General features: G+C 51.0%; 4 protein-coding genes across 4 annotated transcripts; all 4 read left to right on the top strand.

Moving 5' to 3' along the window:
* Positions 1–16,515: 16,515 nt before the first annotated feature.
* LOC139999815 (olfactory receptor 14C36-like) lies at positions 16,516–17,475 on the top strand. The gene has a single exon (XM_072029441.1). The coding sequence runs from the start codon at positions 16,516–16,518 to the stop codon at positions 17,473–17,475; it is 960 nt and encodes a 319-aa protein (XP_071885542.1).
* Positions 17,476–33,324: 15,849 nt separating this feature from the next.
* Positions 33,325–34,284, top strand: LOC139999814 (olfactory receptor 14C36-like). The gene has a single exon (XM_072029440.1). It carries the CDS (start codon positions 33,325–33,327, stop codon positions 34,282–34,284), a length of 960 nt encoding a protein of 319 aa, XP_071885541.1.
* A 9,221-nt stretch (positions 34,285–43,505) lies between these two features.
* On the top strand, positions 43,506–47,485 carry LOC113842048 (olfactory receptor 14C36-like). The gene is made up of 3 exons (XM_072029575.1): positions 43,506–44,017; positions 45,807–45,998; positions 46,087–47,485. The coding sequence occupies exon 3, from the start codon at positions 46,114–46,116 to the stop codon at positions 47,068–47,070; it is 957 nt and encodes a 318-aa protein (XP_071885676.1). The 5' UTR covers positions 43,506–44,017; positions 45,807–45,998; positions 46,087–46,113; the 3' UTR covers positions 47,071–47,485.
* Positions 47,486–60,952: 13,467 nt separating this feature from the next.
* Positions 60,953–61,885, top strand: LOC139999938 (olfactory receptor 14C36-like). The gene has a single exon (XM_072029609.1). The coding sequence runs from the start codon at positions 60,953–60,955 to the stop codon at positions 61,883–61,885; it is 933 nt and encodes a 310-aa protein (XP_071885710.1).
* Positions 61,886–70,248: the final 8,363 nt, after the last annotated feature.

Genomic DNA, 70,248 nt, shown 5'->3' with positions numbered 1-70,248 from the left:
CTTGCATCACTTTTCCTTACTCCAGATTTCTGCATCGTAGTCTGCACCTGGATGTTACTGCTCCTTTGCACCAGCTCCCTCCCATTTTCCTTAGAGATCTGGATGCACTCAGGCACAGAAGTGTTTTTCCTTTCTCCAAACAAACAACAGGAAAACATGCTGAAATTTTCTAAAAAGCAAAGCAAGCTCCTCATCTTGTATGCCTCCATTGAGGTATACCTTCCCAAAAGGATGACTGCATAATAAGTGTTTTATACTGAGAGATAGGAAATTATAAGTAATAAGATAAGTATTTTTCCATATCATATGAATTTGATGATAAATGATGAGGAGTTTCCTAAGGACACGATTAGACAGACTGCTGATAGATGAGCAAGCTTGAATTCCCTCAAGCTCAAAGCAGCACCTGGGTCAGGTGAGAGCAATCTGAATGATCAAAGAGTAAGGGGAGGGCAAAGCAGGAGAACCATGGGAAGTGCATAGGTCCAGACAGGCAGCTGGAAAGGGGACATGCAATATGGACAGTTTAATCAAGACAGATGCAAGTACCTGGAAGATGAGGGAGCACATCATGATAGACAAAGCGACGACAATGCAAGTACAGGGGAACATCAGTTCTTCTTTTCCTGTGACAAATACAGATCTTTAAAATTCACATTCCTTTGTGATGGAAACTACACTGTGTGACATTTTAGGGAAGGAGTTGAATCATTTAAGCCTATAAATAGTTGCTTTCTTAGTTAAGTACTGAACAAATTACTAGGTATTCAGGCAGAGCTTTGCTGTCTGACCATAAGCAACCAGTGCCAAGATCTTTAGAGTAGTTTATTCACATTTGAAATATTTCCTTGAAGTCGCATTTCACGGTTATGCTTTCAAGAAAATCATTAGGCCTCCAGAGGCTCTGGTGCATTTACAGTAATTCCCTGGAATGGAAGCTGTATGAAAGAACCTGCAGGAGACCAGAGCCCATTGGTGGATCAGGTGGAGTCAGACGGAGTTCCTGGGGCACATCCACTGCCAGCAGTGGGCTTTGACCCTGCAACTGCAGCGCAACCCAGCACATCAAACCCCTTTGAAAGACAAACCCCTTCTTCGGTGGGTTCTTGGGGTTGATCTGAAGTTGAAATGCCAGTTGGGATCCCAAGATACTCTCCCTTGTTCCTAGTAGACACCTAAACATCCATTTACCATCCTGGGTCAACTGTGGAAAACTCAGGCTGAAAGACTCAAGAGCAGGACATTTCAAATGGCCGAGGATGAGCCCATCAGGTTGCCCCACTATTTTTCAAACTGGGAATACGAAAGTGAAAAATGCGAAATGATCTGTCAGGTCAATGCACAGAGTAAGGGAAAGTCATACATAGTATGCTGGAAAAGGCGAAAGGCATTGTATTGTGCCTAAAACTAATCTTGGAGACCTAATCCAGTTCATCTAAGAAAAAGCAGAGTGAAGGACATTATGTCCTAACATGAAGAAGGATGTAAATCACTGGTGAAGGAACTGTCTTTCTGTGCCAATATGGATTACCAATATGGATTACACTAGCACTAAAAATACCTAATGGTAACACGTCCCACCCTAGCTCTGTCATGCTGTGGGACAGGGGAGACAGAGCTGCCAGCCAAGGGATGCATTTGGGTGTGGAAGGTGGGGCCCAGCAGAGACAAGGCCAGGAAGTTTCCTGGCAATGTCCCTGACCTGGACCCCAGTAGGCAGCAGACTTCCCTACAGGTAGGGTCCAGCGTACATACGGGGCCCTCTGTTCCCCTTAGAAGGCTTTGCCCTCTCCCTGCACACCACAGTGCAGAGTCTGCCCATGGACACTCCATGACCGCCTTGCAGGTCCTGGCAGGCTGCAGTGAGGGGATGAATTCCCTGGGCCCCCTTCCTGCTCTGCCCAGGCCAGCAAGGGCCCAGAGTGGCCTCCTCTGCCCTGCCCCTGCAGCTCTGGGCTCCCTTCCCGCAGCCCTGGCTCTGCAGCACCAAGCCCTGCTGGGAGCCCTCCCCTGCATGCTGCCACCGCTCCCTGATGCTGCTGTTGCCCTCTGCCAGGCACTGCCCAGCCCAGCCCAGCTCCTGCACACCTCTCCCCAGCTCCCTGCCCTCTCCCCAGCCCAGCTCAGCACAGCAGCCCAGGCTGGGCTGGCCCCAGGGCAGTGCCCACCGCAGGCTGCTGCAGGGCTCTGGGCACAGCCACCACATCCCCAGCCCCTCGCAAGGCACCGCAGCTGCTGAGACAAAGGTGGCTCTGGGCCTCTCCAGCAGCCCCTGGGCTGGAGCCAGCCATGGCTCAGGAAATGGAGATCCATGAAGCTGCAGGAGCCCTGCTCTCTTGCCTGGGAGATCCCCAGCACAGAGTGCCTTTTCCCCACAGGGTCAGCTCTGCTCTCCCAAGCCAGCACAAGAGGTCTGGCTCAGCCAGAGATCAAGCTGCCCCGAACAGGTATCACAGAATCACAGAATTTTCTAGTCTGGAAGAGACCTCAAGATCATCGAGTCCAACCTCTGACCTAACGCTAACAGTCCCCACTAAACCATATCCCTAAGCTCTACATCTAAATATCTTCTAAAGACTTCCAGGGATGGTGACTCCACCACCTCCCTGGGCAGCCTGTTCCAATGTCTAACAACCCTTTTGGTAAAGAAGTTCTTCCTAACATCCATCCTAAAACTCCCCTCGCTACAGCCTCCTTTAAGGTATCTGTAGAGAGCAATAAGGTCGCCCCTGAGCCTCCTTTTTCTCCAGGCTGAACAGGCCCAGCTCCCTCAGCCGCTCCTCGTAGGACTTGTTCTCCAGGCCCCTCACCAGCTTTGTCGCCCTTCTCTGGACCCGCTCAAGCACCTCCATGTCCTTCTTGTAGCAAGGGGCCCAAAACTGAACACAGTACTTGAGGTGAGGCCTCACCAGAGCTGAGTACAGGGGGACGATCACCTCCCTAGCCCTGCTGGTCACAGTGTTTCTGATACAAGCCAGGATGCTGTTGGCCTTCTTGGCCACCTGAAAGATACCTTGGTACCTTTCTGCAGGTACCTGCATAAAGATCTATTTCTCCTTTACACTTCACTGCAGGCCCAGAAATGCTGCCCTGCTCTTCTCCAGGGCCATCTCTGCTCCCAGAGAGCCTTGCCCAGGGCAGTGTGCCCATGATGGCCTGGCCTGCCATTGTTGCTTCCTTCCCCATCCTCCCTGCAAGGCCCCAAGCTGGTGGTGCTGCTCTGCAGATCCAGGGGGCTGTGGTGCCCTGGGACCCCCTGGTTACTCCCCCCTGCCCACACTGCTCAGGGTTGGCAGCAGACCCAACTCCATGGAGATCTCTGCTGCTGAACCCCTTTCCATCTTCCCTGGTGTCTCAGCAGCACAGGGCAGTGCTTGGCAGGGCAGTGGGGTGTTTCTAAGTGCACAAAGGGCAGTGGAGTAGTGTACTAGATCCAGCTTGTGAGGTTTCAAAGAGGCTCTCCTGAACAACACTTGACTCTTGGATGCCTTTACCTGCTGGCTTCTCACAAACTATCTAGGCATTGCGGAGCCCTCCATAGCCTGGGCACTCCTCAAGTTCACCGTTTCCTTTGGGATGCTCTACCTTGGACTGTTACTCACTAGATGAGGAACCACTCATTGCCCACTCCGACTTGCACATTGTCCCTGAAGATCCCTTGACATCTCCTGACAGTTCCAGGTTCCTCTCCAGGATGCCGTTTTCCATCAACCCCAACACCAGTGCCAGGCAGATAATTCAAATGCCAGTAACTGCTTGCTGGGCCATGTGCAACCAAGAAGGCAGCTCCCACTCCAGCCTTCTGTCCTTCAGTGATCGCTCTGGAACTCTGATCCATACTGAGGCCCAGAAAAGCAAGAGACCTGTACAGACAGCAGCTCCTTGGTAGTATTCCTGAAATCAAATTTGGAAGAGGAGTGCAGAGACGCACCAGAGATGCCATGGTAGAGACTACAGCACTGCCACCTTGGTACAGCAGATCTGAGAGCTAAAACAAATGCAAGGGCACAAGGGAATAATGTGGAAGCCAAAAGAGAGTAGCAGTGAAAAGGCCACATCCTGCTGCTGGCCACGGCCATGGCTCCAGGGAAGCAGCAGCCACAACCCAAAGGCAGCAGAGAAGCAGAGCCCAGCAGGCAGTGAAGGGTAGCCCTAAGGGCCACTGGGGCTTCTCCTCCATGTAGCAGCTGGGCTCTTGGCACTGAGCCCCTCCTGCCTGCTGGGGCTTTTTGCCCAGCTTTAGAGAACATGGGAAGAGATGGAAGCTGAGACCAGTGAATTTCTCATGCCTTCTTTATTGTAATTATCTAAACTGGAAGACTAATTCTATAGGTACATTGAAGGATTGGTTCAAAATAAATAAAATAATGAATAGGTAGGATGCTAAGAAGAGCTTTATTCAAATCAAAATAACAAGTTTCAGGACATAATAATATAGATAATTTGTCCTTGGAGATTGCCCTCTGTCCTGGTTTTAGTTAGAACAGAATTAATTTTCTTCCTAGTAGCTGGTGGAATGCTGTGTTTTGGCTTAGGATGAGAAGAGTGCTGATAACACCCTGATGCTTTAATTGTTGCAGAGCAGTGCTTATACCAAGCCAAGGTCATCTCAGCCTTTTGCTCTGTCCTGCCAACGGGCAGGCTGGGGGTGCAGTAAGAGCTGGGAGGGGACAGACCCGGGACAGGTGACCCAAACTAGCCAAAGGGGTATTCCATACCATCTGACATCATGCTAAACAATATATAGGGGTGGATAGCCGGGGGGAGGAGGCCGGACTGCTCAGGATTAGGCTGAACATCGGTCAGTGAGTGGTGAGCAATTGCATTGTGCATCACTTGTTTGTACATATTATTAGTGGTAGTACTATTGTCATCATTGTATGATGATGATGATGATGATGATGATGATGATGATGATGATTATTATTATTATTATTATTATTATTATTTTCCTGTCTTATTAAACTGTCTTTATCTCAACTCACGGGCTTCACTTTCCATTTCTCTCCCCCGTCCCAGAGAGGGAGGGGGGAGGGTGAGCGAGCGGCTGCGTGGTGTTTGGCTGCCGGCCAGGTTAAACCACGACACCCTCACATTCCCTGAATACACCTATGAATCCAGTTAGGATTATAAGCACATTACTAATGCTGAAGATGTACGTATGCAAATAGATTACTTACTATGTCTTTGAGCTCCTGGTTCCTCATGCTGTAGATGAGGGGATTCACTGACGGAGGCACCACTGAGTACAGAAATGTCATTACCATATCCAGCAACACAGAAGAGATGGAGGGGGGCTTCAAGTGGGCAAATAAGACAGTGCTGATAAACAGCGATACCACAGCCAGGTGAGGGAGGCACGTGGAAAAGGCTTTGTGCCGGCCCTGCTCAGAGGGCATCCTCAGCACCGCCCTGAAGATCTGCACATAGGACACCACAATGAAAACAAAACAACCAAATGCAAAGCAAGCACTAACCACTAGAAACACAAATTCCCTTGGACAGGAGCTAGAGCAGGAGAGCTTGAGGATCTGGGGGATTTCACAGAAGAACTGGTCCAAAGCATTGCCATGGCAGAGGGGCAGGGAAAATGTACTGGCTGTGTGCAGGACAGCATTGAGAAAGCCACTGCCCCAGGCAGCTGCTGCCATCTGGGCACAAGCTCTGCTGCCCAGGAGGCTCCCATAGTGCAGGGGCTTGCAGATGGCAACGTAGCGGTCATAGGACATGACAGTGAGAACAGAATACTCTGCACCAAAAAAGAATAAGAAAAAGAGGACCTGTGCAGCACATCCTTCATAGGAGATGGCCCTGGTGTCCCAGAGGGAATTGGCCATGGCTTTGGGGACAGTGGTGGAGATGCAGCCCAGGTCGAGGAGGGCAAGGTTGAGGAGGAAGAAGTACATGGGGGTGTGGAGACGGTGGTTGCAGGCTATGGCAGTGAGGATGAGGCCGTTGCCCAGGAGGGCAGCCAGGTAGATGCCCAGGAAGAGCGCGAAGTGCAGGAGCTGCAGCTCGCGCGTGTCTGCGAATGCCAGCAGGAGGAACTCACTGACAGAGCTGCTGTTAGCCATTTGCTGTTTTTGATCATTTGGTCCTGCCCTAGGAAGAGAAAGCACTTATCTGAGAAGTTATTGCAGACAGTGAGAAGAAGTCATTCTATTTCTCAACTTAAACCCCCAATATGCTTGTTCCCTTCCAGGCAGACATTTGGCCGGTTACTTTCAGGAGTTCTAATTCACGCTGCCTGAGGGTATCTCTGGGAGAAGGGGACTCTGCTGTAGAGACCAGAGGAATCAGTCCTGCCCTATAGCAAGAGGTAAAAAGGAACATGGCGTAATCTCAGATAAAATTTAGTGATGATATCAAAGAGCCTTACCTCTTTGATGTTCACAGTTTAACCAATTGCCGAGCAGGACTACTTTGGGGATTTTTTTGTTGTTGTTGTTCTTCATAACCCCCTCCCAACCCCCAGCACTTAAGGTCTTTTTCTAAACCATTAATCCTGGACATTTCTGTTGCACTCCAAGTGAAATCCTGTAGATCCTCAGAGGCAAAGGGACTGTCCCTTTAGTGCAGAGTGTCCTTCAGGGAGGCCAGCCAGTCTGTCCATCAGTGCTGGTCTGAGCTGCCCTGTGCTGGCATTTATTTGAGCTGCAGGACAATTGCAATCAGATTTTCACCTGAGAGAGTTTCACATGAGAAGGACCTGAACACTGCTGAGAGCAGAGTAATCCAGGCTCAAAGTGCACATCTCCAGTCCCCTCACCCTGTCCCCATACACCCCTTCCCCCATGCACACTGAAAGCTCACTCCATGTGCATGTGAAACCCTCATCCCCAGACAGCCTGGAAACAAGAACAGCAGCAGCACGGCCAAGTGGAGAAGGCAGGAGGAATGGCACCGTGCTGCTGCCAGGGGAGGCAAGGCCAGGGAGGGACAGATGGACACTCAGCAGATCCTCCTCTGCTGCAGCTCTGTCTGCAGAGGAGACTGCTCATGCTCGTTGCAAATACTGTGTTTTCTGTTCTGGTATGAAGACACAAAGACAGGGCACTGGGCATCAGAGGGTTTGCAGCTCCTAAAGATCAGCTAGGATAAAACCTGAGAGGACCACAAAGATGGTGTTGGTGCCATCTGTGGGCTGACGTGTGGAAAGGGACTTTATGAAGTTCATCGTTGACACATTGATCTCTCAGTGCAATGCTCTAGGAGACTCAGTCTCTTGTACAATCCCAACAACCAATTACCATGAAGCCTGCCTGCCTTCCACTGCAAGAATTTGCAAGCACAGACTGCAGAAAAATTCTTACCCTTCGGGTAGCCCCTGCTTTGGTCTTCCTCTTGAAAAATCAATGCCATTCTCTAAAACATCTACTCTGTGCTGGAGAAACAGAAAGAGCCATCCTGAGAGAAGCTATCAGCCATCAGATGTGCCAGCTGTAGAAGACCCATCTGGAAACCCCATCTGCATTTCCCTGCTGCCAGAGACTCACGGTGTCAAGAGCCTGCAGATCTGTCTTGCCACACGCTGCCCTCTGTTGTTGCACTCCTCGCTGCCTCCAATCACTCTCTCCTCTCCCCGTGCCACCTGTGGTCAGAGCCTGCTCTGTGCAGAGGAGCTGCTCCTGGGCAGAGCTGTCTCTTTGCCACACTGCCCGCTTGCCAGGAGCTCTCCTTGGGCCCAGGAGCCCAGCCCAGCTCAGCAGCACAGCACCCGACCATGGCATCACTTGCTCTGTGCCATTGGGCTCCCTCGAGGTGTCCTCAAGGCCTCAGGGCTGACAGCTCCTGAAGTCATCGGGGTCTCTCCTGGGGTGTGGTGTTTGAAGCAGACTGAAGTCATCAGCGACTGCTCCTTGCTGAACGTGGGAGAGACTGGTGTTAGAAGTGTGATTTGTTCTATTGATGTACAGTTGTCAATATGTTGTGGTTTAACACAGCTGGCAGCTGAGCACCACACAGCTGTTAGCTCACTGCCCCTGCAGCTCCACACCTGTAAAGCTCATGGGTTGAGATGAAGACAGTTTAAAAGGACAGAAAAGGAAGAGATTAATAATAATAATAACAGCAACAATAACAACAATAATAATTAGGTGTACAAAGCAAGTGATGCACAATACAATTGCTCATCACCCAATGATCGATGCCCAGCCTGTCCTCGATCAGTGGTCCCCTCAACCCTGGCCAGCCTGCATGGGAATCAAGTGTTGCGGTCCCTTGACATTTGTTTTAGGGTAAAACCAGCTTTCAGAAGGATTTGGATTATTTCTTTCCCTTTCTCAAATATTTTTTCTGCTCTGTTGCCCCACATGATGATGTCACCAAGGTATTACAGGTATTCAGGAGCTTCCCCCATTGCAGGGCAGTCTGAGTCAGTCCATGGAAAATGGTAGGGCCAATTGCTTTGTCAATCACCCCTTCCCTAGAGGGGGATCCCAGCTGCTTGGCTTCTCTGCCCTCCAATTCCAGGCTATTGGCCCTGTTCTCCCAGCACTGGAGCAGCCAAGTGACAATGTGCTCATCTAGATGATGACTGACATTTTTTCACAAATCTGGGATAGGTTACTGATGCTGTTCTGATCTCTTCCTCTTTGCCCTCCTTCTTCCTTGATGGCCCAACTTTGTCGAAGCATTCCTTGTCTTCTTCCTCCTTTCTTGTCTGCATAGGAGTTTCCTTTCTAAAAAAAAAAAAAAAAAACAAAAAAAAAGTTTTTTTTTCATCCATTTTTTTCTCTTGCATATAGGTGTAACCATTAGTGGCACAGGTTGGTTCTCTGGCCCAGCTATGGGGCCCATCAGAGGATCAGAGGGGCTGGAGTGGCTGCAGGGCCTGTCACAGGGGTTGGAGTGTCTGCAGGGCCCATCGCAGGATTTGCTGTGGCTGCAGGGCCTTTCAGAGGAATTGGAGTGGCAGCAGGAGCCGTCACACAGGCTGGACTTGTGGGAGGGCCTGTCACTGGACTTGGAGTAGCATTGACTGTGTCTTCTAAACATAGGAAAAACCCCAGCTCTTTGCAGCGATTTGTGTCTTTTCACAACCCTTTTTCATGCATTTCACCATTTTTTTTAGGATTCTGCACTTGCTCAGGGGTGAAGTTCCAAAGCATTGGATGTGCCCACTGCTCTAGGTGCCTGCTAGTATCTTCCCATACACCTAGCCTCTACTAAATCTCCTGCCTTGGGGCAGACTTCTGGATGGCACTCTCAAATACTTGTTTAACCTTAAACAAAAGATGAAGCACATTCAGGAGAAATCACAATAGGAACAGGCTAGTTTGACCATCCCCAGGATACTGAAAGCTTTGAAGCTATTGTAACTAGCCTGGAAGAGAAAGGGGAGGAGAAGGAGAAAGAGGAGTGAAGAAGTTTCTATTTTTGTCCTTGCAAAGCCTTCCAAGATTTAAGACAAAGCTCCAAACAAAATGACAGAACGCATGAGAAGGAAGCACAGAAAAGGTGGACTCTGGCAGCCTTCCATGCTCGAGCCCTCTGTGAGTCTGTGCTGCAACTCCATTCAACTAGTTACTCCTGTATTGTCCAAACTCTCCTGCAACTGCCAATGCTGCTATCTTGTGAGAGACAGCACAGTCAGGGTGAGCCATCTGCCTACAGACACTAACAGCTGACACAGTGGAACATCTATCCAGGGGAACCTTGAGAAACAGCAGGATTTTGCCTACAGAAACCTCTTGACATTTAGAAGGAGAAAAGCCTAGTCCTGCAACAGAAGAACCCCACACATCAGGGAAGAATGGGACCCTGCTGAGTGAGCTGTGCCTAGGAGGAAGAGGGGCTGGGCACCATGAGGGATGCCATACGAGCAGTGGTGTCTGCTCACCAGGAACCAGGCCAGCTTCCTACAGAGCTGCCTTACAAGGAACACGGCCACCAAGAAAATCTGAGTTGTCTTTCTCAGCTCAGATCCGGTGTGACATGACACGGACAAGGGTCTACAGCCAGCAGGGAAAGAGGTGTACGTCTGGGAGTCCCTAGGGTATCCTGGTCTGGAGAGGAACAAGGACTTAGCAAGGCTGAAAGTCCCAACAAGACCAAGATATTTCTACCTATGGCTATGGCTGTTGTCTCTGCCACTGAGGCCTATGAGGAGACAGCTCATCACTAGAGCACCACGGTCTCATTGCTGATATTTTGGAATTGCCTGATCCTGTGCTTTTAGGAAGCAGTGCTTGAAGACTGACCAGCACTGATGGACGCCAACGCATTCAAAAGCAGTTTCCCAGGGGACCTTGCTAACTAGTTCCCCAGGCAGCCTGAAGTCTGCTCTCCCCATATTCAAGACTGAAGTTTTGGTGGCAGTTTTCCTCCTGTCACCAAAAATTTCAAATTCAACAACTTCATGGTCATTATGACCAAGATGGCCACCAATTGCCACGTCCCCTACAAGACCCTCTCTGTTCTCCAGCAACAGATCTAGGAGAGAACCTTTCCTAGTTGGCTCCCTTAGCACCTGAACCAAAAAGTTATCTTCAAGGTACTTTAGGAACCTCCTGGACCTGCTTGTGTTGGCCGTGTGGTAATCACGGTTGACGACTGGCAAGTTGAATTCCCCATCAGGACAAGGGCAACTGATCTTGAGGTATTTCTTAGCTCTTCAAAGAATAATTCATTGGTGTCATCATCCTGGCTGGGTGGTCTGAGTTATCACACTCAGCTCAGATGCGGAGTGGCACCACATGCACACGGGTCTGCAGCCAGCAGGGAAAGAGGTGCAGGTCTGGGAGTCCTTAGGACAGCCAGGTGTGGAGAGGAGCAAGGGCTGTGGCAAGCTCCTGTACTATGGGACCCTCCTGGGCAGCAGAGCTTGTGCCCAGATGGCAGCAGCTGCCTGGGGCAGTGGGGCTCTCTATGCTGTCCTGCACACTGCCAATACATTTTCCCTGCCCCTCTGTCATGACAATGCTTTGGACCAGTTCTTCTGTGAAATCCCCCAGATCCTCAAGCTCTCCTGCTCAGATGACTACCTCAGGGAAGTTGGGGCACTTGTTTTTAGTGTCTGTTTAGCCTTTGGTTGTTTTGTTTTCATTGTTATTTCCTATGTGCAGATCTTCAGGGCTGTACTGAGGATGCACTCTGAGCAGGGATGGCACAAAGCCTTTTTTCCACGTGCCTCCCTCACCTGACCGTGGTCTCTCTGTCTATCAGCACTGCCTTATTTGCCTACTTAAAGCACCCCTCTATCTCCTCCCCATCCCTGGACCTGGTGGTAACAGTTCTGTACTCGGTGGTGCCTCCAGCACTGAACCCCCTCATCTACAGCATGAGGAACAAGGACCTCGAGACTGCCTTGTGGAAATTGCTGACTGGATGTGTTTAAGACATGGTATATTTCCAATCTGCTTCTGCATCTGACTCATGATGTGAATTACTACTCCTGTAGGCAATATCCTTTTGTTTGTTTGTGTGCTTGGAAGCATTTTTATTAGAGGTTTTTCATAGTTTTAATTTGGCTTATTTTGCCCATTAAAATAATATAGTTCATGACATTTCCATTTCAGTGTCTACTTGTCAAGTGTAGCTCAAAGACTCTATACATGAGGAGCCGGGCTCTCTGTGAATTGAAACAAAATAAAGGAGCCTGCACTGCCTTCTTTGTCTGGCATCCTTCCTCTGAGACCTGGTCTGGCTCTGCAGGGACAGTGCCTGTGTGCAGAGGAAAAGAGTCCCATCCCAGCAGCACGACCAGGGAGCACCAGTGCTTGGTGCATGCAGATCTGCTCTCTTGCCACTTCCACCCTCTCCTGCTGGGCACTGCCTGGGGGGTCAGGCGTGGCTGCTCCTGTAGCTTGGTGCCAGTGCTGCTGTGGGGCTGTGCTGGGACTGCAGGTAGGGACAGGTGGTGGGCACAGCAGTGGCAGAGCTGGCCTCCACTGCAGCACTTCCTGCCTAAGAGGGGATCTCCTCGGGGCACTGCCTGAAGGCTGAGGCCTTCTTGCAAAGCTGCTGTCAAGAACAAGTCCAAGGAAGAAACTCCAAAGAGGTTCCATGCTTTAATGCTTTCCACATGGGCTTGGTGTAGTGAAAGCGGAGTCCCAGAATGGACTTTTAGGGATCTGGGGCTGGTTCACAAGTTCCCTATTAGTTGCTAGTAGCCAGGCAGCTGATGAGTATTTCCAATTCCTAGGCACTCGGGCTCCACAGAACATGATGGGGCTGATGGCAGACAAGATTTTATTTATTTATTTATTTAACCTGGAGGGAACCAGGAGCTTCCAGGAGAGCCCAGGTGATCTGCAGGGGCAATATGAGCCTGGGAGACAATCACAGAGTGTGAGCCTGTTCCAGGTGGACTGACCAGAGCTCAAGTGGTTAATCTGGTGTGAGCTGGCAGAGGACAGCTCTGCAGCTCCAGGGCATACAGCAGCCCGGCAAATGAGTCTGGCGAGTAATTTCTTGCAGCCCTGGGGCAATGGCAGAGACCCAATGAGCTGGGTCTGCCTCCCAGCCTGCCCAGCTTGGTCCTGCAGAATGCCCCTGTTCCCCAGGCACCACAACCCCCTCGCAACATTGATGTTGCTGAAAAGCAACATCGTCAGCTGGGGATGGATCTGGGGCTGGGGCTGGGGGTGGGGATGGGCACGAGATGGGGCTGGGTGGGTACTTCCCCTGAGTGTCTTCTAGGCCAGCTGCAGGCACATGGCTTCTGGACGCCAGTGTGATCTTCACTTTGTGCAAGGAGTTGAGAGACCACCAACAGGCACAGGGCTTGGACACTGCCTGCAAGGTCCCTCCTGCCCTGGCACCTCCCAGGACTGGCATGGAACTGGCTCCTGTGCGTCAGAGAGGCTGGGAGTCCAGCAGCAGTGCCATGGACTGGAAGGATCACAACCAGCTCACTTCTACCTGGACAGGTCCTGGGACAAAAAGAAGGTGTTATGTAGGTGTGGTATTATGAGGTCAGTGGTGCCTCGGAAACTCTAAGTCCAGCAGGAAGTGAATGGCTGTTAAACTGCTGTGAGCTAACTCCTTTCTGAAGTAGCCAACGGGTCATCCCTTGACTCCTGGCTGGGATCTGTGCCTTTAGGCTCACATCTGCGAATGCACCTGAAAGGCAAGCAGAAGGCACCTGCTTTGCACGTAGTTTGTGAGAGCCTATCTTCCCAAGGGCCTGGTAAACCCCATAGAGGAAGAGGTCTCGAATAGGGGTGTTCACGTCCGAGGTTTCAGCTTTTACCTAAAGTCATCCTTCAGGGTTGTTTTCAGTTTTCTATAAAGAAACTGCCGCTGCCTCCAAGACGCCCGTAACAAACCGAAACATGTATGAGGGCCTGGGAAAAGTTACCCTGGATCCATAGCAGCCATTCTAGATCCAAAAGTTGTAGGCAGGAAGCACCATTTCAGTGTGGTGCAGAGACGCTGGTCACATTGTGCAGGGTGCTCCTACAGACCTTTGTGTCCTTTTCCATCCTGGCTTAGGTGCCGTGTCTGTCTCAGGAATGGAGTAGCCAACAGAGGTGAGACTGAGACTCTGAGATCATGAAAGCCATCAGAAAACTTCCCCTAAGAAGATGACCGATATGGGGAAATCAGGGGAAGCCTGGCCAGGAGAGATGTGAGATATGGGAGAGGGAAGAGGAGCTTGGCCAGCAAAAAGTAATGGTTTCAGAGATGTAAGAAGGTTCAGGTAGTGTTTCTGCTGTAACATTAACTAAAAACAGTCACATAAACCCTTTCCCTATTTCTAGCAGTGACATTACTCCCTAAACCTAAATGCTACTCCACACCATGACAGGAATCCACTGCTCTAATGCCTGACCTCAAAGTATCCCCTGAAGCCCAAGCTCGGCCAATAGACCCTTGTCCTTACCTTTACTCTCTTGATAACCCTGATCCCTGCCCTTAATATTAGCAGTAAAATGCTCTGTTTAACTCTACACAACTTCCTGACAGCCTTAAACAAAACCCTAAACCAAAATACTTGCCCATACCTAAAAAAACACAGACCTGCCACCACAAGCAAAAGACCAAACCCTCCCACTAAACCTTTGCTTAATCTTTAACCCAGAAAGGTGAGCTCTAGTCCCTAATCCCATACACGAACACCTAACACCCAAAGCCCCTATTCCTGTGCCCCTCTCCATTCCTTCAACCCCTCTCCCAACCCTTAACTTGAGGTGCCTGGCCCCTTGGGTCAGGGCAGGAACCGTGAGGTTGCTGTGCAGTCACATGGCATTCAAAGATGAATGCGAGGGGCCATGGATCTGATCAGCTTGTGGGCCACAAAGAGGAGATGGGTGGGAATGCTCTGATCAGCTCAGCTCTGCCTCAGGATCTCCTGCCCCAGCAGGAGCAATGTGACTGTGGCAGTGACTGTGAGGTCACTTCTGTCCCTGCAGTTGATAGGGCAGCAGCAGGAATGTGTCACGGAAAGGGACTGTGAGGTCACTTCTGCCTGAAGTAGCTGACAGGTCACCCTTGACTTTTCCCTGGGATCTGTGCCTTTGGGCTGACATCTGCCAGTGGCCCTGCTAGGCAAGCAGAAGGCACCTGGTGGGCATGCTGCCTGTGGGATCCCCTCTGCCTACATAACTAGGAGGACCCAGACAGAAAGAAGGCCTGATATGTGTTCTCTTGTCCCTTCTGGTGCATCCAGGAAGGTTGGAAGTGGCCACAAGGAGGAAGAAATGTCCCCCACCATGACTTCATGTCCAAACTGATACTGGGGCATAAAGAAGTTATTGTTACAGCTAATTCATCCTCTGCTAGGAGAAACAACACTGCTGGTGAGAAATGTGTGTGCCAGGTGAGGGAGGGAAGCCCAGGGATCCCTTCAGGCTGTTTCCCAGCAGGTTCCCCTGCAGCCCCAGGGCCATGTGCAGGGAGCCTGGTGGGGGACAGAGCAAGGGAGGCCTTGGGCTGGGCCTCTGCTGCTGAGCTGGGCTGGGCTCCTGGGCCCAAGGGGAGCTCCTGGCAAGCGGGCAGCGCTGCAGAGAGACAGCTCTGCCCAGGAGCAGCTCCTCTGCACAGCGCAGCAGGGCTGGGGGCACTGCCTGCAGAGACACAGTGCTTAAAGGCAGGCAGAAGTGGCAGCATGCCCAGAGCTCCCTGCGGGAGAAGACTTCCCAGCCCTGCAGCCGGTAAGTCTCTGGCTGGAGGGCAATGCAGCCGCAGTTCGTGGAGGCAGGAGAAGCCGGGGGTGCAGGCAGGGGTGTCCAGGGCTGTGGTGCAGAGCAGGGTCCCTGCTGTGGCCCAGGGGCTGTGTGCCGGGGCAGGGCCTCTGCCGCCTGCCAGGCTCAGCACTCAGCCTGCCCGGGGAGCTGCCCAGGGCCCTGCGGGGAGAAGCTGCGGGTGGAAGGAGCCCCCCCGGCAGGGCAGGGTCCTGCTGCTGGTGGGAGGCTGCTGCCTGGGGCAGCCTGCTCACAGATCCACAGAACACCAAGATAATTTCACTCTCATCTTTCCTTAGCTTCTCTTTTCAATTTCTCTTTTAGGCTCAGTGGAAATAGATATATATGATGTTATTTTCTAGAAAGCCTAACATTCCTAAGGCATCCTGAGAACATTACAAGGACCCTCAGTAAGTCCCTTTCCTGCCCTTCAGCCCCTAGAAAGCTCCATCACCACCCCTTGCATAGCGTCAGCAGGGTCGTTGTGACCTGGTCTCTAGGACCTGCCCCCACCGAGCTGCCCCTGGGTAGAGACCTGCTGCCAGGAGGTGTCTGCAGGGCACAGCTGAGCACCCAGCGGGTGGGATGGGGGCTGTGAGCTGCAGGCAAGAGGTGTGGAGACAGAGACCCAGCTGCAGGCAGGGACAGCTGCAGGCAGCAGATCCATGGGCAGGGGGTGGGAGGGAGCTGCTCCCAGTATCTCCATGGCAGAAGCGATTTGGGCACCTCCCTGCCATCCCTGCACTGCTGATGCCTTCATAATATAGCCCCCTGGACTCTTCCCCTCCCCAAGTATAGAGGTCTAGACATAATTGCATGGGAACTTGTTCATGAGTCGCCTTTGGAGTCAGCGATGTAATTCAGGTGCAGCTCAGACACGGAGCCTGCACGTTCTGCCATGCAGATATGTTAACGGAGGGAAAGGATCCATGTCCCCTCCTGATGTGTAGGGTTGTGGAAATGCTGTGTGTGGGGCTGTGAATGAGCTGTCTCTGTGTTCAGGTCACGCCATGTTTAGGGCATTCCACTCTTTTCCTGCAAGGGTTCTGCTGGGCTGCAGGCTGTCCTCCACTAGGGCACAGCTCTGCCATAGCAGCTCTGTGCTATCCATGGAGAAGACATGTGAGAGATAAGGGCATGGAAATGCTATTGGACATCTCGAATAGGTCAGCTGCAATGATCTGTCTGTCTGTTGATACATAGGGAGAACTGAGACAACCCCCAATATCTGAGGAGTTTGGAGATATGCACATTGAAATTGGATTATTTTGACCTCAGCACATTCTTCCAAGGTTTGTACAAGAAATCGAGTTTTCCTCAAAGAATCTGGCATAATATTTTGCTATATTTTCCTCCCCAGACAGGTCCCCATGCCCAAAGGACTCAAATGTCCAACAGCAGCTCCATCACCGAGTTCCTCCTCCTGGCATTCGCAGACATGCGGGAGCTGCAGCTCCTGCACTTCGCATTCTTCCTGGGCATCTACCTGGCTGCCCTCCTGGGCAACGGCCTCATCGTCACCACTGTAGCCTGCGACCACCGCCTCCACACCCCCATGTACTTCTTCCTCCTCAACCTCGCCCTCCTTGACCTGGGCTGCATCTCCACCACTGTCCCCAAAGCCATGGCCAATTCCCTCTGGGACACCAGGGCCATTTCCTATGCAGGATGTGTTGCACAGGTCTTTCTCATTGTGTTTTTGTTTTCAGCAGAGTATTCTCTTCTCACCATCATGGCCTATGACCGCTATGTTGCCATCTGCAAGCCCCTGCACTACGGGACCCTCCTGGACAACAGAGCTTGTGCCCAGATGGCAGCAGCTGCCTGGGGCAGTGGGGTTCTCACTGCAGTCCTGCACACGGCCAATACATTTTCCCTGCCCCTCTGCCAAGGCAATGCTATGGACCAGTTCTTCTGTGAAATCCCACAGATTCTGAAGCTTTCCTGTTCACAGTCCTTCCTCAGTGAAATTTGGGTTCTTGTGGGTAATGTTTTCGTCGACTTTGGATGTTTTGTATTCATTGTGCTCTCCTATGTTCAGATCATCAAGGCCGTGCTGAGGATGCCCTCTGAGCAGGGACGGCACAAAGCCTTTTCCACATGCCTACCTCACCTGGCAGTGGTCTCCCTGTTTCTCAGCACTTCCATGTTTGCCTACCTGAAGCCTTTTTCCATCTCTTCCCCATCTCTGGACCTGGTTGTGGCAGTTCTGTACTCAGTGGTGCCCTCAACAGTCAACCCCTTCATCTACAGCATGAGAAACCAGGAGCTGAAAGTTGCACTGAACAAAGTGATTTCATTGACATTTTTCACTGATGGTAAACTTCTCATCTGTCTCCACAACTGACTGACAGTATACTCATGACACTCCTGTGCATTTCTTCTTCTTCTTCTTCTTCTTCTTCTTCTTCTTCTTCTTCTTCTTCTTCTTCTTCTTCTTCTTCTTCTTCTTCTTCTTCTTCTTCTTCTTCTTCTTCTCCTTCTCCTTCTCCTTCTCCTTCTCCTTCTCCTTCTCCTTCTCCTTCTCCTTCTCCTTCTCCTTCTCCTTCTCCTTCTCCTTCTCCTTCTCCTTCTTTTATTTTTTTATCATTATATTGTTGTTGTTTTTTTTTTTTTTTAAGTACCATTGTAATGTTCCTACAGACGTTTGGCTTTGTCTCATTTCATCTGAAACATCGACCTGCTCTCTTTCTCTGTCGCCCCGATAAAATATGTATGCCACTGAAACTGAGCTGACTCTCTCATAGTGTCTTTTTGGTATGTTGGCTTCTACAGGCAAATGAGATGTCTGCAGTCTCCATGGAGGTAATGCAGACCCAGCAGGCACAGGGAAGGTGGGTCTGGAAAAGGATTCAAGTCATCCTCAGGCACAAAGGAATGGCACAAAGCTGCACCAGGGGTGGTTCAATCTGGACATTAGGAAAAATTTCTTTAACATGAGGGTGGTCAGACAATAAAGACTATCTCTACACCCACAGTGTCTTGAGCAGGGTGTCCCAGGGCACAGATTCAGCCCAGCTTGTAGCACGAACAAAAAGGAGAAACTGCCCGAGAAAGCTACCACCAGCCCCCATCCCTCATGGTTCCCAGCACCAGCCTTCCACCTCAGTCTGGGGAGGGCCAATCACTGAAATGTGAGCACTCCCATCCTCCTGCTGGGCTCAGGGCCTGTACCAGGGGAACGGCCAGCCCAGCCTGGTCCCTCTCCAGGCCCAGGGTCCAGCCAGCCCCAGGGCAGGGCTGTCTGTGAACCCCTGTGAGGGCCATGATGGGGCTGAGGCAAGGCTGGGTGAAGGGGGGAGGCTGTTAAAGCAGGAGGGCAGTGAGGGCCAGGGCAGTGAGGGCTGGCAGGGGGCTGTGCTGGGGGAACATTTCCTTATGGACAGGGTGAGAGAATACAATTAAACATCTCATGGCTTGAGGTAAGGGGCAGGAAATCATTCACAATTACTGTCACAGCAAGACAGACTTAGCTTGGGGAGAATTAATGTCATTTAATGCGAATTAATAAGAATCTAGAGCGTTAACAAAAGCCAACAAAAACCATCCTCCACCCCACTTCCTCAACCTCCTCCCCACCGAGCGATGTGTGGGGCTGGGCAATGAGGGGTGTTTTCCATCCATAACACTTCATCTCCATGTTCACCCTCCTGCACCCTCCCTCCCATGGGATGCATGAATTCTCTTCCCAAAATGATCCACCATGAGTTTTCCACAGACTGCAGTTCTTAAGATGTTATCCAACATGGATCTGTACAGAGCTGGGGAAAGGCCTTCGGAAGTGGTCTGCTCCAGTGTCAACTCCTCCCTATGGGCTGCAGATCCCACTAGAAAACTTGGTCCCGTGTGAGCTCCTCTCCAGTGGCTGCAGCCTACTTCAGGCCACATCCACCTGCTCCACATGGGCTCCTCCACAGGCTTCAGGGGAACTTCTGCTCTGGCACCTGGAGCACATCCTGCCCTCCTTCTGCACTGAACTTGGTGTCTACAGGGCTGCTTCTCTCACATTTTCTCACTCCTCTGCCAGGAAATTATGACAAAGAGACACAACCAGCATTGCTCATTGGCTCAGGTTTGGCCAGCAGCCGACAGGTTCCTTTTCCAGCTGGAGGAACTGGCTCTGATCTGAAATGGGGCAGCTCATCCTTAAATACGGGAAATGCCCTTGCAGGATAGGCTGCTTTGAAGTAGCAGGTCTACCATTGCAGCCTGGGAACAGTACATTGCTAGTTATAATTAGAAAAGAGAAAAGGCAGTAAGATGGAAGCTTGTGCCGTTTGAACCACGTGGTCTGCCTGATGTGATTCACAGGATCACCTAGAGAAACAGATGAGAAGGTAAAGAATGCACAGAAGTGTGTGCCTTGTGCACACATCTCTGTGTGTGTGAGATTGTGTGTTTGTGTGCTTGTGCATACACTTGTGTGTATTTGCCTGAGTCCACAAGAGGGCTGAGACTTCTGGGGCAATTTCTCCAGGCTCCTGATGCTTGCAGGAGCTGGGCTGGACCTTAGGACTGAGGCACATTCTTTGAGGACCCCACAGACATGGGGAAAGTGAAAGGGGCGTTAGCATGTCATCAATATGCTCCCTTTTCCAGTGCAGCATGCAGAGGCATCTAGTCATGGACAAGATCAAGGGGAGGACTTATCCTTCCTGCAGTCACAGCTGCACTCCCAGAGTCCACAAAAACATTACCCACAAGCACCCACCTATGGGAGCTCAGTTTGGAAGCCTGTGGTACCTGCTAGTCACAAAAATAAAGTAGCTAATAGAAAAATGCAAGCTAAGGTACAAGATAATGCAAGATAAGGCACAAGGTCGAAGAAGAAGTAACAATTGAGGAGTTGAGAAAACAACCAGCACAAGAGGTCCACGTGACAACAAATCAACGAGCGGAATAAGAGCGTGATAGTTGTGTGAACACTAGTATAGCCACCAATGAGCGAGCTTGCCTGGTAGCATAACTGGCATGTGCAGAGATGCTAAGGGTATAAATGCAAGAATGTATACTCAATAAATGCTTCAGTTGCACACCAGCCTGGAGTCGTGTGATAAATTCCCTTCACCCACCAAGGAAGGACTGTGAGCAGGAGAGTTTAAGGATTGTCCTGGTTTCAGCTAGGATGGAGTTAGTTTTCCTCCTTGTAGCTGGTATGGTGCTGTGTTTTGTATTTAGAATGAGAATAATGTTTTAATTGTTGCAGGGCACTGCTTACACCAGGCCAAGGACTTTTCAGCTTCTTGCTCTGTCCTGCCAACGGGCAAGCTGGGGGTGCAGCAGGAGCTGGGAGGGGACAGAACCAGGACAGCTGACCCAAAGTGGCCACAGGGGTATTCCATTCCATATGATGTCATTTTCAACAATTATACCGGGGGGGGGGGGGGGGGGGGGGGGGGAATGGCCAGGGGAGGGGGCGGGCTGCTCAGGGATAGGTTTAGCATTGGTCAGCAGGTGGTGAGCAATTGTATTGTGCATCACTTTGTTTGTACATATCAGTATTTTCCTTTATTTTCTGTCCTAATAAACTGTCTTTATCTCAACCCATAGGCTTCATTTTTTTTTTTCTGATTCTCTCCCCCATCTCAGAAAGGGAGGGTGGAAGGTGAGTGAATTGCTGTGTGGTGCTTAGCTGCTGGCTGGGTTAAACCACAACAAGGATCTGTGGGATTTCACAGAAAAACTGGTTCACAGCATTGCCTTGGGGTGGACCCAATCTGAGGGCTTGCTGATGACTTCTGGGCTATTGTTCAGCACGTAGGCTGGGGGAGACTCTCACATGGACATGTGACGGACTTAGACTGAGGAACAGAAGCAAACTGATATGGCTGCTGTGTCATGCTTCCATCAGTGTAAGTCCTGGCACAGGCACCAGACTTGGCTTTCGATGCCACCCTTCAGGAAAGATTATGGAGTTATGAAATGAAGAATAGAGGGCACCAGTCCTTCTTCAGCCACTTCCCAACCTAGTGCAGCACCAGGAAACTGCAGACTTCTGGCTCATCTTCTACTCTAACTCATGAGCACTCATTAGGGTACTCACAGTCCAGACCTAGTCTTGGGATTAGGTTAACAGTAACTTCCAGCCAAGGCCAACTCCCATTTGATCTCTCCCCATGTGTCCTCTGATCCGTCCAGCTCTTCCTGGCCACCTCCCATGCTCGCCACATGTCCCTGGGCTGGTGGCACTATTAGCAGACCAAGCAGGCTGTGGTGCCCCAGAGGTGACTGCACATGGGCTGAGCTGCACAGCGTGGGAAGTAAATCCAGCTGGGTTGGGATCAGTGCTGCTAATCCCACTTACTATGGTCTGTCGTTCTGGCAGGTGCTCAGAAAGAGCAGGGAACATTGCCAAGGACACTAGGGGTTTCCCGGTGTCTTTCTAGATCCAGCTGGTGATAACTTTGTAAGGGTGACATTAATCTCTCTGCAACCTCCCTTCCCTGTGTATGCTGGTACTCCACAGAATCCCACAGGAATTATGACATTCTTCTTTGGTGACAAGATCTTGGGCATTTTCTCTCTTTTTTGGCCTCCAGTCACTGCCTGCCCTGGGCACATGCTGCCCATGGAGAACACCTGGGCTCTCCACACAGCTCAACGTTCGTGTCCTGGAGGCTGTCCTCTGCCCTGCCACATTTGGGACGGTCATGGCTCTGTATCTCAGTGACCTTTCACCATCTCCACTGTCATCAGACACCAGCAGGCTGCTCCTAAATCCTACCTGTGGTCTCTCACAGCTCACACAATGACCTATTTCTCTCCCAGATCCATGCAGCAACAGGCCTTCCAGGGAGCAGCTACACAGCCCTGATCTTGGCACCAGCTTTGAATGACTAGCCAAATCTGCAGGCAGTGCACTGGGGACACCCCATTTTATTACACAGATGAGTCAGTGATGATGTGCTTTTAGACAGACTTTTACAGAACCTCAACAGTAAACAGAGCAGTGTTTACTGTACATCCTCAGTAAAAGGATGTACAAAAAGGAAGTACCTCCTCAGTAAAAGGATGATGAATAAATGACTTCTTTTTTTTTTTTTTTTTAGAACATTATAAATGCAAGTGGCACTGAAGATAACAATAGCTATAATGATAACAATACAAGGATCAAGACTGCAAGAGGATATGCAGAAAGTCATTTCTGGAGAAAGAAGGGAAAATAATCATTCTTAAGAAACATCTGTGAAATTGCTCTCCTAACAGCAACCTTGAGCTCCTGGTTCCTCATGCTGTAGATTAGAGGGTTCACTGCTGGAGGAATCACTGAGTACAGAACTGCCACCAACACATTCAAGGATGGGGAGGAGATGGAGGGAGGCTTCAGGTAGGCAAACATGGCAGTATTGAGAAAAAGGGAGACCACAAACAGGTGGGGGAGGCACATGGAAAAGGCTTTGTGCCGGCTATGCTCAGAAGGCATCCTCAGCACGACCCTGAAGATCTGCACATAGGAAAGCATGATGAAAAAAAAACACCCGGATGCTAAAGAGAAACCAACCAGAAGAACCCAAACTTTCCTGAATTAGGAGTGTGAGCAAGAGATTTTGAGGATCTGGGGGATTTCACAGAAGAACTGGTCCACAGCATTGCCTTGGCAGAGGGGCAGGGAAAATGTATTGGCAGTGTGCAGCAGAGCATAAAGAACCCCACTGCCCCAGGCAGCTGCTGCCATCTGGGCACAAGCTCTGCTGCTCAGGAGGGTCCCGTAGTGCAGGGGCTTGCAGATGGCAATGTAGCGGTCATAGGCCATGATGGTGAGAATTGAAAACTCTGCTGATATCAGGAAGGGATAAAGAAAGACCTGTGCAGCACATCCTGCATAGGAAATGGTCCTGGTGTCCCAGAGGGAATTGGCCATGGCTTTGGGTAGAGTGGTGGAAATGCAGCCCAGGTCGAGGAGGGCAAGGTTGAGGAGTAAGAAGTACATGGGGGTGTGGAGGCGGTGGTCGCAGGCTACAGCGGTGAGGATGAGGCCGTTGCCCAGGAGGGCAGCCAGGTAGATGCCCAGGAAGAGCACGAAGTGCAGGAGCTGCAGCTCGCGTGTGTCTGCAAATGGCAGGAGGAGGAACTTGGTGATGGAGCTGCTGTTGGACATTTGATGCCTCTGGGTATAGAGGGCAGTCTGAAGAGAGAAAATCAGGACAACATTAGGACAGAACTCTGTGATCAAACCTACTCAATTTCTTATACAATCCTCCCTCCTGCCTCTCCCTTTTCAGGAAGATCTTTGCAGGTCCATTTCACAAGAGCTTGTTTGTTCTAGTTGATGCTGATTCCAGTGCCACTGGGATAAGTAGGGCGCTGGAGGAGGCAGTCCTGACCCACGCAGTTATGTAAATGAGGACATGGGCTGTTGTTGTATTAAATACAGATGAGGTATCAAACTAATTTCAGAATGCTTGCTGAAAATTCAAAAAAACTCAACATTTTTGTGAAAACCCATTGTCCAGGCTTTGGGGGTATTTTCTAGTTTCTCCACCTCATCTGAGGGGTGCATTTATGCATACAACCTTGGTGTTTGTACTCCCCAATAAGGTAGTTTTGGGGGTCCTGCGAGGCAAAGGGACTGTTCCTCAGGACAGAGTGAGGACAGCTGTTTTATCAGCCAGTCCTGGTCTCAGCTGCCCTTTGCAGGCATTTCTGGAGGATGGTTGCACTTAGGTGATCCCCTAAAAAGAACCGTAATGCTGCTGGGAAGAGATGAAGACAGATTCAAAGGGCAGATCTCCAAACCCCTCACCCATCTCACCAAACCTGAGGAGGATCTCAGCTCCCTGCTTTTCACCGCGGACACAGAGGGATCGTAGCAGCTGCCCACATGCAGCCAACCAGCTGCATTTGTATGGCCTATGTACTGAAGGGAGAGTCAGCTCCTTCCCCACGTAGCATTTCTCTGAGACCCAACACTTCGGAGAAAATATGGATGATTTTTATTTAAGGACAGAACTAACACTTAGGAACATCATCATCAGATTTTGAGCTCCAGATGAATTTTCATCCCCCAAAATCTAGGGATTCCAAAGAAACTCGTGTTAAAATTTCCATGACATGGCTGGATGAGAAAAGTAGCCAAGAAGTTTGTGAGAAGGCGTTGGCACTTCAGGGATGGGAGGGAAGTACACAAATCCCCCCTGCCATAAATTTTCTTGGAGCAGCTCCCTCTCACTCCCTGACCAGGGCTCTGCTGCCTGCAGCTGTCCCTGCCTGCAGCTGGGTCTCTGTCCCCACGCCTCCTGCCTGCAGCTCACAGCCCCCATCCCACCCGCTGGGTGCTCAGCTCTGCCCTGCAGACACCTCCTGGCAGCAGGGCTCTGCCCAGGGGCAGCTCGGTGGGGGCAGGTCCAAGAGCCCAGGTCACACAGACCCTGCTGACACTGCACGAGTGGTGGTGGAGCTTTCTATGGGCTGAGAGGCAGGAAAGAGTTTCTGGAGATTCTTCTAAACCTCCTTCTGGTGGTGTATGAGTCTTAGGCTCTTCCAGGAAATAACAGCTTCTATTTCTATTCCTAGTGAGCCAAAAGAAGAGAAAACTGAAAGCAAAGGCTAAGGAAAGATGAGAGTGAAGTTCCCTTTGAAATTGCCTTGGTGTGCTGTGGAGCTGTGAGCAGGCTACCCCAGGCAGCAGCCTCCCACCAGCAGCAGGACCCTGCCCTGCCGGGGGGGCTCCTTCCACCCGCAGCTTCTCCCCACAGCGCCCTGGGCAGCTCCCCGGGCAGGCTGAGTGCTGAGCCTGGCAGGCGGCAGAGGCCCTGCCCCGGCACACAGCCCCTGGGCCACAGCAGGGACCCTGCTCTGCACCACAGCCCTGGACACCCCTGCCTGCACCCCCGGCTTCTCCTGCCTCCAGGAACTGCGGCTGCATTGCCCTCCAGCCAGAGACTTACCGGGTGCAGGGCTGCGAAGTCTTCTCCCGCAGGGAGCTCTGGGCATGCTGCCACTTCTGCCTGCCTTTAAGCACTGTGTCTCTGCAGGCAGGGCTCACAACTCCTGGAAGGCAGTAGGATCTCTCCTGGGGAACACACTTGGATGCAGATCACACAAAATCTAATTGGCCCTCTCTGAACACTGTATTGACTGATTCCTTAGGCAGCAATTGCCCTACTTCGGTGTGCAGATCTACAGGATGTGCCAAATTTCCTCTTTCTTGTTCAAATTATTCATCAATGAAGTGGATGATATGCACCCTCACAAACTTTGCTGGTGACACAAAGCTGGGAGGAGTGGCTGATACCCCAGAGGACTGTGCTGCCATTCAGAGGGACCTTGGCAGGGTGGAGAGATCACAGAATCACAGAATTTCTAGGTTGGAAGAGACGTCAAGATCATCGAGTCCAACCTCTGACCTAACACTAACAAGTCCTCCACTAAACCATATCACTAAGCTCTACATCTAGACGTCTTTTAAAGACCTCGAGGGATGGTGACTCAACCACTTCCCTGGGCAGCCCATTCCAATGCCTAACAACCCTTTTGGTAAAGAAGTTCTTCCTAACATCCAACCAAAAACTGCCCTGGCACAATTTTCGAAGTTGAGGCTGGGGACTAACCAGCAGGAGAGCAACTCTGCAGAGAGAGACCTGGGAGTCCTGGTGGACAGTACGCTGAGCATGAGCCAGCAATGTGCCCTTGTGGCCAAGAAGGCCAACGGGATCCTGGACTGCATTTGGAAAAGTGTTGCCAGCAGGCTGAAGAGAGGTGATCCTCCCCCTCTCCTCAGCCTGTATTGGTGCTCGGAGTTATTCCTCCCTAGGAAGGAGACACCACCTTTTCTTTGTGATGTCAAATGCATGAGAAGCCTGACAGGGTCAGAAAAGTGGCCATTTAGTTGCAGAAGAAGCAATAGGGATGGATTCTCCAGAAATGCAACTTGGTGCTTGACAGAGCGGCACACTGCCACAGTCATGGTGACAGCCTGGCAGCCTTGTGTCTGGGTATTCCTGTGAGATCAGCCAAATGGGATGAAGGATTTGTTCCCTGACCCTTCTGTTGTGAGAGGGGTTTTGCCTCTCAGCAAAGCATATCGCTGTTGCCTGGACTCCTTCTGTGAGTGGCATCTGCCATTGGGGCCCAGAGATGTGCAAAGTCTTGGTTCTCTTGCTTTCCAACATCCTCTGGCATTCAGTCAACGCAAAGCAACCCAAGGTCTTCACCACAGCTGGTCATCATGGAAAGGCACCTCTGGGACTCCTTGCAACTGGCTTCAGTAATTCTGCCTTTGCTTATGTCAATCGTGATTGCCTACATTATTACGGACTCTTCTAGAGGTGACTTTGGAGTATGGGAATTCTCTATACAAATACAAAAGAGCTTTGATATTTTAGCTTGTGCTCAATGACTTTGGTCCTAGAACATTGCAGGTTATTGAATCAAAGCCTGGAATATCTTAGAGCCAATCACACACTGGCCTATAGTGTGTTGGTTATGGAAAATACTCTGGTGGGGGACTTCAACTTCCCAAATGTCTGGAGGAAAGACAACACAGACAACACCCAAAAACTTGTGTTGGGCCACGTGTGATAAACTCAGATGGAAAGACTCAAGAACAGGTAACTCTGAATGGCTGTGGCACAGCCCAGAAGCTTGCCCCAGTCTGGGAATATGCCCCTGTCCAACTATGGAAATTATAAGGCATTAATATGAACAGACCCATCAGGTCAGTCAGCATAGTAAGGGGAAGTAATAGTTATTGTGCTGTAGGTGCAGAAGGCAATAAGCCTTGGATTGAGCCTCAGAAGACTCAAGGACATCTAATGCAGTTCATCCATGAGCTAAGACAAACACTGTGAGCAGAGTGAAGGACACTTCGAGCAGAGGAGATGGGCAACTGGCATGGCTGAGCAAGGACCTGCTGCTTAAACTGAGGGAAAAATAGGAAAATGTACAAGAAGTGGAAGGAGGGTTGTATTGCTTGGGAGGAATACGGGGTGTCAACTAGATGTGTAGAGACGGGACCAGGAAAGCCAAGCCACAGACGGAGCTGAACTTGGCAAGGGATGTGAAGAAGAACAAGAAGGGGTTCTACGGATACATAGGCAGGAGGAGACAGCCCAAGGAGAGTGTTCCCCCTCTGATAAACAAGGTGGGAGAACTGGCTTCCTCAGACATGGAAAAAGCTGAGGTACTCAATAAGTGCTTTGCCTCAGTCTTCACTCGTGGTCAAGTTTCCTGTGTCTGTCAGGACCCTGAAACTCGAGGAGAGGGTGAGAGGAGCAGATTTTGTCCCACTGTGACAGTGGAACAAGTCCAGGACTGCCTAATGAAACTGGATGTATACAAGTCCATGGGACCAGAGGGTCTACATCCCAGGATGCTGAGAGAGACGGCTGATGCGGTTGCTGAGCCGCTCTCCATCATATTCGAAAAATCATGGCTGTTGGGCGAAGCCCCCAGTGACTGGAAAAAGGGAAACATGACTCTCATTTTTAAGAAAGGGAAAACAGAAGAGTTGGGGAACTACAGGCTGGTGAGCCTCAACTCTGTGCCTGAGATGATCACGGAGCAGTCCCTCCTGGAACACATCTGAAGGCATGCATGAGATAAAGAGGTGATTTGAGACAGCCAGTATGGCTTCACCAAAGGCAGATCTTGCCTAACCAATCTGATGGCCTTCTATGATGGAGTGATGACATCAGTGGACAAAGGAAGGGCTATGAATATCATCTACCTGGACTTGGGCAAAGCCTTTGATATGGTCCCTCACCACATTTGTCTCTCTAAATTGGAGAAGTATGGATTTGAAGGATGGCTTGTTAGGTGGATCAAGAATTGGTTGGCTGGTCGCAGCCAAAGTGTTGTGGTCAATGGTTCTATGTCTGGGTGGAGTCTGGTCACAAGTGGTGTCCCTCAGGGGTCGGTCTTTGGACGGGTACTCTTCAACATCTTTATCAATGACATAGGTGATGGAATCCAGTGAATCCTCAGCAAGTTTGGAGATGACACCAGGCTGAGTGGTGCAGTCGATACAATAGAGGGAAGGGATGCCATCCAGAGGGACCTGGACAGGCTGGAGTACTGGGTCCATGAGAACCTAATGAGGTTCAACAAGGCCAAGTGCAAGACGTTGCACTTGGACTTGGGCAATCCCACGTATTTATATAGACTGGGCAAAGAAGAAATTGAGAGTAGCCTTGTGGAGCAGGACTTTGGGGTCCTGCTGGGCGAGAAGCTGCACATGAGCCAGCAGCATGCGCTTGTTGCCTGGAAGTCCAACTCTGTTCTGGGCTGCATTAAAAAGGAGTGGCCAGGAGGGATATGGCTGTGACTGTCCCCCTCTATTCTGTTCTTGTGAGACCCCACCTGGAATACTGTGTACAGGCCTGAAGCCCCCAGCACAAGAAGGATGTGGAGCTCTTGGAACGGATCCAGAGGAGGGCCACTCAGATGATCAGAGGGCTAAAGCATCTCCCCTTTGCAGAAAGGTTGAAGGAACTGGTCTTGTTTAGCTTGGAGAAGAGAAGGCTCTGCCGAGACCTCATTGTGGCCTTCCAGTATGTGAAGGGAGTGTATAAACAGGAGGGGGAAATGCCTGTTCATATGTGTTGGTAGTGATAGGAAAAGGGGGGATGGTTTTAGAGTAAGACAGGGAAGGTTTAGACTAGAAATTAGGAGAGCTTTTTTCCCTCAGAGGGTGGTGAGGCACTGGAACATGTTGCCCAGAGAGGTTGTGGATGCCCCATCCCTGGAGGCATTCAAGACCACCTGAATACAGCTCTGGGCATCCTGCTCTAGTGGTTGGCCCAGAGCAGGGGGATTGAAAGTAGATGATCTTGAAGGTCCTTTTCAACCCAGGAAATTCCATGATTCCATAATGTTTTTCCTCCCAGAGCGAGATCCCAAAGAGGCACCATTTCCCAGGGAAACCTGGCCCTGCATTGTCCCCCATAGCAAGGAGGCATGCCTAGAGAAGCCCCAGGGATAAGGTCATCCCTAGCATCAGGACCCAGGAGTCCTGGCTGCTACATTGTCCCGTGAACTCAGAGGGACACTCAGGCAGGGCTCTCACAGCAGCCACCAGCCTTCTCCAGCCTCCCCCCAAAGCCCATGACTTGCAGCTTTGGACAGCTGACAGCCCCTGTGACACATCTTGGGAAGGGGCTCCTGACACCCTTACCTTTGGGGGAGAGCTGCAGGAGCACTGGGAACAGGGAAGTCAGGACAGAGGTGATGGTCACCCTCCAGCAGCCCTCCATCTCGCTTGCTGCTGGCCTTCAGCTCAGGACAAGGGATGCCCGCCCTGGGTTCTCAACCACAGCTCCTCTGCAAGGTGCCCCTGCTCCTCCGTCTGTCAGCGAGGGTCGCCCAGTGCAAGCTTGCTGCCTTCTGCCCCCACTCCTGGCCACAGAAGGACAGCGCTGGGGAGCACCCAAGCAGTGCCCAGCAGGGACCAGGCCTTGCAGGGAAGTGCCGGCACTGCCGCTGCTCCAGTGACAATATCCTGGTGATGCAGTGCCCCCTCTGTGACATCAGCGTGTGACATTTGAAGGCCTGTGAAGTCAGAAGCAAGGACATGGCACAGCTCGAGAGAGATGAGAGATTTCCCTTCTTGTCCTGAGAAACAGCCATTTCCCTTCTGCCCAGTTCTTTTTGGGATGTGGAAGAGTACAGGGACATCTCCAAATGGTGGCAAAGGCCATGGAGCAAAGGCAGTGGAGCCCTGGAGATACCACTACTGCCCCCTTTTACCAACATGCTTCTGCTGTTGGGAGCCCTCCCACACTGGTTGGGTTTGAGGCTTGTCCTGGGGCCTGGATTTTTCAAAAGATGGGAGCAAAGGCACCTGGGATGGAACAGCCCCTCGGAGTCACTGAACTCTTCACTGCATGTAACTCACTTCTGAAAGAAGGATGGGTTTTACAGAGTGAATTGGAGTACATGCCAGGGCCTCAGCACCATCCCCCAGTCTGCCATGCAGGAGGCAGAGGTGATACATGAGTGAGGGGCAGATGTACCCTCAACATGTCATGATGAGAGAGAAGAGTAGGGCAGACAAAAAGGGGAGTGGGGAGAATGGTCTAGGATGGATGCCAGGCTCTCCTGTAGGCTGCCACAGCCTCCCCACGGTGCACAGCTTTGGGCCTTCAGAGGAGGTGGAGACCACAGAAGAGGCTGAGGTGGGGGGGCAGCCTGCCCATTGCAGCTGGGCTGCCAGATCTGCCTGCAGGAGACCACTTGTGTCTTGGTGTCCACAATGGAGGAGGAAGCCATCCTGATTTAGGATCTAAACTCTCTCATTTCAGGAGACCTGTGGCATGCTGAAGGCAGGACTACAGCCCCTGACTTTACTGCACACAGATGTACCTGGTCCCGTGTCAGCTGGACCATGTCAAGTGGGCTGCAGGGAAACATAAGGCTGAGCCTGTGCAATGCTGGGTATAGGTCTGTCCCCTAAACCTCATCTCTTTCCATGTGCTGAAAAGCAGCTGGACTACATCATGCCTTGTGCAAGAGGAGTGTCAAGACACAGGTTTTCCTGTTTGCAAGTGCCAGATCCTGGTGAACATCACCTAGGTTGGCCCATCTGACACCTGTGCACAGAAGCTCTCTGCAAGAACCCACAGAAAACATGGGGAATGTTTGAACCCAGCAGTGTCCCTTTCCTGTGGTTGGCAGAGTGAATAAATTCCCTCACAGTGACATGGAGTCATTGAACTCAACTTACTCCAATGCTTTCCACAAGACTTTGCCCACTTCTTCAGCCTGGCTGCAGACATTTACCTCCTGCCATGCTGTCACCCTGACTGGCTTTTGTCCCTAAACCATAAGGGCTCCCCCAGTCTGCTGCCCAATACATAGAAGAGATCCATGCATCCAGACAGATTCTTCACGTGGAGCAACCTCTCGTTGATCATGCCCAATTGTCTCTTCTGAAGAATCTGCACCCATTCAGCATGATCACACTGTGCCCCTGACTGTCTCTCCTCTGACCTCACACGGGCTCCCCCAGCGTACAGCCAGTTCCATGGACAGGACAAAGGAAGGTGAATCTTATACAGATTTTATTAACTTTATTTTTCTTTTATGAGAGGTGATTTTGCTGCCAAGAATTGTGTGTGCCAAGTGAGGGAAGGAACCCCAGGGATCCCTTCAGGCTGTTTCCCAGCAGGTTCCCCTGCAGCCCCAGGGCCATGTGCAGGGAACCTGGTGGGGGGCAGAGCAAGGGAGGCCTTGGGCTGGGCCTCTGCTGCTGAGCTGGGCCGGGCTCCTGGGCCCAAGGGGAGCTCCTGGCAAGCGGGCAGCGCTGCACAGAGACAGCTCTGCCCAGAAGCAGCTCCTCTGCACAGCGCAGCAGGGCTGGGGGCTCTGACTGCAGGTGGCAGTGGGAGAGGAGAGAAAGGAGAAAGAAATTATGGGCTGAGTGGAATATGTGTATGCTGAGAGCTCAGAAGAGGAGAGATCTTCTTAGCACATAACACGGTAAATCTCTTTCTGCAGTGCAATTCACAGGAGTATCATGGAGGGTTTTCCAATAGCCAGAACTTCCCACAGATCAGGCCAGATACACTTGTTTTTCCTTTAGTGTGGAGAAACACAATCACCAGAGGAGGGGTTCCCTGCAGGGTCAATGTCCAAGTCCCAACGGCTCCCATTTTGCAGGCCATCTGCGGGCTGTGAAGCCGGGGGTGCAGGCAGGGGTGTCCAGGGCTGTGGTGCAGAGCAGGGTCCCTGCTGTGCCCCAGGGGCTGTGTGCCAGGGCAGGGCCTCTGCTGCCTGCCAGGCTCAGCACTCAGCCTGCCCGGGGAGCTGCCCAGGGCACTGCAGGGAGAAGCTGCGGGTGGAAGGAGCCCTTCCAGTAGGGCAGGGTCCTGCTGCTGGTGGGAGGCTGCTGCCTGGTGCAGCCTGCTCACAGCTCCACAGAATACTAAGAGAATTTCACTCTCATCTTTCCTTAGCCTCTCCTTTCAGTTTCTGTTTTAGGCTCAGTGGAAACAGAAATATATGATGTTATTTTCTAGAAAAGCCTGACAGTCCTAAGGCATCCTAAGGAGGTTACAAGTACCCCCAGTAAATCTTATCCAGAAATCTCCACCACCCCTTGCACAGTGTCAGCAGGGTCTGTGTGACCTGGCTCTAGGACGTGCCCCCAGTGAGCTGCCCCTGGGCAGAGCCCTGCTGCCAGGAGGTGTCTGCAGGGCAGAGCTGAGCACCCAGCGGGTGGGATGGGGGCTGTGAGCTGCAGGCAGAAGGCGTGGGGACAGAGACCCAGCTGCGGTTTGGGACAGCTGCAGACAACAGAGCCATGGGCAGGGAATGGCAGGACAGTGCTAGCAGAGTAGTCTGGTACCTCTCTGTCTGCCCTCTAGCTCATAGGATTCAGGACGTGACTCATAACCTCAGTAGCAGGACCTCACTCACAGCAGGCCCTTCTGAGTTCCTGTTGGTGCCTCGCCTTGCCTCCCCTGGCAGAAGCCCTGTGCTATTCCGCTCTCTTCTTAGACCTGCAGCTGCTGTTCTTGCTTTATGGCTCCCTGCAATTGGGGAGATGGGGCTTTCAGCTGCAGCTCATGCACTGACCCTCTGGGTCCCACCATGCAGATGTGTCCATAGCAGGAAGGTGCCCAGAGTTCCCCTTCTAACCTATGGGGCTCTCGGCATTGCAGTCTGTGGGGCATGGACAAAGCTGTATCACCTTCCAGGGACTTTCTGAGGCCACAATCATTGGGCAGCCCAATGTAGGTAACTCGACTGAGCCCTGGAGTTTGGCTGAGACCAGGGTAGATGGACAGACTGGCTATCCTCATTGCACTAAGGACATTAACTTTACCTTCCGGGACTCACAAAAGCTCACCTGGTATTTCTTACAACTGCCAGGGTTTTCTACCCTCTAAAAATGCTCCTGAGTGTGATGCAGATAGAACAAAGTAAATCACAAGTACATCAGTAAAGAGTGTTGAGAGTGGTAATGCTGTGAAGTCCAATACATCAGAGGTAGATTTAATCAGCGATCACTCCTGGTTTCTTTTCATGTAGAGCTGTAGGACAGGTCTGAATCCTCCAGCACACACAGCAGAGACCGCTGCTCCCAGGGGCACATTCCTCCAACACCAACCAGACCTCAGGCAAGGGAGCAAAAGAAACGCCTCAGAAAGGGGAAAGTCACTGTAGGGGTGTTTGGATGCGAAGAGAAATAGGTTTTCTCTCCTAATGATCACTATCTTTTCTTCCTTGGGTATTCCCCTTTGTCCAGGAGGATCAGATGTCCAACAGCAGCTCCATCACCGAGTTCCTCCTTCTGGCCTTCGCAGACACACGGGAGCTGCAGCTCCTGCACTTCGCGCTCTTCCTGGGCATCTACCTGGCTGCCCTCCTGGGCAACGGCCTCATCCTTACCGCCGTAGCTTGCGACCACCGCCTTCACACTCCAATGTATTTCTTCCTCCTCAACCTCGCCCTCCTCGACCTGGGCTGCATCTCCACCACTGTCCCCAAAGCCATGGCCAATTCCCTTCATGATACTAGGGCCATCTCCTATGCAGGATGTGCTGCACAGGTCTTTCTTTTTCCCTTTCTGATATCAGCAGAGTATTTTATTCTCACCATCATGTCCTACGATCGCTATGTTGCCATCTGCAAGCCCCTGCACTACGGGACCCTCCTGGGCAGCAGAGCTTGTGCCCAGATGGCAGCAGCTGCCTGGGGCAGTGGGGTTCTCTATGCTCTGCTGCTCACTGCCAATACATTTTCACTGCCATTGTGCAGAGGCAATGCTGTGGACCAGTTCTTCTGTGAGATCCCCCAGATCCTGAAGATCTCCTGCTCACGCTCCTACCTGAGGAGTTTTTGGGTGCTTGTGATTGGTGTCTGGTTAACGTCCGTGTGCTTTGTTTTCATTCTTTTTTCTTATGTGCAGATCTTCAGGGCTGTGCTGCGGATGCCTTCAGACCAGGGGCGACACAAAGCCTTTTCCACATGCCTCCCTCACCTGTTTGTGGTTTCCCTGTTTATCAGCACTGCCCTTTTTGCTTACCTGAAGCCCCCCTCTATCTCCTCTCCATCCCTGAACCTGGTGGTGAGAGCTCTGTACTCAGTGATGCCTCCAACATTGAACCCCCTCATCTACAGCATGAGAAACAGGGAGCTCAAGTGGGCTATTAGGAAAGTGATTTCACGAATGTTTCTAAATAGAGACAAATTTCCCCTCTTTTTCCAGAATTGACTTAACTTGGTACCTCCCCTCAGGCCTGGTCCTTCTTTCATTGTCAATATTGTTATTGTTCTCTTTGGTATCATTTGATTTATTGTGCTCTTAGAGTAATATCTCTTTTTCACCCTACTTCTGCTGAGGATTGACACTTCTCTGTTTGCTCTTGAGGCTATACAAATATGTGTCCAACAGAAGGTCAGAGCTGACTCTTACCTTCAAAATAAAATGGGATCTCCACAGTGCACTGTCTGAAGGCTTGGATGTTTTTTCAAGGTTGTTACCAAGCTTTCCAGAAGCTTGTGTCACTTTCCACCACCTATCAGACGCTTTCCAGCATCTGTCAGTGGTCATGATCCTCCAAAGATGTCCTGGGTGAGTAGAGACTTGCTAATGTGATGCCCATCTTTAAGAAAGGTCATAAAGAAGGACTAGGGAACTGCAGGTCTGTCAGCCTGACCTCGGTGCCAGGAAAGGTGATGGGACAGGTCATCTTGAATGCAATTATGCAGCATATGCAGGACTACCAGAGGATCAGGCCCAGTCAGTATGGGTTCAAGAAAGGCAAGTTCTGCCTGACCAACCTCATCTCCTTCTATGACCAGTGACCTGCCTGGAGAATGAAGGAAAGCCTGATGACATAGTCTACCTAGACTTCAGCAAGGCCTTTGCCATGATCTCCCACAGTATTCTCCTGGAGAAGCTGGCAGCCCATGGCTTGGACAGGCACACACTTTGCTGGCTTAAAAACTGGCTGGGTGGCCGGGCCCAGACAGTAGTGGTGGCCAGACTGAAATCCAGCTGGTGACCAGCCACGAGTGGTGTTCCCCAGGGGTTGGTGTTGAGGCCCATCCTGTTTAACATTTTTATTGATGATTTGGATGAGGCAATTGAGTGCACCCCCAGTACGTTTGCAGATGACACCAAGGTGGAGGGAAGTGTCAATCTGCCAGTGGGTAGGAAGGCCCAGTAGAGGGACCTGGACAGGCTGGATTGATGGGCAGAGGGCTGTGGGATGAGGTTCACCATGGGTAAGTGCTACTTCCTCCTCTTTGGCCACAACAACCCCATGCAATTCTACAGGCTTGGGGAAGACTGGCTGGAAAGCTGTGCACAGGAAAGGGATCTGGGTGTGTGCTCAAAGCTTTCCTGAACATGAGCTGGCAGGTTGATAGCAAGCTGAATATGAGTCAGTAGTGTGCCCTGGCAGCCAGGAGGGCCAACCGTATCCTGGGGTGCATCAAGCACGGCATTGCTAGTCAGTTGATGGAGGTGAATATCCTGCTCTACCTTGCACTGTTGGGGCCTCACCTTGGGTACTGTGTGCAGTTCTGGGCACCACAGTACTGAAAGGATATGAAACTATTGGAGAGAGTCCAGTGAAGGACTACAAAAATGGTGAAGGGCCTAGAGGGGAGGCACAGCTGAGGTCACTTGGCCTGTTCAACCTGGAAAAGGAGAGGCTGAGGGGAGACCTCATCATGGTCTAGTCTCCCTCACGAGGGAGAGTGGAGCGGCAGGCACCCCTCTATTCTCTTTAGTGACCAGTGATAGGACCAGAGGGAATGGTGTCAAGCTGCGACAGGTGAGGTTCAGGCTGGATATCAGGAAGATAACTCTTCACTGAGAGGTAGTTACACACTGGAACAGGCTCCCCAGATACAGAGTCATGGCACCAAGCCTGTCAGAGTTTAAGAAGCAATTGGACTGTGCACTTAGTCACATGGTCTAAAATTTTGGGCAGACCTGTGTGGTGCCAGGAGCTTGACTCTATGATCCTTATGAGTCCTGTCCAACTTGGGATATACTATGATTCTATGATTTTTGCACCAACTCCCGCCTCCTTTCCTCAGACATCTGGCTACACACAGTTTTTTGTTGTTATTTTTGTGTGGATGTGTCTTTTTTTTTTTAATATTTACAAAAAAAGTATATTAAAAAGAAACTAACACCAACAAAAATAAAAGAAGCAACCAAACAAAAACCACAGTCCACAGCTGTGAGTCAACTCTAACTTGCCTCCAGTGAGGTGCACCATCCACCATTGATGACTGTACAAGAAATTTTTGACACAGAGAGATAGGAAATGGTAAAAGAGAAATACAGAGTTGGCTACAGGGATGATGAAAGGGACTACTGAAACGCAGGCAAGCTTAACCTCCCTGAAACCCCTAGAAGCAACTGGGTATATGAGAAGTATCTGAATGACCGAAGAGCAAGAGCAAGTGGAGGGGAACTCTGCAGAAGAGCGGAAAATGCACATGTCCACACACTCTGCTGGAAAGATGATTTCCAGCATGGTCTGTTTTGTAAGGCCAGGTTGAAATACCTCAAAGACTGAGATGAAGTGCAGTGCATAAGAGAAATTCTGGCAATGCAAGTACAGGGGAAGATATATATACATATCTGCATTACCTGCCTTTCTTGGTGGGAATATTCACATCTTTCTGTCTGTATAGTGAAAAATATTTGTGTAGCTACAGCTGTAACTACAGCTGTATGTGCAAGTAAAGGTAAATGTATATACAGAGTTACACGTATACACATAGATAACTGGGAGAGAGACGGGCAAGTGTCTGGGATTCTAGGAGTTTACATCACCTGAACTATCAGGAAACCAACCCAGCAGTGCTGGGAGCTGGGGAGAGGGGAGATGTGGAGGAAGGTCCCAGTGACACGGCTGGGAGGTGGGTTGTGATGCCATTCCTACTGCAGTGACCTGACTGCCGGGTGGCAGGCAGGCAGACACGGCAATGTCATTGAGTGCATCACAAACCCCATGGGACACAGGGGACAGCTCAGGCAGGGGACAGCTCTGTCCACCATGGCTGGGCTGCTGCTGCTGAGGTCACTTCCTCACAACAGTGCAATGGGCCAGGAGCAGGCAGGCCTCAGGAGGCCATCAAGAGCAGCAGCTGTGGAAGCTGCAGGCAGATGTCTGGGCCCTGGGGAGGGCTGCCCTGCAGTGATGCCAGCTGGACATGGGGTGGGAGCCTGTGGGAAAAGGCACAAGAAAGTGCTGGGTGTGACAAAGCACAGCACGAGAAAGGAGCAGATTACAGGCAGGGCTGTGAGGGACAGCAACATCTCACGTGCCCTTGGTGGGCAGAGATTTGAGCGATGGGCAAATGGCACAGAGAGATAGAGGGGAGCAGTGGAGACCAGAGGTCTGGTCCTTGCTCTAGAGACTCCAGATACCCTGTACCTGATCGCATCTCTCTGTCCTGCCTTCTTCCAGTTGCAGTTGGTCTGGGTGTGCTCAGTTGTACACACCTGTGTGTGCACATCCATGTGTGTTTAAAAGATTGCGTCTTTGTGTACACATGGCTGGGTATTCTTGCAGACACCAATTCTAGGTGAGCTTTGCCTTTCCTAAAAGCATATGTCCACCACAAAGGTAAGATATCTAAGTTTCTTTTTTGGAGCCTGTCCTTGCTGTCAGCCCCTGGCAGATCCTTCATGGCCCCTCTCAGTGCCCTATCCCTGCAGCAGCCCAGCCCCACTGCCCCACACATGGTCCCACAGCCGTGCTGCCAAAGCAACGCACATGACAATGCACATTCAGGGTTGGGTCAAGCTCCTGCTATTACGATTTCAATGGCACACTTGGGGTCCCCTCCTGCCATGGCCCTACTGCATTTGCATCCTCCTCCAGCCCCCAGCTGTGGGAGTGTGGCCATGTTTATCTCTTAACTTATGCTTCATAAATGATTTCATACCTAACTTATAGAACACTATTTTTTTAATTCAAGCTCATAAATAAAGTGGGCTAAAATCCTGCTAAATAGCTGATACAAATATTGCTAGGAAGATGTGGATCAAGTTTTCACTTCCAGGCGAATGCAACTTAACTTCTGTATTAACTTTGCTGATGTTTCTGGGATTCCCATAATAAACTATAGCTGGTATGATACCATATTTAAAGTATGCCAGAAACCTGAATTTGAGGTACAAAGCAAGTTCCCAGTATATGAAAAAAAAGTCACTTGCACTGTTTTATCCCCATAAAGCTGCAGTAGAATCCTCTAGTAACCACGAGGTGGCTTTTGGTCTGAAAGGAAAATTGTTAGTGTAAATGACAATATTCATCGCTGTTGCAGTGTTTTAGTGTGGCTCACAGTCCATAAACATTTTTGTCCTTCATGTATCTTTAAATATATAGTTACTGTTTGTTTTTTTTTTTTTTTACAAGGCTAAGTGCTGGGTCCTGCACCTGGGGCGCAATAACCCCAAGCACAGCTACCGGCTGGGAGATGAGTGGTTGGAGAGCTGCCTGGCGGAGAAGGACCTGGGAGCGATGGTGGACAGTCAGCTGAATATGAGCCAGCAGTGTGCTCAGGTGGCCAAGAAGGCCAACAGCATCCTGGCTTGCATAAGAAACAGTGTGACCAGCAGGGCTAGGGAGGTGATCATCCCCCTGTACTCGGCTCTGGTGAGGCCGCACCTCGAGTACTGTGTTCAGTTTTGGGCCCCTCGCTACAAGAAGGACATCGAGGTGCTTGAGAGGGTCCAGAGAAGGGCGACGAAGCTGGTGAGGGGCCTTGAGAACAAGTCCTACGAGGAGCGGCTGAGGGAGCTGGGCTTGTTCAGCCTGGAGAAGAGGAGGCTCAGGGGCGACCTTATCGCTCTCTACAGACACCTTAAAGGAGGCTGTAGCGAGGTGGGGGTTGGTCTATTCTCCCACATGTCTGGTGACAGGACGAGGGGGAATGGGCTTAAGTTGTGCCAGGGGAGTTTTAGGTTGGATGTTAGGAAGAATTTCTTTACTGAAAGGGTTGTTAGACACTGGAACGGGCTGCCCAGGGAAGTGGTGGTGTCACCATCCCTGGAAGTCTTTAAAAGACATTTAGATGCAGAGCTTAGGGATGTAGTTTAGTGGGGACTGTTAGCATTAGGTCAGAGGTTGGACTCGATGATCTTGAGGTCTCTTCCAACCTAGAAATTCTGTGATTCTGTGATTCTGTAATCACACATCTCACAGCTCCCCAAGGAATGGTGATCAGGAGCTTACTGCTCCTTTTATGTTATCTCTGTCTTCATCCACCTTTTCCTGTGATGGCTCTACTTGGGAGGAGCCTGCCTCGTCTTTTTCTTCCTCCTCCCCTGTATGAGTAGGAGCTTCTTTCCTAGCTAAACAAGCTGATTTTGTCTCTCCTGTTTCTTCTCATATGTATGTATGAGTGATAGAGGCACAGGTTGCTTCTCTGGCCCAGTCGCAGGGATTGGAGTTGTGTAGATTGCAACTCGTAAGCATAGGCCAAGCCCCAGCACACTGCAGTGATTTCTCCCTCTTTGGAATCGCCAGGGTGATGACACTCCTTTTTCAAGCATTCTGCCTTTTTATTTATTTATTTATTTATTTTATTTTTTTATTTTTATGATTCTGCACTTCTTCAGGGGTGAAGTTAGAAAGCATTGGAGGTGCCCACAGTTCTAGGTGCCTGCCCATATCCTCCCACACACCCTGCCCCTCATAATTATCCTGCCTCAGGGAAGATCATTGTGTGGCATTCTGAAATAGTTTACTCTAACCTTAAACAAAACCTGAAACACATTCAGGACACATAACAATACGTACAGGCTGGTTTGAACATTCCAAGGATTCCAAGTTTTGAAGAGCTATTGTAACTTGCTGGGGGGAGAAGAAGTGTCCCCTCTCATCCCTTCCATAGATTGGCTCCCTGGGGAGAAAAGTGAAGACTGTTAATTATAAATAGTTTCTGAGAGAAAGTTCCTCGAGCATGGAGGTGACAGCAATGCTGAGTACAACTACCAGATTTGTCTCATGACCAGTAATTTTATCACAACATAAGGTAGTGTTAGGCCATAGAGTAAACTAATAACCATAAACCAGCTCCCACAAAGGATAAACAGCACAACAGGGAACACACACAATATGTAATGTGCTACGCAACACAGTTCTGAGACCAAACACAACTACTACACCAACAAAAAATGAACATTGTGGTCAGCAACTATGAAGCTGATCTATTGCTTCTAACAACTTTATTTTAACATGATCCAGTCATATCTGTCATTATCTGAGCCCTTTATGGTCCCACGCAGGATTCATTTGGGAAGGAGGGCATCCCACAGGAGGGACCCAGAGAGGGCAGAGATTGACCATCAAGGAGCAGTGGAAACAGTGTCATGGACTGACAGCAATTCCCAATTCTCCTGTTCCACCTAGGAGAAGGAGTTACAGGAGGCTGGATGGGGGGAATGGTGTTTTTAGTTTGCTTGTAGTTCCTCAAGGTTGTAGTGCACCAGTGATAGGCAATAAAATATATTAATCTGCCTATGCTAAGTCTGTCTTGCCTGTGATGATAATTGGTACCCATGAGGATATTTGGTGGGTGACCTCCTGTTCTATCTCAAGCCTTGAGCTCTTTTCATCGTATTTTTTCCCCCTTTTCCTTGTAGGTGGGGAAGTAAAAGAGCGGTGGCCATGGAGTTCACCTGTGTACCTGTGTAAACCCACCACAGTAGGGAGATTGGAAGGGTCCAGCACCAGGGCTGTGGCCATCCAGGGATGGCATCTCAGCACCCAGAACACGCTCTGGCAGCCTGGTGGCACAGGAGGGGCTGGTTCCCCTGAAGGAGATCAGTACAAGGGGAAGGCTTGATTTCCAACACAGGCATTTTTGGCACATTCCTGAGAGGCCTGTGGGAACTGGAGGACACACCAGTATCTGGGACACCGGTCGTCTTTCCTCCCAGAGACAGATCCCAAAGAGACACCAGCTCCCAGGGAAACCTGGCCCTGGACTGTCCCCATCACAAGGAGGCTGAGCCATGCCCAGAGGAGCCCTGGGGCTTAGGGCACCCCTAGCATCAGGACCCAGGAATCCTGGCTACCGCATACTCCCCTGAGCCCAGAGGGACACTCAGGCAAGGCTCTTGCAGCAGCCACCAGCCATTTCCAGCCCCCTGCAAAGCTTTGGACAGCTGCCAGCCCCTGTGACACATCTTGGGAAGGGGCTGCTGACACCCTTACCTTTGGGGGAGAGATGCAGGAGCACTGGGAACAGGGAAGTCAGGACAGAGGTGATGGTCGTGCTCCAGCAGCCCTCCATCTCGCTTGCTGCTGGCCCTCAGCTCAGGACAAGGGATGCCAGCCCTGGCTCCTCAACCACAGCTCCTCTGCAAGGTGCCCCTGCTCCTCCGCCCGTCAGCGAGGGTCGCCCAGTGCAAGCTTGCTGCCTGCTGACCCCACTCCTGGCCACAGAAGGACAGCGCTGGGGAGCACCCAAGCAGTGCCCAGCAGGGACCAGGCCTTGCAGGGAAGTGCCGGCACTGCTGCTGCTCCAGAGACGATATCCTGGTGATGCAGTGCACCCCTGTGACATCAGCATGTGTCATTAGAAGGCCTGTGAGGTCAGCAGCATGGAGACAGCACAGCTCAGGAGAGACGAGAGATTTCCCTTCTTGTCCTGAGAAACAGTCATTTCATTTCTTCCCAGTTCTTTTCCACAGGATCCTGACAAATTTACGAGGAACATCTCCAAATGGTGACAAAGGCCATGGAATATAGGAAATGGAACAATGGAGAAGTCCCTGCTGTGTTCCTGCATCAACAGGCCTCTGCTCTTGGAAGCCCTTCCAGGAAGGTGTGGTTCGAGGCTTGTCCTGGGGCTGGGCTTTTTTCAAACGATGGGAGCGAAGGCGCCTGGGATGCAGCAGCTCCTCATTGTGCCTGAACTCGTCTTCACAGCATGTCGCTCACTTGGTGAAGTAGGATGTGTTATATGGAGGGAATTGCAGCACATTCCTGGGCCTTCCTCCCCTCACGTCCCACAAGGCTCTGTGCTCTGAGAAGGCCTCAGCACCCTCGCCCAGGACATCCCCGCTGCCATGCCACAGGCAGAGGTGGCACACGAGGGAATGGCAAACTTACCTTCAGCACCTCATGGTAAGGGAGAGGGGTAGTGCAGCACTGCAGATGAAGGGGAGAGTAGGGAGAACAGGTTGGGACAGCTGCAGTGCACTCCTTAATGCTGACACAGCTTCCTTGCAGTCAAGATTCAGCTCCTCCCGTCTGTGCCCCAGGCTGAGGGCATTGGGGCACATCTGGGCTGCAGCACCTCAGCTGTGGCACAAGGGCCAAACTCAAACTAGTCCCAGACCTTCTGCCCAAGACCCAAGACATGCAAAGGCTTTCCAGCAGGGCAGAGACCTGCTGCTGTGGATGGCTGATGGCCATAGGAGGATGAAATGAGGGACCCGAAGGAGGGCAAGCCCTGGTGTTCCCAAGGCCAGAAGGAAACAGGCCTGGGCTGTGCCGCCCTGAGAGCAGAGGGCCTTTGTGGTGTTGGTGCAGCCCTGAGGGCCAGTGCTGGAGATGAGGCCGATCTCCAGGCAGGGGAAGGGGACTGCTGAAAATGTCCTTGGTATGGGCAACCTGTGATTCAGGGACACAGACAAAAAATCATTGGGTTGTGTCTGGATGGTACAATCAAAGAGGTGAATGAAGGATGGAGGTGATAAGCAGCAGAAATGTTTGCGAGCTGAACAACACAAGTGGAAACTCTTGTGTGATGTGCCTCATATCCATGCGTTGCCTGCCTCTACCGAATAGAGGTGGGACAGACCTTGGCTCTCTGAGAAGCAGTCACTTGCTCATAAGCACCACGTCTACCAGAGATGCCCTCAGGAGTGTCCTTTAAGTACCAGTTGTGAATGGCCAGAGCTGTCCTGTGGGTCCTGTGCTGCCCGTGTCAGCTGCATGCTGTAGTGGTGTTGGGCAGCATTGGCATCTCAGGTAGAACTGCAGGCCTGGAATTGGCTTTAAATGGAGCAGCTGCCCCGAATTTCATTAGGTAATATAGGAATGTCCATGAGCCAAATGCTGTTACAGTCCCTGGAGATGGAGGGAAAACCAGATGGAGAAGAGGGAGAGAGAGACTCAGCTCTCCCTGTGGCACAGTTCTCCATTGGGTCAGGTGGATGCCTCTACAGGCTGCCCTGAGCCTACTGAGGAGGGACAGGTTTAGTTGTCCTAAATGGGTGCATTTGCTGTCATTTCAGCTGGCCAAAGGCATCCCCCACCAGCCTCCAAGGGGATATCCCCATGTGCTGCCCTGTCCCTCATAGTACCTCCATGAGAGTTTGCAGATGCCTGCACGTACCTCTGCCCCCTGACATGTCACCAGGTGTTTGCAGCCCCCTGATTTCCTCCATCTCCATTAATGATCCTGGAGATGAAAAAAGGAGCACACCTGCAGCTGCCCATGTGGTGCACACCTGAAGTGAGGGCAGGCGAATCCCAGTTCCTATGTGCCTTGGGCAGGCATGGGTGTGAGCTGAGTGCCCTCCTAGCCACAGGATTAAAATCCAGCATGAGATGTCTTAACGGACTCTGCTGCCTGACTTTTTGGAGAAATGATCCTGCTGTCAAGAAGTGTGTGTGCCCAGGGGAGGGAGGGAAGCCCAGGGATCCCTTCAGGCTGTTTCCCAGCAGGTTCCCCTGCAGCCCCAGGGCCATGTGCTGGGAGCCTAGTGGGGGGCAGAGCAAGGGAGGCCTTGGGCTGGGCCTCTGCTGCTGAGCTGGGCCGGGCTCCTGGGCCCAAGGGGAGCTCCTGGCAAGCGGGCAGCGCTGCACAGAGACAGCTCTGCCCAGGAGCAGCTCCTCTGCACAGCGCAGCAGTCCTGGGGGCACTGCCTGCAGAGACACAGTGCTTAAAGGCAGGCAGAAGTGGCAGCATGCCCAGAGCTCACTGGGGAAGAAGACTTCCCAGCCCTGCACCCGGTAAGTCTCTGGCTGGAGGGCAATGCAGCCGCAGTTCGTGGAGGCAGGAGAAGCCGGGGGTGCAGGCAGGGGTGTCCAGGGCTGTGGTGCAGAGCAGGGTCCCTGCTGTGGCCCAGGGGCTGTGTGCCGGGGCAGGGCCTCTGCCGCCTGCCAGGCTCAGCACTCAGCCTGCCCGGGGAGCTGCCCAGGGCGCTGCGGGGAGAAGCTGTGGGTGGAAGGAGCCCCCCCTGGCAGGGCAGGGTCCTGCTGCTGGTGGGAGGCTGCTACCTGGGGCAGCCTGCTCACAGCTCCACAGTGCAAGCAGGATGTATCCACGGGGACTTTGAAAGAGCAGGGATAAAGGTGAGAATTCCTGTTCACTCTTAGCTTTCCAGACTCTCTGCTTACGTTTTTCTCTTCTTTGCCTCAGTGAGAAGAGAAATAAAGTCTGCTGTTTCAGGATAGGGGCTTTTCCATCTAAGACTTCACAAGCAGCATTACAAGGACCACAGCAAGTCCCTTTCCTGCCTCTCAACCCCTAGAATGCTCCACCACCACTCACGCAGTGTCAGCAGGGTCTGCGTGACCTGGGCTCTAGGACGTGACCCCACCGAGCTGCCCCTGGGCAGAGCCCTGCTGCCAGGAGGTGTCTGCAGGGCAGAGCTGAGCACCCAGCGGGTGGGATGGGGGCTGTGAGCTGCAGGCAGGAGGCGTGGGGACAGAGACCCAGCTGCAGGCAGGGAAAGCTGCAGGCAGTAGAGCCATGGGCAGGGAGTGAGAAGGAGCTGCTCCCAGCAGCAAGATGGGAGGGTGGATTTGGGCACTTGCCCTGCCAACACCTTCTTCATACAAACTGCTTAGTTTCTTTTCTCATCTAATAATAATATCATGAGATTCTTTTGACTAACTAGTCTTTTGGGTATGAGAATTTGTGTGCGGCTCAAAAACTGGTGATGATGTTCCTATCACTCAGATATGCTATGAATAAAAGGCATCCATGTTCCCTCCTAACTGTTGAGTCTCGGGAAAATGCTGTGTGTGGAGAAGGAGCTGACTCGCCCTTCAGGACACCACATCTAAGGAAATTTGACTCTTTACATGGGGCTTCTGCTGGGCTGCATATATCCTTGCAGAAGGCTCAGCTCTGCCCTAGCAACCCTGTGTTATCTAGCAGCCCCATGGAGAAGACATGTCAGTCCTAAGGCTGTAGAAATGTTGCTGAATGGTTGTATATGGGCAGCTGCTATGACCCTTCTGTGTCCGTGGTGAAAGGCAGAGAGCTAAGATCCTCCTCAGATATGATGATATGGGTGAGGGGTTAAGAGGTCTGCTCTTTGAAAATGGATTCCTGTGCTCTCAGCAGCATTAAGGCTCTATTCAGGGGAACACCTGAGTGTGACCTTTGCCTTTTGGGACCTCCAAGATTTCCATGGGTGGGCAGGACAAACACCAATGATATATACCTAAAAGGAACCTCTTAGATGAGGTGCAGAAACTTTAAAAAACACACTGGAGTCTGGATGGTGGGTTTTCACAAGAACAGAGAAAATAGTTTGATATCTCATCTGTATTTAATCCAAGAACAGCCCATGTTCTCATTTACCTAACTGTGGAGGGCAGGACTGCCTCCTCGAGAGCCCTTCTCATCCCAGTGGCGCCATCAACCAGCACCGACCACAGCTCATGAAAGGGACCTGCAAAGGTGTTCCTGAAAGGGGAGAGGCAGTCTGGGAGGTTTGTACAAGAAATGGAGTGGGTTTGATCACAGTGTTCTGTCCTAATGTTTTCCTGTTTTTTCCTCCTCATACAGCTCTCCATACCCAGATTACTTCGCTCACTCTGATCTCAAGGACAGAGTCATTGCCTCACAGGACCCACAAGATTTCACCTGGAGTGCAGCAGTAATGCCAAGGACTTCCAGAGTCCCCTGCTCCCAGCAGCACCCTCTGGCAGCACCAACTAGAACCAGCAAGGCAGCTGCGATATAGATTTTCCTGAAAGGGTAGCAGCAGTTTTGAGGTGTAACAAGAATTAAAGTACATTTTGCTCACATGGTCTAGCCTAACATTTTGCTTTATTTTCCTCCTCAGACTGGTCCCCAGGCCCAGAAGAGTCAAATGTCCAACAGCAGCTCCAGCACTGAGTTCCTCCTCCTGCCATTTGCAGACACACGGGAGCTGCAGCTCCTGCACTTCGCGCTCTTCCTGGGCATCTACCTGGCTGCCCTCCTGGGCAACGGCCTCATCCTCACCGCCGTAGCCTGTGACCACCGTCTTCACACCCCCATGTACTTCTTCCTCCTCAACCTTGCCCTCCTCGACCTGGGCTGCATCTCCACCACTGTCCCCAAAGCCATGGCCAATTCCCTCTGGGATACCAGGGCCATTTCCTACTCAGGATGTGCTGCACAGGTCTTTTTCTTCTTCTTTTTCTTTTCAGCAGAATATTATCTTCTCACTGTCATGTCCTATGACCGCTATGTTGCCATCTGCAAGCCCCTGCACTACGAGACCCTCCTGGGCAGCAGAGCTTGTGCCCAGATGGCAGCAGCTGCCTGGGGCAGTGGATTTCTCCATGCTGCGCTGCACACTGCTAATGTGTTTTCTCTGACACTTTGCCAAGGCAATGCTGTGGACCAGTTCTTCTGTGAAATCCCCGAGATCATCAAGCTCTCCTGCTCAAACTCCTACCTCAGGAAAGTTTGGATTATTATGGTTGGATTCTGTTTAGCGTCTGGGTGTTTTGTTTTCATTGTGCTGTCCTATGTGCAGATTTTCAGGGCTGTACTGAGGATGCCCTCTGAGCAGGGACAGTACAAAGCCTTTTCCACGTGTCTCCCTCACCTGGCAGTGGTCTCCCTGTTTCTCAGCATGACCATATTTGCCTACCTGAAGTCCCCCTCTATCTCACTGTCTCTGGACCTGGTGGTGGCAGTTCTGTACTCTGTTGTGCCACCAGCATTGAACCCCCTCATCTACAGCATGAGAAACAAGGAGCTTAAGAGTGCTGTTCGGAAAGTGTTTTCATGGATATTTCTGATTGGTGATAAATTTCCCCTGTATCTACACAAATGACTTCCCTTGCAGGCCTGCTCATTATTGAAATTGTTATCCTCAGTATCATTTGCATTTACTAATTTATTAGCAATATGTTTCTTTATTCATCGGCTATCTACTGAGGAATGAAACCGTTCTGTTTACTACTGAGGCTTTATAATATGTGTATAACAGCAGGCCAGAACAAACTCTGTGATAGGATCTGCCTAATAAAATTGTATCTCCCACTTCTTGAAGACGTGGTTCTTCTTTCAAAGCTGGTGCCAAGACCAGGGCTGAGCACCTGCTCCCTGAAAAGCCTGTTGCTCTATGGATAAGGGAAAGAAAAAGCTCATTTTGTGAGTTGTGAGAGACCAAGGGTAGGATTTAGGAGTAACCTGTTGGTGTCTGATGACAGCAGAAATGGTTAACAGTCACTGAGGTATATAGCCATGACTGTCCCACAAGTGTCAGGGCAGAGGACATCCTCCAGGAAATTAATGGGGAGCTGCCTGAAGAGCCTAGGTGTTCTCCCTGAGTATCATGTGTCTGGGGTGGTCAGTGACTGGAGCCCCACAAAGTGAGAGATCACTTCACCCAAGACGAAGTCACCATAGGGAGAATGCCAAATATAGATGTCCACGTGCACACAAGGACACTGCAATGCCTGGGGTATTCAGTGGGGGACCATCTGTCGTGGTTTAACCCGGCCGGCAGCTAAACACCACACAGCCGTTTGCTCACCCTCCCCCCTCTCTCTCTGGGATGGGGGAGAGAAACGGGAAAGTAAAGCCCATGAGTTGAGATAAAGACAGTTTAATAAGACAGGAAAATAATAATAATATCAATAATAATAACGATGATAGTAGTACTACTACTACTAATGTGTACAAATAAGTGATGCACAATGCAATTGCGCACCACCTGCTGACTGATGCCCAACCTAACCCTGAGCAGTCCGGCTCCCCTCCCCCAGCTAGCTACCCCTATATATTGTTTAGCATGACGTCAGATGGGATGGAATACCCCTTTGGCTAGTTTGGGTCACCTGTCCTGGGTCTGTCCCCTCCCAGCTCTTACTGCACCCCCAGCCTGCCCGTTGGCAGGACAGAGCAAAAGGCTGAGATGTCCTTGGCTTAGTATAAGCACTGCTCTGCAACAATTAAAGCATCGGGGTGTTATCAGCACTCTTCTCATCCTAAGCCAAAACACAGCATTCCACCAGCTACTAGGAAGAAAATTAATTCTGTCCTAACTGAAACCAGGACACCATCACACACAAGATGGGGAGTATGGAGAGGAATTGCTGTCATCTCTGAGGTATTACCATTGGGTGGATCTAGAAAGACAGCTTGAAACCTCTAGTGTCCTTGAAATGTTCCCTAGTCTTTCCGAGCACCTGCTACAACCATGGAACCCAGTGAGAGTGTTTGGCAGCAGTCCAGCTGGGTCTACTTCCCACCCTGTGCAGTGACGTCTGTTTGCTTCTGTCCTTCAGTTCCTATGGCCAGCATACATCCTTGAGACAGTTTCCCCCAAGCTGTATGTTGGTCCTTACCTCAAAAGTCACCACTGGACAAGGCTTCTCAGCTCATGTATACTTGAAGGACTGGAGTGAAGCTATGATCACAGAAAGAGCAACCCTTTGTCATGGTTCCGCTCGAGTGCGCAGATGAGCTCCACCACAGCCGCTCTCTCACTCCCCCTCCTCAAAGAGGAATGGGGAGAAAATACGATGAAAAGGGCTCTAAGGTTGAGATAAGGACAAGAAGATCATGCAGTAATTATTGTAACAGGAAAAACAGACTCGGCATAGGGAGATAGTAAAATTTATTTAAGACTTATTGCTTATTACTAACAAGCTAGAGAAGTGAGAAATAAAGAAAAGAAACCAAAAGCACCTTCCCCCCCCATCCACCCTCTTCCACCTCCTCTCCCCGAGTGGCACAGGGGAACGGGGGAATGGGGGTTATGGTCAGTCTACAGCACTTCTTCTCTGCCGCTCCTTCTTGGTCACTCTCGTCCCCTGTGCTGTGGGGTCCCACCCACGGGATACAGTCCTTGATGAACTGATCCAGTGTGGGCTTCCCACAGGCAGCAGCTCTTCCACAACTGCTCCAGATATGGGTCCGTACCACAGGGTCCATCCCTCAGGAGAAAACTGCTCCAACCTGGCTCCCCCACGGGCAGCAGCTCCTGCCGGGTCACCTGCTCCTGCGTGGTCTCCTCTCCACGGGCTACAGGTCCGGCCCAGAATCTGCTCTGGCAGGGGTCTTCCAAAGGCAGCAGCCTCTGTCGGTGCAGGGCCCCCTACTCCACTGTGGTCTCCTCCACGGGCTGCAGCGTGGAACCCTGCTCCACCGTGGTACTCCATTGGCTGCAGGGGGACATTCTGCTTCACCATGGTCCTCACCACAGGCCACAGGGGACTTCTGCTCTGGTGCCTGGAGCACCTCTTCCCGTCCTTCTGCACTGACCTTGGCCCCTGCAAGGCCGTTCTTCACTTCTCTCACTCTCCCAGCTGCTGTGTGGCGCAGCGTTTTTTTTTTCCCTGTCTTATATATGTTCTCACAGATGTGCAAAACAACATCACTTATTGGCTCGGCTCTGGTCAGCAGTGGGGCCCTTACCAAACATGGGGCAGCTTCCAGATCCTTCTCACAGAAACCACCCCTATGGCCCCCTGCTACCAAAACCTTGCCACATAAACCCACTACACCAGGGTGAAGAGCTGCCTGAGCTGCCCCTTGTGTCCCGTGGGGTTTGTGATGCACTCAATGACATCGCCATGTCTGCCTGCCTGCCACCGGGCAGTCAGGTCACTGCAGTAGGAATGGCATCACAACCTACCTCCCAGCCGTGTCACTGGGACCTTCCTCCACATGTCCCCTCTCCTCAGCTCCCAGCACTTCTGGGTTGGTTTCCTGATAGTTCAGGTGATGTAAAATTCTCGAATCCCAGACACTTGCCTGTCTCTCTCCCAGTTATCCATGTGTACACATCTAACTCTGTATATACATTTACCTTTACTTGCACATATAGCTGTAGTTACAGCTGGGGCTATACATATATATTTCACTATACAGACAGAAAATGTGAATATTTTCACCAGGAAAGGCAGATAGTACAGGTACAATTGGAGGAAATTTAGCTTTTTTTTTTTTTGCTTTTTTTTTTTTTTTTTTTTTTTTTTTCAGCTCTAACAGGCAGGAGAGGTTGACACATCACAGATTTTCTCTGTTCCAGGAATGAGGGGTGGCATGAGCAGTCCTGGGCAAGTGTTATAAATGAGGTCTCAACTCAATCTGAATTTTGTAATATTTATAAAACAAATATTTCTAAAAGGTATAAAAGGCAAGTAAACAGCGCTGGCTGTGTGGGGTGTCTACACTCCACCAACACGCACACACAAATATCAAACATTCTAAATATACAGAACATTGCTTTACATACTAAACATAAGTATGCCTATACATACGTACAATCAGGAAAGGTAACAAACAATCCTCTAAGTTCCATAACTTACTAAAATCGAGTACGCCTATACATATTCACGATCGCAAAAGGTAACAAACAATCCTTTAAGTTCCATGACTTAACAGTCTCCATTTTCCATTCCTTTTCTTGATTACTAACAAGTCTCCATTTTCCATTCCTTTTGAACAATATGTCTCGCTTTAGGTTGTCAAGGAACTGGGTCTTCAGGCCTTATGTATCCCATTCTTCCCAGATCGAAGAAAAGCATATCCACCTACTTTTCAAGGCCAATAGGCCTGGGTCAAAAGGCCCCCAGGTCACCCGGGGGGCGTAACAGCAAAAGCCTTCGATGGCTGTAGCAGCAGAGGGGCCGATGGAAACGTAGCAGTTGGATCAGTAAAGGAGCCCGCAGCTCCCTCACTATCTGGCAAGCCACACATTTGTGATTGTGGCTCCACATGGTTCTTTAAGGCCTCAGAGATTGCTGTCCAGGTGCCGAGCAATCCCACTGCAACCTTGTCATTTTTAGTTGCAGAGTCCCACACCTTGACATCAGTTTGGTCCCATATTTCAGGCTCATAAACTGTCCAATTGTTAAGAAGGAGAATTAGCTGTAAGGTTACCAGGACAGTCTTTGTTCCTAAGGGCGTATGATTCCCCATAATGCGCAACTGCTTACCAGTGAGAGGCAGTTGTGTGCACGGGTCCACTTCTCTCCAGCTCCAGGGCGCCTGTTTCCAGCGACTTTCTGTACGAGCTTCTCTGAGCACTTTGCTGAGTTTGGCCGAACCTATCTTCATGAGGCAATCAAAGTGCCTGTTCCTGTCCTGGTCTCCATTCTGCCAGCCTGTTCCTCTTCACTTATTTTTCCTGCTTCTTTATTGATGACGTAACTTCATCGCGTTGCCTTTTTTATCTTGAGGGCAGGCTCCCCTCTTATACCCTTCTCTGCACAGCAGTTTTTTTCAAAACAACTTTTTATTGGTCAAACAACTTTGAATGTAACAACAACAGCAAACACCCAGAAACATCCATGCCTTAATGGCTGGAGAAGAAGAAACCATTTGCAGAACAAGAAACTGGAGACTGCATGGAGTCTCCTGAATCACCCTTCTTTGTTCCCTCTAAACTCTTTTATATTCCTGATGGCCTCATCATTAAGAGTCTGGTGTTATCTCAATCATGGGGTTTTCCAACATCCATGGCCACATTCCCAGATCTCCCCCTTCTTTATTAATATCAACCATTTTCTCGACATGAATTACCACTCCATATATAACAGACCAGTGCCCTTGCTCTTTGAGCCATTCTTCAACAGTTTAGGTCTGCAAGAAGACTAGGGTTAAATAGAACATTTTAATGCTAGTGTTAAAGGCAGGGATCAGGGCGAGCAAGAGTGGAAGCATAATGGAAAGTGGCTATGGACTAAGTTTGGCTTTAAGGGATACTGTGGTCAAACATTACAGTAGTGTATTCTTCTCAGGGTGTTTAGTAGCATTTAGGTTTAGGGATTAATGTTACAGATTAGAATAGGTTAAGGGCCTCACACGACTGCTTTAAGTCAGTGTTATGGTGGGATCAACATTACCTGAACATTCTTACCTCTTCAAAATCATTATCTTCTGCTATCCAAGCTCCTCTTCCCTCCATCAAATCTCTCATCTCTCCTGGTCAGGCTTTCCTGACTTGCCCATATCAGCCATCTTCTTAGGGACAGCTTTTCGATGACTTTCATGAATTGGCTTTCATGAATTTAGAGTATCTGTCTCACCTCTGCTGGCTACTCCATGCCTGAGAAAGAACCAGCTCCTAAGCCAACATGGAGGAAGACACCAAGGCCTGTAAGAGCACCCTGCACAATGTGCCCAGCAGCTGTGCAACACCACAAAAGTGCACTTCTGGCCTACAAGTTTTGTTTCCAGAATGGTTTCTATGGACCCAGGGTAACTTCTTCCAGGCTCTCATGCAGGCTTTATGTTCCCCCAGGCATCTGGGAGGCAGTGGCCCCTTCTGTGTAGAAAACTGAAAGCAGCCCTCAAGAATGAATCAGGCAAAGCTGAAACATCTGACATGACAACAGCTATCCAAGACCTCTTCCTCTATGGGGCCTTCCAGGCACTTAGGAAGAGAGGATCTCACAAACTATGTGCAAAGCAGGTGCATCTGTTGGCCTATCACAGACACTGGCAGATGTGAGCCTAAAGGCATGGATCACAGCCAGGAGTCAAGGGATGACCTGTCAGCTGCTTCAGAAATACTCAACATGTACACACTGAATTGGAAATGGGACAAATAATGATATTTTATTGGGCAACAGCTAAATTAAAACTAAAAAATACTAGTGCTAACAATACTCAAAGACACAAACAAACAACAACAACAACAACAAAGAGAATATAGAAGAGAATATTGGTTCTCCCTATAATAAGTGACATTATGAATCATTTCCAGAAGATGATTGAAAAATAATTTCTTCTGAAACACATCAAGATATCAGTTTCCACAGTGCATATTTCAGTCCCTTATTCCTCATGCTATAGATGAAGGGATTCAATGCTGGAGGCACCACCGAGTACAGAACTGCCAACACATAGTCCAAGGATGGGGAAGAGACAGACGGGGGCTTCAGGTAGGCAAATATGATGGTGCTGACAAACAGGGAGACCACAACCAGGTGAGGGAGGCATGTGGAAAAGACTTTGAGCTGGCCCCGCTCAGAGGGCATCCTCAGCACAGCCCTGAAGATCTGAACATATGACACCACAATGAAAACAAAACAACCAAAGCCTAAAGAAAAGCTAAACACAAGTGCTCTGACTTCTCTGAGGTAGGAGTCTGCACATGAGAGCTTGAGGATCTGGGAGATTTCACAGAAGAACTGGTCCACAGCATTACCTTGGCAGAGGAGCACGGAAAATGTACTGGCCGTGTGCAGGACAGCATTGAGAAGCCCACTGCCCCAGGCAGCTGCTGCCATCTGGGCACAAGCTCTGCTGCCCAGGAGGCTTCCATAGTGCAGGGGCTTGCAGATGGCAACGTAGCGGTCATAGGACATGATGGTGAGAAGTGAATATTCCACGGACATAAAAAATACAAACAGAAACACCTGTGCAACACACCCATCATAAGTGATGGCCCTGTCGTCCCAGAGGGCATTGGCCATGGCTTTGGGGACAGTGGTGGAGATGCAGCCCAGGTCGAGGAGGGCGAGGTTGAGGAGGAAGAAGTACATGGGGGTGTGGAGACAGTGGTCACAGGCTACGGCGATGAGGATGAGGCCGTTGCCCAGGAGGGCAGCCAGGTAGATGCCCAGGAAGAGTGCGAAGTGCAGGAGCTGCAGCTCCCTTGTGTCTGCGAATGCCAGGAGGAGGAACTCACTCACAGAGCTGCTGTTGGCCATTTGCTGGTTTGGGTCATTTGGTCATGCCCAAGGAAGAGAAAGCACTGCCAAGTTACAGCAGACTTATCTGAGAAGCTATTGCAGAGTTAGTGAGAAAAGCTTATTCTATTTCTCAGCTTAAACCCCCCAATATACTTGTTCCCTTCCAGGAAGACATTTGGCAGGTCACTTTCAGGAGTTCTGATTCATGCTGCCTGAGGGTATCTCTGGGAGAAGGGGACTCTGCTGTAGGCAACAGAGGAATTAGTCCTGCCCTATAGTATGAGGTAAAGAGGAAAATATCTCAGATAAAATGTAGTGATGATATCAAAGAACCTTACCCCTTTGTTGCTCATAGTTCAACCAATTGCTGAGCAGGTCTTTGGGGATTTTTTTTTTTTAATTATTTTTTTTTTTTTCCTTCTTGTTCTCAATACCCCCCCAGCACTTAATGTCTTTTTCTAAGGCAGAAATCTTGGGCATTTCTGCTGCACTCCAAGTGAAATCCTGTGGATCTTCAGAGGCAAAGGGACCGTCCCTTTAGTGAAGAGTGTCCTTCAGGGAGGATGGCCAGTCTGTCCATCAGTGCTTGTCTGAGCTGCCCTGTGCTGGCATCTCTTTGAGCTGCAGGACAATTGCAATCAGGGTTTTACCTGAGAAGGACCTGAACACTGCTGAGAGCAGAGTAATCTAGGCTCAAAGTGCACATTTCCAGACACCTCACCCTGTTCCCATACTCCCCTTCCCCCAGGAACACCGAGGGCTCACTCCATGTGCATGTGAAATCCCCATCCCCAGCCAGACTGGAAACAAGAACAGCAGCAGCATGGTTAGGTGGAGAAGCAAGGAGGAATGGCACCGTGCTACTGCCAGGGGAGGCAAGGCCAGAGAGGGACAGACAGACACTCAGCAGATTGTCCTGTGCTGCAGCTCTGCCTGCAGAGGAGACTGCTCATGCTCGTTGCAAATACTGTATGTTCTGTTCTGGCATGAAGACACAAAGACAGGGCACTGGGCATCAGAGGGTTTGCAGCTCCCAAAGATCAGCTAGGATAAAACCTGAAAGGGCCACAAAGATGGTGTTGGTGCAGTCTGTGGGCTGAGGTGTGGAAAGGGACTTTATGAAGTTCATCATTGACACATTGATCTCTCAGTGCAATGCTCTAGGAGTCTCGGTCTCCTGTACAATCCCAACAACCCATTACCATGAAGCCTGCCTGCCTTCCACTGCAAGAATTTACAAGCACAGATTGCAGAAAAATTCTTACCCTTCGGGTAGCCCCTGCTTTGGTCTTCCTCTTGAAAAATCAATGCCATTCTCTAAAACATCTACTCTGTGCTGGAGAAACAGAAAGAGCTATCCTGAGAGAAGCTATCAGCCATCAGATGTGCCAGCTGTAGAAGACCCATCTGGAAACCCCATCTGCATTTCCCTGCTGCCAGAGACTCACGGTGTCAAGAGCCTGCAGATCTGTCCTGCCACACGCTGCCCTCTGTTGTTGCACTCCTCGTTGCCGCCAATCACTCTCTCCTTCTCTCCCGGTGCCACCTGCGGTCAGAGCCTGCGCTGTGCAGAGGAGCTGCTCCTGGGCAGAGCTGTCCCTTTGCCACACTGGCCGCTTGCCAGCAGCTCCCCTTGGGCCCAGGAGCCCAGCCCACCTCAGCAGCACAGCACCCGACCATGGCATCACTTGCTCTGTGCCATTGGGCTCCCTCGAGGTGTCCTCAAGGCCTCAGGGCTGACAGCTCCTGAAGTCATCGGGGTCTCTCCTGGGGTGTGGTGTTTGAAGCAGACTGAAGTCAGCAGCGACTGCTCCTTGCTCAACATGGGAGAGACTGATGTTAGAAGAGTGATTTGTGCTATTGATGTACAGTTGACAATATGTTGTGGTTTAACACATCTGGCAGCTGAGCACCACACAGCTGTTAGCTCACTGCCCCTACAGCTCCACAACTGTAAAGCTCATGGGTTGAGATGAAGACAGTTTAAAAGGACAGAAAAGGAAGAGATTAATAATAATAATAACAGCAACAATAACAACAATAATAATTAGGTGTACAAAGCAAGTGATGCACAATACAATTGCTCACCACCCAATGATCGATGCCCAGCCTGTCCTTGATCAGCGGTCCGCCCAGCCCTGGCCAGCCTGCATGGGAATCAAGTGTTGCGGTCCCTTGACATTTGTTTTAGGGTAAAACCAGCTTTCAGAAGGATTTGGATTCTTTCCTTCCCTTTCTCAAATACTTCTGCTCTGTTGCCCCACATGATGATGTCACCAAGGTATTGCAGGTGTTCAGGAGCTTCCCCCATTGCAGGGCAGTCTGGGTCAGTCCATGGTAAATGGTAGGGCCAATTGCTTTGTCCATCACCCCTTCCCTAGAGGGGGATCCCAGCTGCTTGGCTTCTCTGCCCTCTAATTCCAGGCTATTGGCCCTGTTGTCCCAGCACTGGAGCAGCCAAGTGACAATGTGCTCATCTAGATGATGACTGACATTTTTTCACAAATCTGGGATAGGGGTCTTGTGGTTACTGATGCTGTTCTGATCTCTTCCTCTTTGCCCTCCTTCTTCCTTGATGGCCCAACTTTGTCGAAGCATTCCTTGTCTTCTTCCTCCTTTCTTGTCTGCATAGGAGTTTCCTTTCTAAAAAAAAAAAAAAAAAAAAAAAAAAAGGTTTTTTTTCATCCATTTTTTTCTCTTGCATATAGGTGTAACCATTAGTGGCACAGGTTGGTTCTCTGGCCCAGCTATGGGGCCCATCAGAGGATCAGAGGGGCTGGAGTGGCTGCAGGGCCTGTCACAGGGGTTGGAGTGTCTGCAGGGCCCATCGCAGGATTTGCTGTGGCTGCAGGGCCTTTCAGAGGAATTGGAGTGGCAGCAGGAGCCGTCACACAGGCTGGACTTGTGGGAGGGCCTGTCACTGGACTTGGAGTAGCATTGACTGTGTCTTCTAAACATAGGAAAAACCCCATCTCTTTGCAGCGATTTGTGTCTTTTCACAACCCTTTTTCATGCATTTCACCATTTTTTTTAGGATTCTGCACTTGCTCAGGGGTGAAGTTCCAAAGCATTGGATGTGCCCACTGCTCTAGGTGCCTGCTAGTATCCTCCCATACTCCTAGCCTCTACTAAATCTCCTGCCTTGGGGCAGACTTCTGGATGGCACTCTCAAGTACTTGTTTAACCTTAAACAAAAGATGAAGCACATTCAGGAGACATCACAATAGGAACAGGCTGGTTTGACCATCCCCAGGATACCGAAAGCTTTGAAGCTATTGTAACTAGCCTGGAAGAGAAAGGGGAGGAGAAGGAGAAAGGGAGAGTGAAAAAGTTGTGAAAAGTGTCACCCCTTTGTCAGCTCCCTGTCCCTATCTACCAGCTCAGGGGCTGAGTACCAGGGCAACAACTGGCCTTGCTGCTAAAGACTGAGGCAAAGAAGGCATTAAATATCTCAGTCTTTTTCTCATCTATTGTCAAAATGTTTCCCTCCACATCCAATAAAGTATGAAGATTCTCCTTAATCCTCCCCTTCTTGTGTATTTCTAAAAACATTTTTATTGTCTTTGATGGTAACAGCCAGACTGATCTCCAGTTAGGCTTTGGCCCTTCTATTTTTCTCTCTGCAAAGCCTTCCAAGATTTAGGACAAAGCTCCAAACAAAATGACAGAAGGCATGAGAAGGAAGCACAGAAAAGGTGGACTCTGGCAGCCTTCCATGCTCAAGCCCTCTGTGAGTCTGTGCTGCAACTCCATTCAACTAGTTACCCCTGTATTGTCCAAACTCTCCTGCAACTGCCAATGCTGCTATCTTGTGAGAGACAGCACAATCAGGGTGAGCCATCTGCCTATAGACATTAACAGCTGACGCATTGGAACATCTGTCCAGGGGAACCTTGAGAAACAGCAGGATTTTGCCTACAGAAACCTCTTGACATTTTGAAGGAGAAAAGCCTAGTCCTGCAACAGAAGAACCCTACACATCGGGGCAGACTGGGACCCTGCTGAATGAGCTGTGCCTAGGAGGAAGAGGGCCTGGGCACCATGAGGGATGCCATACGAGCAGTGGTGCCTGCTCACCAGGAACCAGGCCAGCTTCCTACAGAGCTGCCTTACAAGGAACACGGCCACCAAGAAAATCTGAGTTGTCTTTCTCAGCTCAGATCCGGTGTGACATGACACGGACAAGGGTCTACAGCCAGCAGGGAAAGAGGTGTAAGTCTGGGAGTCCCTAGGGTATCCTGGTCTGGAGAGGAACAAGGACTTAGCAAGGCTGAAAGTCCCAACAAGACCAAGATATTTATCCCTGTGGCTATGGCTGTTGTCTCTGCCACTGTGGACTATGAGGAGACAGCTCATCATTAGAGCACCACGGTCTCATTGCTGATATTTTGGAATTGCCTGATCCTGTGCTTTTAGGAGGCAGCGCTTAAGACTGACCAGCACTGATGGACGCCAATGACTTCAAAAGCAGTTTCCCAGGGGACCTGTCTAACTAGTTCTCCAGGCAGCCTGAAGTCTGCTCTCCCCATATCCAGGACTGAAGTTTTGGTGGCAGTTTTCCTCCTGTCACCAAATATTATAAACTCAACAATTTCATGGTCATTATGACCAAGATGGCTGCCAATTGCCACATCTCCCACAAGACCCACTCTGTTCTCCAGCAACAGATCAAGGGGGGCACCTTTCCTAGTTGGCTCCCTTAGCACCTGAACCAAAAAGTGATCTTCAAGGTGCTTTAGGAACCTCCTGGACCTGCTTGTGTTGGCCATGTGGTAATCACAGTTGACGACTGGCAAGTTGAATTCCCCATCAGGACAAGGGCAACTGATCTTGAGGTATTAGCTCTTCAAAGAATAATTCATTGGTGTCATCATCGTGGCTGGGTGGTCTGAGTTATCAGACTCAGCTCAGATCCGGAGTGACACCACAGGCACAAGGGTCTGCAGCCAGCAGGGAAAGAGGTGCAGGTCTGGGAGTCCTTAGGACAGCCAGGTATGGAGAGGAGCAAGGGCTGTGGCAAGGCTGAAAGTCCCAGCAGGACCAGGGTCTTCATGTCCATGGCTCTGGCTGTTGTCTCTGCCACTGATGCCTATGAGGAGACAGCTTATCATTAAAGCACCAGGAGCCCCATTACATATTCTCCCCCTCCCACGAACCAGGCAGGGGTCATACCATTCTCCTGCACTTGGCCATGCACATCCCCATCCCCTAATGCCTCAGGAAGAGCCCAGAGAAATGTGAGAAGGGAAAGGATCTCCCTTCCTAGGAGCCAAGGGTCAAGGCTTGTCCTTTGTGCTTGGTGAAACACATCCATTTTTCCTATGCATCAGTGTCACCTTCACATTGCCTTTGTCTCCTTGTCCTCACTGCCTCCAAAGTTCTGCTCTAACGAGCTCCAGGGGAGACTATGTCAGTGCTGGCCCTCGGGGGGCACTCCAGGAAACTTGCATTTGACTTGGACTTCTTGAGAGATTTCTTCAGTTTTCTCTCAGTGCCTGAGGTTTGTGGGCTCATCACCAAAGCCCCTAGAGGGGTGATTCCAATGAATTGGGCTGGGCTTCTGCTGCTGACCTGGGCTGGGCTCCTGGGACAGAGAGAGCTCCTGGCAAGAGGGTCCTGGTGCAGAGAGACAGCTCTGCCCAGGAGCAGCTCCTCTGCACAGTACAGCAGGGCTGGGGACTCTAATTGCAGGTGGCACACGGGGAAGAGAGAACGAGAGAGGGGTTGGAGGCAGTTGAGAGTGGCAGGATGCTGAGAGCTGACTGGAGGAGAAATCTGCACAGCCCTTGACAAGGTAAGTCTCTGGCTGCAGGGCCATGCAGCTGCAGCTCCTGGAAGGGTCTCCTGCTGGGTCTTATTTCTGGGAGGGCAGTGGGCAATGCAGTAGGCTTTGAGAGCCCTGCTGGATTGCACTGCGAGGTGAGAAAGTCTGGCAGGAGCCCCTTGGAGTGCCCTAACCCAGGTGCCCCCTGTCAGCCCAGAACACCCTGCCCTGGCTGCCCATGCCGGGCTCTCTGTCAGCTGCTACCGTAGCTCCTGCAGCCATGGAGGTGCCTCTTGGCCATGCCCTGCTGGTGGCAGGGTGCTGCAGGGCAGTGCTGAGCACAGCCTTGTGGGATGGGGTCTGTGAACATAGGCAGGGAGAAAGAAGAGGTGGGCGCAGAGCAGCAGCTCTCGGCAGGGACAGCTGCAGGCAGCAGAGAGAGGGGCAGGTGGCCAGAAGGAGCTGTTGGCAGAAACACCATGGCAGTGGGGGATTCGGGCACCTTGCAGCCATGCCCTGCAGTGCAGACCCCTTCCCCTGGAGCAGCCCCTCCATGGCCTCCTCAGCGCATGCAGGGGCTATGTGGCAGGCATGGCCAGCATAGCAGGCAGAGCCCAGACGAGGAGAAGCTCCCAAGCTCCATCTGCCTTGCTGTCTCTTTCCTTCCTTGGCAGCCATATCCAGTTTCTTCTCATGGAAATACCTGAGCAGGATGGTCTTGAAACTCAGAGGTGTGGCAAAGGACAACTGAGGACAACTGAGAACTGGTCTGATGGGCAAAGCTGCACTGCTCAGTCTTCATCAAGGGACAGTCTGTTTGCCTCCTGGCACCCATAGGATTTCACCAGGAGTGTAGAGGAAATGTCAGGGAGTTCAAGTTCTCTCCTAAGCGTGAAAAGGGTAATTGATAAAAGAAAATAAAAGAAAAAAGAAAAAAAAAAAGGCAAACAAAATCCCTGCCGTTCTGCTCTGCATTGAGATGAGTTGTTTGCAACAACACTACAAAGCGCATGGATGTGACAAGTGGACGGCACCTCAGTTTCCCCCATGTTCCTGCTTCCCTCCTGCGGCACAGCGGGAAGGACTCCTCTGGAGCCCACAGCAGCCCCTGCTCCCAGTGCCACTCTCAGACAGCACGTGCTGCAGCTTAATCAAGAGACCTGCAGAAAGGCTGTCCTGCAAAGAAAGAGGCTCTTTTTGGGGGTGCTCTTAAGACTTGCAGTAGGTTATCCTGAGAGAAGTCTTGTCTAACTTTGTTCTACTTTCCCCTCTTCACAGATGACACTGAAATTCAGAAAATGCCGAACATCAGCTCTGTGAGTGAGTTCCTCCTCCTGCCATTTGCAGACACACGGGAGCTGCAGCTCCTGCACTTCGCGCTCTTCCTGGGCATCTACTTGGCTGCCCTCCTGGGCAACGGCCTCATCCTCACCGCTGTAGCCTTCGACCACTGCCTCCACACCCCCATGTACTTTTTCCTCCTCAACCTTGCCCTCCTCAACCTGGGATCCATTTCCACCACTGTGCCCAAAGCTATGGCCAATGCCCTCTGGGACACCAGGGCCATCTCCTATGAAGGATGTGCTGCACAGGTCTTTTTCTTTCTCTTCTTTATAGCAGCTGAATATTCTGTTCTTACCATCATGGCCTACGACTGCTACGTGGCCATCTGCAAGCCCCTGCACTACGGGACCCTCCTGGGCAGCAGAGCTTGTGCCAAGATGGCAGCAGCTGCCTGGGGCAGTGGCTTTCTTGATGCTGTCCTGCACACAGTTAATACATTTTCCCTGCCCCTCTGCCGAGGTAATGAGCTTGATCAGTTCTTCTGTGAGCTTCCTCAAATCCTCAAGCTGTCCTGCTCAGAGTCATTCCTCAGGGAGGTTGAGCTCATTGTAGTTAGTGTCTGTTTAGCATTTGGCTGTTTTGTTTTCATTGTGCTGTCCTATCTGCAGATTTTCAGGGCCGTGCTGAAGATCCCCTCTGAGCAGAGCCAGCACAAAGTCTTTTCCACGTGCCTCCCTCACCTTGCAGTGGTCTCCCTATTTATCAGCACTGGCATGTTTGCTTACCTGAAGCCCCCCTCCATCTCCTCCCCATCCCTGAACCTGGTTGTGGCAGTTCTGTACTCAGTGGTTCCTGCAGCCATGAATCCCCTCATCTACAGCATGAGAAACAAGGAGCTTAAGGATGCATTGAGGAAACTCTTTGGATATATGTTTCTTCACCATTAATAACGGGCCCAAAGTCTGAACAGTCCTAACTCAATTTTTATTTTTTTTTCTGAATATGTGTTAGAGCAGTCTTACTTTTGTACTATTTTCTGAACCTTGTGATTTTCATTCAGAGATGCTATTCTTAGTATCCTGTGTTCTATTTTATTTTTGAACCAAGTATGTCATGTACTTATGGAACTGGGCTTCCTGTTCAGATAAAGAGAGCAAAGAATCCAGCAGAAATGCATTGGTCTCAGCTTCCGTCCCTTCCCATCTTTTTTGGAGCTGGGGGAGCAACCCCAGCACGCAGTAGGGGCTCAGGACCAACAGCCCAGCTGCCACATGGAGGAGCAGCACTGGTGGCCCTTGGGGCTGTCGCTCACTGCCCACTGGGCTCTGCCTCTCTGCTACCTTCAGGTCGGGTCTGCTGCTTCCCTGGAGCCATGGCCATGGCCAGCAGCAGGACCTGGTCTTTTCACATCTACTCTCTTCAGGCTTCTACATTGTTCTCTTGTACTCTTGTCTTTGTGTTAGCCCTCAGATTTCATGTACCTTGGTGACAGTCTTGTAATCTCTACAGTGGCATCTCTGCAATATCTCTGAACACCTCTTGCAAACCTGGTTTCAGAAATACACCCAAGGAGCTGCTTCCTGAAAAGACCTCTTGCTTTTCTGGGCCTCACAATGGATCAGAGCCCCAGAGTCATCAGTGAAGGACCAAGGGCTGGACTGGGAGCTGCCTTCTTGCTTGCCTATGGCCCAGCAAACAATAACTGGCCTTTGACTTATCTGCTTGGGATTGTCCCACTTGTGCTGGGGATGATTGCAAATGGCATCATGAAGAGGAATTCAGATGTGCAAGGAGATGTCAGCTCATCTCCAGGGACAGTGTGTGAGTATGGGTTGGTAGAGAGTCATCTAATGAGTGATGATACAATGTAGAGAGTTCCAAAGGAAAAGCTGAACCTGAGGAGCCGATGGGTTAAGAAGGGCTCTGCCATGCCTGCAGGGATTGTGAGGAGCCAGCAGGCAAAGGCACCAAAGAGTCAACTGTGGTTCAGGACAGCTTCTTTGAAAGCTCCTGAATTGGATCTAATACACCACTTGCCTGCCCTTTCATCACTTAGAGATACCCCACGGCCCTGCCAAGCACTGCCCTGTGCTGCTGAGACACCAGGGCAGATGGAAAGGGGCTCAGCAGCAGAGAGCCCCACTGACTTGGGTCTGCTGCCCACCCTGAGCAGCATGGGCACTGGAGAATCCCCTGGGGGTCCCAGGGCATCACAGCTCCCTGGCTTTACAGAGCAGCACCACCAGCTCGGGGCTCGGTGGGGTGCACGGGGAGGGAAGCAGCAACAGCAGGACAGGCCAGCACGGACACACTGCCCTGGACAAGGCTCTCTGGGAGCAGGGATAGCCCTGGGGAAGAGCAGCGCAGCATTTCTGGGCATACCCAGAGGCATAAAGGAGAAAGCTTTTTCTGCAGGCCCCTGTTTGGGGCAGGCTGCTCTATGCCTGGGCCAGGCCTCTTGTGCTGGCCTGGGGAGTGGGGCTGGCCCTGCAGGGCACAGGCACTCTGTGCTGGGGATCTCCCAGGAAAGAGAGCAGGGTTCCTGCAGCTTCATGGATCTCCATCTCCTGAGCCTTGGCTGGCCCCAGCCCGGGGGCTGCTGGGGAGGCCCAGAGCCACCTTTGTCCCAACAGCTGTGGTGCCTTGCGAGGGGCTGGGGCTGTGGTGGCTGTGCCCAGAGCCCTGCAGCAGCCTGCGGAGGGCACTGCCCTGGGCTGCTGGGCCAGGCTGGGCTGGGGAGAGGGCAGGGAGCTGGGGAGAGGTGGGCAGGAGCTGGGCTGGACTGGGCAGTGCCTGGCAGAGGGCAACAGCAGCATCAGGGAGCGGTGGCAGCATGCATGGGAGGGCTCCCAGCAGGGCTTGGTGCTGCGGAGCCAGGGCTGCACGAATGGAGCCCAGAGCTGCAGGGGCAGGGGAGAGGAGGCTGCTCTGGGCCCTTGCTGGCCTGGGCAGAGCAGGAAGGGGGCCCAGGGCATTCATCCCCTCACCGCAGCCTGCCAGGACCTGCAAGGTGGTCATGGAGTGTCCAGGGCCAGGCTCTGCACTGTGGCCACGAGCCCTGCCTGCCCTCCTCCTGCCATGCTCTGTGCCCTGACTGCAGCAGAGGGGACCCCCAGCCAGCCCCTGCATGCGGCTCTGCCACCCACCTCGCCCCAGCCCTCTCCAGTGCCCTCCTTGCTGCTCTTTGATGCAATCCAAGACCTCCCAGTGCATGCCGGCCAGCACATCTGCTGAAGGCCAGCGCTGATTGCTACAGGAGTAGGGAGCTCAACATGGCCCTTGCAGCCCCCTGCCCTAGGCCTGCTTCTCCCCTTGGCCTCACTGCTGGTCTTGTCTCTGCTGGCAGAAGCGCTCTTGGCATGAGCTTCCTGGCCTCCCCTCGCCTTTACAGAGCTGCTGCCCACTCAGGCTGCTGACACAAAGGTGTCTTCATAAGCAGCACCACCCCTTGGGCTGCTTCTCCTGGCCTCCCCCACCCCACTGCCTTGACTCCTTGTCTCTGCTGGGCCCCACCGTCCACACCCAAATGTGTCCGTTGGCTGGCAGCTCCCTCCCCCTGTCCTGTGTGATGACTGAGCCATAGGACATACTGCCTTTAGGTGTTGTAGTGTTTGTAAATCCACATTGGTGATGGCACAAAAAGACAGTTCCTTCACCAGTGCTCTACATCCTTCTTCATGTTAGGCCACAACTGAATGTCCTTCGCTATTTTTAGTGTGTTTTCTCTATCTCACAGTTGAAATGGATTAGGTCTCCTTGATTAGTATGATTAGTCTGATTAGTTGATTAGTCTTCTGCCACTACAGCACAATATGTATGACTTACTCTGTGCATTGACCTGATGGGTCATTTCACATTTTTTTCTTTCATACCCATAATTTGAAGGGGACAATTACCCAAAGAGGGGCAAGCTGATGGGTTCTGTCTCAGCCATTTGAAGTGTCCTGTTCTTGAGTCTTGCAGCCTGAATTTGCCACAGATGACCCAGGATGGTAAATGGATGTTCAGCTGTCTACTAGGAACAAAAGAGAGTATCTTGAGTTCCCAATGGCCATTTCCACTTTGGGTTAATCCTGAGAACAAAGTGGACGGGGGTGTTCTTTCTGAAGGAGTTTCCTGTTCTGGCCTGGGCTGCAGTTACAGGGACAAAGACCACTGCTGGCTATGCAGGTGCTCTGGTATCTCATCTCCACCTGGCTCCATCTGAATCCTCCAAAGGGCTCTGGTGTCTTGCATGTCCTGGTTGCTTATGTTCAGAATGCAAAGCTCTGCCTGAATACCCAGTAATTTTTTTAATACTTAAGTAATAGAGTAACTACTCATAACTTCGAATGGTTCAGTTCTTTCCATAAAACATCACACACAAAGTGCAATAACTATTATGAAGAAATGTAATTTTCAGGATGTATATTCATCACAAGAGAGAAAATTCTGAAGTTCACCTGTACTCACAAGGATCACCCGTACGCACAAGGATCATTGAGTCCAACTCCTGGCTTCACACAGGAAGTTGCCTTGTTTCCTTGTGAAACAAGCTGACTTTATCTCTCTTGTTCCTTCTCATGTATACCTACGACTGATACAGGCACAGTCTGGTTCTCTGCTCCATTTGCAGGGATTGGAGTTGTGTAGATTGCAACTCAGTAAGCACAGGGCCAAGCCCCAGCACATTGCACTGATTTGTCTCTTTGGAACTGCCAGGGTGATGACACTCCTTTTGCAAGCATTCTGCCATTTTTTTAGGTTTCTGCACTTGTTCATGGATGAAATAACAAAGCATTGGAGGTGCCCACAGTTCTAGGTGCCTGCCCATATCCTCTCACACTCCCTGCCACTCACAGCTATCCTGCACATCTTTGTGTGGCATTCTGAAATAGTTTTCCCTAACCTTAAACAAAACCTGAAATGCATTCAGGAGACATACCAATAGGAACAGACTGGTTTGAACATCCAAAGGATATTTAAAGTTTCAAAGAGCTATTGTAGCTAGCCTGGAGGAGAAAGGGGCAGGTAAAGAGAAAGGGAAAGGGAAGAAGTGGGGAAGTTTCCCCCCTCATCCCTCCAATTCATTGGCTCCCCGAGGAGAAAAGATAGAGACTGTTAATTATGAATAGTATCTGAGAGAAGGTTCCACGAGCATGAAGGTGACAGCAATGCTGAGTACAACTACCAGATTAATCTCATGACCAGTTCTTTTATCATAACATAAGGCAGTGTTAGTCAGTAAACTAATAACCATAAACCAGCCCCCACAAAGTATAAACAGCACAACAGGGAACACACACAGTATGTAATGTGCTATCCAACACAGTTTTGAGGCCAAACACAACTACTACACTGAGGTTAAAAATAAATAAATAAATAAAATATACATTGTGGTCAGCAACTATGAAGGTGATGTAATGCTTGTAACAGTTTTTGTTGTTGTTGTTGTTGTTGTTGTTTTTTGTTTGTTTGTTTGTTTGTTTGTTTGTTGTTTTTAACACAACACAGTCATATCTGTCATTATCTCAATCCTTTGGGCCCCATGCCGGATCCATTCAGGAAGGAGGGCATCCCATGAGAGGGATGCAGAGGCAGAGGTTGACTGTCAAGGAGCAGTGGAAAAAAGTGTCATAGACTGACTGCAATCCCCATTGCCCTGCACCATACAGGGGAAGGAGATATAAGAGTGTGGATAGGGGGAATTGTGTTTTTAGTTTGCTTGTAGTTCCTCAAGGTTGTAGTCCACTGGTGATAGGCAATAAATTATATTAATCTGCCTATGCTAAGTCTGTCTTGCCTGTAATGATAATTGGTGCCCATGATGGTATTTGGTGGGTGACCTCCTGTTCTACCTAAACGCTTGAGCTCTTTTCATCATATTTTCTCCCCCTTTTCCTTGTAGGTGGAGAAGTTTAAGAGCACTTGCCATGGAGTTCACCTGCATAGCCGGGTAAAACCACCACAGTACCAATATGGGAAGGGTTCAGCACCAGGGACTTGCCCTGGAGGACATGCTCTGTCAGCCTGGCTGCACAGCAGGGAAAGAAGAGAGGTTCCTCTGAAGGAGAGCAGTAGAAGAGGAAGTCTTGATTTCCAACTCAGGTATTTCTGGAACAGTCCTGAGAGGCCTGTGGGAGCTGCAGGACAGTCCTAGCATCAGGACCCAGGAGTCCTGGCTGCCACATTGTCCCCTGAGCCTAGCAGGACTCTCAACAGGGCTCTCACAGCAGCCACCAGCTCTGTCCAGCACCACCACAACCCCCCAGCCCAGGACCTGCAGCTTTGGACAGCTGACAGCCACTGGGCCACCCCTTGTGAAGGGGCTCTTGACATGGTGACCTTTGTAGGAGAGATGCAGGCGCACTGGGAACAGGAAAGTCAGGCCAGAGGCAATGGTCACCCTCCAGCAGCCCTCCATCTTGCTTGCTGCTGTCCCTAAGCTCAGGACAAGGGATGCCTGCCCTGGCTCCTCAACCACAGCTCCTCTGCAAGGTGCCCCTGCTCCTCTGCCCGTCAGCGAGGGTCGCCCAGTGCAAGCTTGCTGCCTGCTGCCCCCACTCCTGGCCACAGAAGGACAGCGCTGGGGAGCACCCAAGCAGTGCCCAGCAGGGACCAGGCCTTGCAGGGAAGTGCCGGCGCTGCCGCTGCTCCAGCGATGATATCCTGGTGATGCAGAGCACCCCCTGTGACATCAGCCCGTGTCATTTGAAGGCCTGTCAGGTCAGCAGCATGGAGATGGCACAGGTCAGGAGAGTGATGAGAGATTTCCCTTCTTGTCCTGAGAAACTGTCACCTCCCTTCTGCCCAGTTCTTTTCCAGCAGTTCCTGACAAATCCACAAGGGACATCTCCAAATGGTGACCAAGCCCATGGAATAAAGGAAGTGGAGAGCTGGAGAAGTCACTGCTGTGTTCTTGCACCAACACGCCTCTGTTGTTGGGATTCCTTCCAGGAAGGTGGGATTTGAGGCTTCTTCTGGGGCTGGGATTTTTTCAAATGATGGGAGCAAAGGCACCTGGGATGCAGCAGCCCCTCAGTATACCTGAATTCCTCCTCACTGCATGTCGCTCACTTGGAGAAGTAGTAGGTCTTACATGGAGGAATTGCAGCGCATGCCAGGGCCTTCCTTCCCAGATACCACATGGGTCTCTGAGATTTGAAAAGGCCTCAGCGCCATCCCCCGGTCTGCCATCCAGGAGGCAGAGGTCGTACACGAGGGAATGGCAAATGTCTTCCCTGTTGATCATCCCTGCTTGTCTCTTCTGAAGAATCTGCCCCCATCCAGCACAGCACCCCAAGCTGAGGGACCTGTCCCCCCACACCTCAGCAGCTCTTCCATCAATGTCCCAGCCCTGTGACAGCAGGCAGGGATCCAGGTCCTCCTGCCTGTGCCCCAGGCTGAGGGCATTGGGGCACATCTGGGCTGCAGCACCTCAGCTGTGGCACAAGGGCCAAACTCAGGCTTGTCCCAGACCTTGTGCCAAGAGCCTGGGCACGAAGAGGCTTTCCTTCGCAGCAGAGACCTGCTGCTGTGGATGGCAGATGGCCACAGGAGGATCTGAGCAGCTCTTTCCTGTCCTCTATTTCCACTAATTAGCTGTATGGCTCAGTTATCAGCATTAGTGAGATATCTCACATTCAGGTGCCTATGTTGAGGACACCTTAAGGGAGGCCAGAGGAATCCAGCCCCTATGGGAATGCGGAATGCCAGGGGGAATATGAGCACCCAACTACCCCAGGACTAGAAATGCAGGATGAGATGCTTCAGTTGACTCATCTGAATGGCTTCCCTCTGCAGGGATAGACGAGATTCCATCCCTGTCCATAAATTGGTGTCCTGCATAATGACGGATAAGGAGAGGTGATTCTTATTCTGAAGGCTAATTTCCAACAGGAAAAAACTATTGCTGTCAAGAAGTGTGTCTGCCCAGGTGAGGGAGGGAAGCCAAGAGATTCCTTCAGGCTGTTTCCCAGCAGGTTTCCTTGCAGCCCCAGGATATGCTTTTCAGGATATGCTGAGGAAACTCATTGTGCCTTTCCGCAGCTATAAACTGCTTCTTTGCTTCTTCAGATGAATTACTGTTTATGTAAAGACATGGAAAGTCTGTCTTAACTTCTGGAGGGATTTGTTTGGTTTTGTTTTTCTATTTCCCCGTGTGATAATGTTTTCCACAAAGAAATGCTGTTTTTCATCCTGTTGTACTCAATTACCAACATGTAAGAGAACCAAGAAAAGGACCCTAAAGGTCATGTAATTTCAGCCCCTCTGTTCTGGGCAGGGTTGCCAAGCACTAAAGCAGGCTGCACGGAGCCGCATCCAGCCTGATGCATATCTTGTGTGACCCTGAGGCTTTGCATAAATAAGGAGCCAGAGTCTTTGTGTATTTAAACAAAATAAATGAAACCAAAACAACTTCTTTGTCTGAGACCCACTCTCAGCTGATCAGGAAGTAATGGCAATAGCAAACACCTTTCTGGCTGCAGCAGCTCGGGTCAGGCTGCCCTGGCCCTGGGGCAGTGGGAGATGCTTGAGGACCTCCAGGGATGGCACGGAGGGGCTGCAGGCCTCTGAGGATCTTCTGCAGAAGAGAGGAGGGGGCACAGCAGGGGACACTGACCTCTGTACGCTTGTGCCATGGATGTCCGCATCTGTGGGGCTGAGCCCTCTGTGCCCCAGGAGCTGCTGTGGTCTTCAGAGGGGCTGCGGCTGTGGTGGCAGTGCCCAGAGCCGTGCAGCAACCTACAGTGGGCACTGCCATGGGGCCAGTGCCACTGGGCTGGGCAAAAGGCAGGGAGGTGAGCAGAGGGCAGGGAGGTGGGCAGGGGGCAGGGAGGTCAAGAGCTGGCACTCAGGACCTGTGTCAGGGGAATGGCCAACCGTGTCGGTCTTGGTCCTGGCCCAGAGCCCTGCAGACCTGGAGCAGGGCTGTCTGCAGAGGCCCCCATGGGACGTGACTGGGTCAGGGCAGGGGCCATGGGATGGAGGAGGCTGCAAAGGCAGGAGGGCCATGGTGGGAAGGGACCATGGGGGTGCCTTTGGGATTGTAATGGGGGGAGCTCCTCCCAGCAGCACTGAATGTGCATTACCATGTGAGGTGCCCTGGCAGCATGGCTGTGGGACCATGTGTGGGGCAGTGCGGCTGGGACGCTGCAGGGACAGGGCACTGAAAGGAGCCACAAAGGAGCTGGCAGGGGGTCTCAGCAAGGACAGGCTCCAAATCAGAAATTTATGGCGCAGATGGAGGGATGGTTTTAGCAAGGGCAGAGCTCACCTGGAAGTGGTGTTACCAAGAGAAGTCAAGAGCAAAGAGAAGAGTTGCTGCTGG

Source organism: Anas platyrhynchos, chromosome 30, assembly GCF_047663525.1.
Source record: "Anas platyrhynchos isolate ZD024472 breed Pekin duck chromosome 30, IASCAAS_PekinDuck_T2T, whole genome shotgun sequence".
Lineage (NCBI taxonomy): Eukaryota > Metazoa > Chordata > Aves > Anseriformes > Anatidae > Anas > Anas platyrhynchos.
Note: the sequence above shows the minus strand (reverse complement) of the source record. Positions and strands in the feature narration are given on the sequence as shown.

Excerpts from the sequence above, each read along its gene's own strand:
- LOC139999815 (XM_072029441.1), top strand. The coding sequence starts at position 16,516 with ATGTCCAACAGCAGCTCCATCACCGAGTTCCTCCTCCTGGCATTCGCA.
- LOC139999814 (XM_072029440.1), top strand. The coding sequence starts at position 33,325 with ATGTCCAACAGCAGCTCCATCACCGAGTTCCTCCTTCTGGCCTTCGCA.
- LOC113842048 (XM_072029575.1), top strand. The coding sequence starts at position 46,114 with ATGTCCAACAGCAGCTCCAGCACTGAGTTCCTCCTCCTGCCATTTGCA.
- LOC139999938 (XM_072029609.1), top strand. The coding sequence starts at position 60,953 with ATGCCGAACATCAGCTCTGTGAGTGAGTTCCTCCTCCTGCCATTTGCA.